Source organism: Charadrius vociferus, unplaced genomic scaffold (assembly GCF_000708025.1).
Source record: "Charadrius vociferus isolate BGI_N301 unplaced genomic scaffold, ASM70802v2 scaffold873, whole genome shotgun sequence".
Taxonomy (NCBI): Eukaryota; Metazoa; Chordata; class Aves; order Charadriiformes; family Charadriidae; genus Charadrius; species Charadrius vociferus.
The window spans coordinates 3286-75374 of record NW_009647698.1 but is presented as its reverse complement, the minus strand read 5'-3'; the positions used below and the strand labels follow the sequence as shown (position 1 = coordinate 75374).

At 39.5% G+C, this 72089-nt stretch overlaps 2 protein-coding genes across 2 annotated transcripts in view; one reads left to right on the top strand and one right to left on the bottom strand.

Annotated features, from left to right (window-relative positions):
* The window catches only part of CD44 (CD44 molecule (Indian blood group)), a 77584-nt gene extending 74794 nt beyond the window's left edge, over window positions 1-2790 (top strand). Inside the window, exon 15 of the mRNA XM_009881499.1 lies at window positions 2574-2790. Coding sequence (XP_009879801.1) covers window positions 2574-2790 — 217 coding nt within the window. The remainder of the gene's footprint in view (window positions 1-2573) is intronic.
* A 17201-nt stretch (window positions 2791-19991) lies between these two features.
* On the bottom strand, window positions 19992-51787 carry SLC1A2 (solute carrier family 1 (glial high affinity glutamate transporter), member 2). The gene is made up of 10 exons (XM_009881498.1): window positions 51658-51787; window positions 49764-49916; window positions 48859-49109; window positions 45201-45369; window positions 42160-42286; window positions 39152-39385; window positions 35315-35509; window positions 29784-29918; window positions 23536-23767; window positions 19992-20063 (listed from the first exon to the last, which is right to left on the bottom strand). Exons 1-10 carry the CDS (start codon window positions 51785-51787, stop codon window positions 19992-19994), a joined length of 1698 nt encoding a protein of 565 aa, XP_009879800.1.
* Window positions 51788-72089: the final 20302 nt, after the last annotated feature.

Below are 72089 nucleotides of genomic sequence, written 5' to 3'. Positions count from 1 at the left end.
TTCAAGCATCAATTTATTTAAAAAGTAAGAATGATGTGGTTTTATTTGTGTAATGCTGTCAGATGCATTATTTTTAAAATGAATGCTGACTACGGCATCTCCAGTTTCAGTCTCATTTACGTTGTCAGAAAAAGCCTAATGAAATGTAGGCCTTTGTTTCAAGGTAGTTAACTTCCTGATCCAGAATCAACAAATTTAACCTTTCTAGTTAGGATGTCAATGTGGCAGAGTTTTCAAGCATTTCAAACAAGCGATTGCACCTTCTCAGGAAATACCAAATTGCTTGGCTATATTATTTTCCTTTTTTTTTTTTTTTCTTTTTTTAAATTGGTGTTCTCATAAGTTCTCACTGACTGGAAAAGAGGAAACATGACCCCCATTTTTAAAAAAGGAAGACCTGAGGAACCACAGGCCGGTCAGTCTTACCTCTGTGCCCAGCAAGATCATGGAGCAGATCCTCCTGGAAATTATGCCAAGGCACATGCAAAATAAGGAGGTGATCCGTGCCCGACCACATGGCTTCACTAAAGGCGTATGGTACCTGACAAATTTGGTGGTCTTCTACAATGGGGTTATAGCATTGGTGGATAAGGGAAGACCAACCGACATCATCTACCTGGACTTGTGCAAAGCATTTGACATTGTCCTGCACAACATCCTTGTCTCTAAATTGGAGAGATATTGATTTGATGGATGGACCACTTGGTGGATAAGGCATTGGCTGGATGGCAACACTAAAAGAGTTGCAGTCAATGGGTCTATGTCCAAGTGGCGAGCATTCCTCAGGGGTCAGTACTGGGACCAGTGCTGTTTAACATCTTTGTTGGTGACATGGACAGTGGGAATATTGCATTCAGTGGATATATTGTGTTCAGCTGTGGGGCCCCCAATACAAGAAGGACACGGACCTGTAGAAGCAAGTCCAGAGGAGGGCCACAAAGATGATCAGAGGGCTGGAGCACATCTCCTGTGACAACAGGCTGAGAGAGTTGGGGTTGTTCAGCCTGGAGAAGAGAAGGCTCCAGGGAGACCTTTTACTAGCCTTCCAGGCACCTACAGGAAAGATGGGGACAGACTCTTAATCAGGGATTGTAGTGATAGGATGAGAGTTAATGGTTTTAAACTGAAAGAGGTTAGATTTAGATTAGATATTAGGAAGAGATTCTTTACTGTGAGGGCAGTGAGACACTGGAACAGGCTGCCCAGAGAAGTTGTGGATGCCCCATCCCTGGAAGTGTTCAAGGCTAGGCTGGATGGGGCTTCTATGATTCTATGATCTTAACCAAAACCCAAAATGGCCAAAATTCAGTGTGGTCCTATTTAGTTAGTTATTCCTCTTGTTGCAAAAAAGACTGCCTTTGTCTGGTGCCTGTTGTAAAAAGTGTCAGGATCTCCTTCCAGGGTCCAACAGATGATGCTGCCCAGCCTGACCATCACATCAGAAAAGACACTCTGAGCTGCTTTTTCAAGTGTGTGTAACATTAGCACAGGGAACTGAGCTACTTCAGGTTAAATAACCGTTGTCTATTGGTCAGTAAGCATGAAAAAAGTAATACTTCAGAAGGATAATAGTATAATTGAACTGCCAAATTAGTCATTCAGGCAAAATATGCTTCTTTTAAGAAGAAAGCACTTTAAAGTACAACTTCACAGAGACATTGTCCCTCTTAAGAGAGTTCTGCTTTGTGTATTCAGTTTACACAAGATTGCTCGAGGACGAGTAGGATGTTAAGCACCGTGTAGCCAGAGAACCATCTTAACAGTCTGGTGCAAATCTGACAGCTCTGTAACTAGTACTTTTTTACTACCCTAAGGAATACTCAGCCCATATTGACCAGCATGCATCAGTTTTGGACTGGTGACTTTTTAAAAGAGAGTGTGTGTGAGAGTGTGTGTGTGTGTGTGTGTGTGTTCATTCAGATCTACATATAGAGTTTATTGGGTGGCACTGCAGTGAGTGTAACTTTAAAAGCACAGTGGCTATTTCCTACATTGGTATCATAAGGAGCTATACTGTTCGTAGTAGCAAGAGTAGTTCTCCATATTTCCTTGCTGTTGGCCTTCTAGGCCTGAAATGCTAATACAAAGAAGAAAAAGTTATCTATCTCGTATAATGAGGTGAGAGCTTGATCCAAATTTTCTGCTGTCTCAAGAACTTCAGCATTTTCAAAGGTGTGGTCCTAAGTCTGGCTTTAGAATGACCCTATCCTTATAGTGGGATATATACAAAGTTCATAAATGTAGATATATCCAAATGTTAGAAAATATTTTCTAGCTTTCAGTAATGAATGTTATTCCTATCTGTTGTAATGATAGATAAAAAAGAAGTGAGCTCCTGCCAAATTAAGCATATAATGGTAGATGCTTTCAAAAATAAAATATGCAATATGGAGAAACTTCACACTTAGCATTGTATAAGTCTGTATTGATAGACACTAGTTTCATTTTTCTTTGCACTGGCAGACACAAGTTTCATTTCCAAGCACCTTTTCCTAAATATTGACTTCGATTTTTTTTTCTTATTTCTGTTAGTCTCCATTTATAGTACTTATTCTCTTTTTATTTCTTTCTAGATGTGGGCAGAAGAAAAAGCTAGTGATTAACAGTGGCAAAGGGGCAGTGGAGGACAGGAAGACAAGTGGATTAAATGGAGATGCCAGCAAATCACAAGAAATGGTGCACTTGGTTCATAAAGAACCGTCAAATGACCAAACAGAACCATGTGATGAATTCCTGACCGTTAATGAGACACAAAATCATCAAGAGCTTGACACGAAGAGTGGAGTGTAATGGTACCAAGTTGCCAAGCAGATCAGAGCTGGGGAAATCAAAAGCACATGGAACTTGGACAGGAATTCACAGATGCACTGTGCTACTGATGTCTTTTGAACATAATTAAATATAAGTTTTATTAATTTTTAATCACTTTAAAATGATGTCTGGGTTATAAAGTTGACATTTGCTTTCTGAAATAAGCCCCCAAGAGTTGCATAACGTTTTCATTTCCCAGTTCATCCACAGAGGACACTTACTGTATCTCGGGTGTTAGGAGGAAGTTTACATCATTGTTCCCCAGATGGAAAGTCTTTGCTGTGCGGAGCTACAGAAGTGTCCAGTCACCCCATCTTACAGGCATTTAAGTTCTAAACTTGCCATGGTACAAGAGTAAGTGAGAAACAAATGTCAAGAGCAAAAATCAAGTTTAAACCAAAAAGGCCTCCTATACAGTGTCTAAAACATCAGAATCCTTCAGAAATGCCTTCCAGCCAGGAAGAGCAGTACGTGCATTCAGAGTCTGCCGGTATAAACAAAAAGTGACATTTTATAATGATTTATGGCTTGGTCTGCAATGAGGGAAACCCAGAAGGACAAAATTTATTTATCTCTATTTTTAAATATCTAGGGTCAAGTCTTCTTGGGAGGGGGGAATAAAGAGATGAAAACACGAGCTGATACATAACAAAGTTCTGTACTTTATTATCCTAACAATCCTTCATTATCCTAACTATCCTAACAATAACAGTTATCCTTGAGTTTTTGAGGTGCTCTTCCCCTTTCATTGGTCACAGTTTGTACATATTTTTAACGAGCCTGTTAATTAAGATAATGAATAAAACAGAATGACCCCAGCTCTATCACACATGCACAAATCAAGCAATTGGATATCATTAGGGAAGATGTCTATTTTATTCCTGAAGAATAGGTCTCTATCTTCCTCTGCTCCATTTTACTTAGGAGTTGCTGAGCCTAGTAAAATTTGTTTTCCCTATAACTATTAAGTTACACCAGTTTTCTGATATTTTAAAAGTTGCCTTTTTATGATCCCGCACACTTCCTCTGAATTCTGTTTCATCCATGTTTTTTCACCTGCTTTTTAAAATTACCAAAAGAAACATTGCTTGCTTCTTGGTACCAGAATTTTAAATTCCATAGAAAAGCTCAAAGAAGATTAAAGGAAACTCTCCCAGCCATGTAATATAGTAAAGTACCTGCAGTTGCATTGTTATTTGCTTTTATTTTGTCCTTATGTGTCTGTTATGTAAAGTATTTGTATTAAGCTATGATGCTGTGCATTATATTGATATGAATCATTAGAAAGAAAATTATTTACTACCAGTGGTCTGTGCCATTTTTAAGAAAGCATATTAGAGTGGAGGGAGAATAATAACTTCTAATTGGGTTGCCTCAAAAAAATGCAAGTAAAAACAATCTAAGGTAATTGCAACCAGTAGTCTGTGTCAGTAGTGGGATGGGGAATGTCCTGTAGCGGGGTTATTTAAATGTTCCTGTTCACTGGCAATATCACCTGCCTTTGAAACTGTTCTGCTAAAACATGTTATTTTATGTTCTCCTTCTGAAGTAATTTGGAGCTAGATAAATACTAACATCAGCTAGCCCTGATTTTACTGGAACATAAAGCACAAGACTGTTGATTATATTTCTCAGTCACAGCCCTCCAGCAGTTTCCCATGTGTTTGATCAAGTTGCTCAGTGTCCTGGTATCTGTAGGCAGCTCTCCTCAGGGGCAATTTACACCTGGGAAAAAGGTCCCAAGATGAGGTGTGATTTTAAAGAACATGTAGGATGTTTTCTGTCTTAATGTAGGTCAGCATGTTTCATCTATGAACAGTCACACAGCTTGTGGTCCAAAGGAGTTTAAACAGGCTGAAGCCTAGGATCAAGGTGATTTACACTGTCAGTACTTGCGGTCCAGTCTCAAACTTATCAGTCCTTTCATTTATTTTAATACTGAACTGTGTAGTGGGAAGTCTGTTGACTCCATGCATTGATTTTTTTTAATTCGTGTAATGTTTTTAAGCAAACTTTTCTATTGTCATTATAAATCAGAATGTTCTGATGAAGACTGTGTTTAAACTGGTGTTATGTACTCATTTCACTAAGTATGGACATCCAGAGTAAGAATTATTCCTCTCTTCAAATCCTAATTGAATATAGTTCTCAATCAAAAGGCGATATTTCATTGTCTTGAAGGCTAAATTTTTCTTAAAAAAAAAAAAAAAAAAGGCCGTGCATGTTATTCATCTCCCTATTCAGATCTTTAGTGGAGAAATCCGCAAACTCCTTCCTAATTTATCTAATGTCACTGGTTGACTTCTTTTTATATTTTTAAGTAGGGAGATACTCAAGTTCTCTTTACAGAGGCAATGCCATTATTTTATATATGCTGATTCTTTTTAGATGTCATGTGATTCATGTGTAATTAAGTTTCATTATAGTTTCAAAACTAGATGGCCATTTCATATGTGTAATATAGTACATATTTTTATCAAACTTAGTTTTATTATTTTTCTGTTGTGTCTACGTATTTTTTACATAGAGCACTTGATACATTTGCATATTTATGTAGCAGATTAATCAGAATGAAAGAAAATATCATCTCTAAATTGTAACTAGAAATAGTATTGCTAAAAACACATTGAACTGTAAAATAAGCTTCCAAAAATAAACTCAATTCCACATTGAGGATAAAAAGTAAGACCAGCATTTTTAGTGGGAGAGAAGTATTCAACAGGATAGTTCAGTTTAGTACTGGTGAGCCAGGGGTCATTTTTTTTGCTTGCAAACTCTAAGCCAGGTTCAGCTGAATGCTGTATGACCTTGTGTGTTCTGCCAGCCTCCCATAAGCTCCCCATATGCTCTGGGAGATAGTGATTAACTCAGCTCCCTTCTAGAAGCAGACAACTTGGTCCAATTTAAGATCAAACTAATAAGATCTTGGTGACTACTCCTGAACCAACGGCATTTGGGAGAGTACAGCACCCAGCAAGATCCGGCCCTTCCTTCAGGGTGCTGACAGACAAGTTGGGTCTTAGCCTACCCTTAGTGCCTGGGAAGAATGAGGAGCTCTCCTAAAAATGCTGAGGAGACCAGGCTGGACATAGAGCAGACCCCATGATCAGCTTGTGTTATTCCTGTCTTGATTGTTTCACCTGCATTTTCTTGAAGATCTTACAAGGAATGTTTCATTAAAATAGAGAAAGGATACGTGGCTATCATATCTACCCACATAGATGTTTAAACCCTTTCTACAACTTCAGTTCCAAAATTATATTTCTGCAGAATATTTTTCATGTGATAGGCATGTCTTTTGTGTGTCCTTTGTCAACAACAACAGCCTTTGTACTAAGTAGTTCGAAGCATGTTTCCTTGAATATTATGAGGAGACAATTGCCAAGTGACTCTTTATCATATAGAAACAATGCTGGGCAGGGACAGAGGTCAGTATATCATCCTGGTTAGGGCTGGTCCTAATTAGTGTTTCTTTTAGTGAAGGAAAGGAATTAAATCCTCTGACAACTGTGTTCTGCCTCAGCATACACAGACATCAGGATATTTTGTAAGCCAGTAGTTTATTTTATGCTATATTAGGCCATCAGCCAATAATTATTTCTTAGCCTTATTAAATAATTCAAGGTTCTGACTTCTCTGGTTGCAAGAGATTTGATTAATCAAATACAAACCCTTTGGGTAACCACTAGTTCTCCTCTGCAGAGGGGAAAAGGACAAAAAGGTGGCAGGAAAAGTGCTGCACTGGGCTGTTCCTTGGGGTGCAGTTCCAGCTGTGTGGGAGTGGGTGACAAAACTCTTGCTCCTTATGGGAGCAAGTGTTGTGCAAAGGTGGTTTTGGAGTGGGAACTCTGGGGGATCAGGGTTGGAGGGGGGACCTAGTTGCTGGGAGAGGAAGTAAAGGGAGAGTGAAATTTCTGTGCTACTACTGTGAAAGTCCCTTCAACATCCCCAGGTCTTTGGCACTTGAATGTTTCACAGCTCTGAGAAAGAAAAAAAATGGCCTTTTCCTGTGAACCCCCCACCTCCAAGTCACCCTCTACATTCAGCACTTCATTTGCAAACTGTTTTTGAATAATTTTCCCCTGGTAGCTTTATTTCTCATTATTACTTTGCCATGCTGCATGTGGCATCCACCAACACCAGGCTGAGAGTAAGCAGCTGTGACCATAAGAAACGAGAGGTAAAGCACAAATTTAGCAATGAGTAACAGTGTCTCACCCATCTGGAGTAAGATCAGCAACGGCAAGATTTCAAGAAAATTTCTCTTCTTGCTCAGCTTCCTGTTTTTAAAGGAAGATGTAAGTACCAGACTTACACAGATCTTCACATAGGTTAACTGTGCTGCTGCACAGTTTTTTTGAAAAGTTGAAATTGAAGAAGCGAATTCATTATCAAAGAAGCCCTCCTGACCTCAAGGCAGCTGATTATTGTTAAAGTGCAAGTAAAGCAGAGGCAGTGAAAGCTTTACATACACTTCAAACACAGCCAATTTTGTCTGGGTGGTTGCAGCAAGCATTAAAAAGGTTTTGCCTGAGCAACAGCTTCAAGGGGTCTCAAACGTTTTATTAAAACTTCTCACTCTACAGGCAAAAGGGCTTTGTATGAACAAGCAGATGGTTGAAACCTATTTTCATACATCCTCTGCTACACAAATCTGTGCATTGAATGCTGATGTGAATGCCATTAGATTTGTGTTTTCTTTCAGAAAAAAAGAAAAAAATTAAAATGATGAAGTTTTGGATCAAAAGAAGTCCACAAAGATTGTCAGGTGAGAAGATGACTATTTTTGTTTTCAGAATTAGAGAGTTTTAGCTAGTTTTAGTATCCCAGATAGAAGATCTAGCTGTACAAAATTACTTTTTTTTTTCTGAAGATTCACCATGCCTAATACATAACACAGCTTTCCCTTCGTACTAAAATGAAATTCTTACAATTAATTTATTTCCTGTTTGAAACATCTGTGTAAATTTACAGTAAAATAGGATTGTCAAGTCAAATAGGATCTGAAATAAAGTTAAGTGCATCTATTGGAAAACCCTCAAGCATTTTTAAGAATATTAGGGAAAAGTCTCACTCTTAAACACCCACCTAACTCAGACTTCAGTTCAGCAGCAGCTTTCTTCCAGTGCTGAAGATGAGGCAAGAGTCTGCCTTGTAAGTGATGCCAACAGCACAGCTGAAGTCAGCGGTGTGTAGGTTGGCAGTGGGAAATCAGCATGCAGCTCATAGGCAGTGGAAGATTTGTACATCAAAAAGTTTCCAGGTCTGCTGAGTTAGTCCTGAAGTCCTTCAAACTCCCAGAGCAACCCAGGACAGAGGAAGATGCGATAAGGCATTTTCCATCTCTTCTCCAGAGGCTGAATGTTTTGTATTCAGCTTCAGAAAGCCTTGCCTCAGGCAATTGTGTTAGGGTGGGGTCAGCTTTAATGTGTGTATAAATGGCTTGGTTACAGCAGAGTTTTAGCTTTAAATCTAAATTTACTTGCAGTCATCTGTGTACATCTAGCTTCTGGCACCACATACTCAAAAGACTTTTTTTTCCCCCGGCTTAATCTGGGGGAGGGAAAAAAAAAAAAAAAAAGCTTAGATAATTTTCAGTGACCACACTTTCCTTGTATTAACTGAGAGTCCATGCTTTCATTTTACCCCGAACAAACAGTAATAAACTGAGTATATTTTAGCTCGTGATTGGATATCTTGAGTTTATATTCATCACTTTTTTCAGCCTAGACTTTTTAATAACAAGCATCTGGTTCAGGGCTGCTGCTGCAGCAGCAGTTGGGAATCAGCTGTCTTTTCTTGCCTGCATATCTCCACAGCAGCAGTTCTCAAGTGGTGTCTGTGGATCACAGGAGAGTGATCCGTGGAGCACCTTTGGGCACCGCAGTAAGAAAACAGCCAAATGGAGGTATATCAGTCTTATAAATGGCTATGGGAAAGGCAAACATATTTTTAGTTCAGGCACGAGTGATAATGAATAGCACAACACTGTGAAAGACAGACCTTAGGTTGTTGTGAAAGACAGACCTTAGGCTGTTTTTCTAAATACTCGTCCTTGTACTACAGAAGCACCATAAACAGTGTGAGGCTTCATTCCTCCAGATCCCACCCCTGCGAGTTTCAGTGGGCAGCAGTCAGCTTTGTAATTTATGTGTCTACACATACACGTTTTGTTTATCACCACAGAACCTGCCTGCCTTGCTAGCAGTGCTATGACCGCAAGACCTGATCTTGCATGCAGTCTAGTTTCCTTCCTGCACCTGCTGTAGCAGAAGAGTGCTTTCATTGCATGCTGTCCACACGAGACAAGCAGACAGCCACCTGCTGAAGCTATGAATCCGCCTTAGCTTTGTGTGCCTGCCCAGGGCTCTGCACAGCTCGGAGCTTCAGTGGCACTAAACCCTGCTGGGTTATTTATACATTCTTGCAGTATAACTGCTTGTGGCAAATAACCCTTGATAGCCCAGGTTTTTTTAATGTTGTTTTTAATGTTGTTTTTCTCCTAAAACACTGTAAGTTGGGGCCACCTGTTTCTTTCATATCCTTGTCCTGTTTACATGTACTATCTAATACAAAGGAGAAGACTGTTTAAGCTTTAGCAGCCCTGAAGCATTCTCTCATTTTTTCTTTCATGCCTGAGAGGGGATATGAAAATATCTCTTAATATGGGTCAATAATTCATGACTCACTGTCTTTTATAGCACCTTATAGCAGATGCTTTCCTGTAGAGGGGGACACATTCCAGATACAAAGACACTCCTGAAATAGTATTTTTTTCTAAGGCTGAGGACACGGAGAAAGAGGGGCACACAAGAGGTTTGCAAGGGCTTAGAGAATCAGCCTTTGGGGTATGTATTTTCAAGAGACAACTTCATATAATTGCAGAATTGGCCCCTGAATGGGTTGGGTTTTTTAGGTCATTCTTGCAGAAACATTGTTTTGAAAAAAGCAGCATACCTAGGTCACAGTGTCAAGCCTTCCATTTCAAACTTTTTGGGATGATGTGTAACAAAAGAATAACCCCCTTTTATAGAAGGAATTTGAATGCACACAATGCGCATAAAATATGTAGGTGAGTGATGGGGAATCCTGAGCGCAACAAACTTCAGGAAGGAATTTTACATCAGCAGCATGCATTTATTAACAACTGGTTTTGATGAGGCCAGGTTGGGATGTTTCTGCCTTTGGCAGAAAGAAGCAACGTGGTACAGGAATGGCAGCAGATAGCCGAGGCCTCAGATTTAACTTTTGCCCAAAGATCTTCCTAGTGCTGCATTAGGACTTGGTTCGTTACTGACTCAGAGGGCAGATTGCCAGCTGAAGCACTGCCAAAGCCACTTCCTGCCATGCCTGGATTTTCTTTGGAAACCTCTCAAGTGGAGGTTAGATTAGTAAGAATTTAGTAAGTCTGCGCCCAGGGTTGCGCAGACTGTTAAACCTCATAACCTGGGTTTCAGTTATATGTCCTGATCACACAAGGGTAGCTATTTCTGTAATGTGTGCTATTCTGAGCATAAATGTTGGAGCTTTCTCTCCGTACTTAGCAACTCCATGAGCATCTCTTAATTCATGTATTAAATCGAGTGGATTTCTTTACAAAGTGCTCCAGGCGTGCAGCTACAGGCTTTATTTACTATTGTTTTAGAAAAGCTATGAGGAAGAGATTTATTTTTTAGCAGTTGGGGGAGGGAAGGTAGGTTTCTAAAGAAACTGCAACCATTGCATTGTATCCTCCTCTTCTAACATCTCTTCCACTTCTCTAGACTTCATTGCCAAGAATTATCGTTAGTACATCCTGGCCTATGTGGCAAATGAGCTCATTTGCAAGCGGCACTCTGGAATATTTGGAAGATGCAGTGGGAGTTGAGATTTCTAACACTGTGGCAAAGTGAGGTCCATCTTCTACCCTGCCTGCAGTCTTCAGAACAGACAGCGTCTCACATAAGACTGCTTTATCTAAACTCCTACCCAAAGCATTCCCATATTGAGCCCAGGCTGACATTAAAACTCACAGATACAAGCCATGAAAATTATGAATCAACATTTATTGATGGTATGTACATAAAAGGTACAACACTTAGTGAAATATTATATTCACAATTATTTGCGGTATAGAAAGAACGTCTAACTTGTTTTATACATGAAAGTTACAGAAATCTGTTCACATTGTAAGAAAGCATTAAAAGCAAATGACTACCAATCATTTTAAGGAGGAAAGGATCTGAACTACAAAAATAGACTCAGTTTACAAGGCATTTCAACTACAATATGCAAGATCAGAGCCCAGAGTTAGAAGAAATTTTATCATCTGCATTCACTAGTTTTTAAACAAACAGTATGTCAATTCAAAATCTGGGGAACTTCTTGAGTGTAAGAAAAAGACCAAACTTATCCCTATTCCTTTTTATCCTTTTTACATGAAACATCTCAAAACAATCCAGCTTGTGCCTGGTCACTTTTAAGAGGGGGCAAGGGATGACGAATAAGTGGTGCACAGTACTGTAGTGTGCAATTCATACTGAAGCATCATAATGGGACTCACCAAGCAGGATACTTCCTGTGCTTTGGGGCCCGATTTTGATCTCTTTCATCTTACAGGGGATGATTATATTTATAGGATCCAGGCCCAGGGTATCGAGGAATGAACCAGCTTCTTCTTACTGTTCCAAGGTCTTTCAGAAACACCTTCAGGTTTTGCCCCAGAAAGGTCTTATTTTCTCACAGACCTGAACTGCAGCCGTGATTTCAGAAAATTTTTGCCACTGACTATATAGTTCATATGTCTGTTTTATGATCAGACAGTTTGTAAATAACAGGCCTGTAAAATAACCACAGCCCCTCAAGAAGCATTTAGCTTTACATTTAATTTCCAATAACTATTAATATCTATTCTTAACAATGAAAGAAACAGCACACCTTCGCCCATGAGTGCATTCATCTTTTTCAGAGATTTTTTCTGCCAAGGGGATGAAGCAGAGGTTCCTACTTTGACTTCTTGGGCACTCTGGAGAGAACCGGCAGCCCCCTGCTGCCTGCAGCCTTGTCCAGTCACAGCCGTGTGACTGCACTTGCTTTGCTAGCATCTGTGGTCAAGAAGGAACTGGAAGTGACACAGAGGGATCCTGCTATGCTGTGACATGACTAGGGGCTGAATGACACAGAGTCAAAAGCAGCCAGGGCATTTAGCGGGAGTGCAGTTAGATCAATTTCCCCTTATTCACTGTGCCAATTTAAACAGTGACTTACTAAACTTTTGGTGATAAAGAGTTCCAAAATTTCAAGCAAACCAGAAAAAAACAAAACAGAAACTAATCATTCTAGGTGAACATTAATTCTTAATGTCATAACAACTGCATTCACAAGGCAGCAAATCTATGCTGGGATCACTTTCACTCACTACCGGGGAACTATGCACATGCAGCTACTAACACATACCACACTGGTTATAGCTGAAAACTGAAAATAACATTTACAAGAAGTTGGCTGCATACATGATTCTGAATGTTATCAGAACAGGATACTCTATAATATACAGATAAAGCAGTTACTAAGCTGTGGAATCTAATCAGTTGAATGACCAAAAGGAAACAAACCCAGACACAAATTAAAAACAAAAAGTAGAAAAAATTTTTAAAAGACAATCTAATTTTCTGCTATGGCTCAATACACAGAAATCAATTAAATTAAATTAAAGCACTGCTACGCATACTGTATACACCATTTCACTGAAATTACATGTTGATAGCTACATTATCTACACTAAGTGCAGAGAGGCACTGGACGCCATGCTTCAACAAAATGTCAAAACTGGTATCAATAAGGTTTTAGTAACTCAGCACTATTCTACCTGCAGTTCCTATTAAGATAATACCTGGTATATCTGATTTAAAATACAAGAAAGAGATTAAAATACAAGGATATACCAACACACTTCCTACATGTATATCTACTAGAAATTTAGTCTCCAAAACCTCAGCAGAATAACATGGCCCCATAGATTTCTGAATAGTTGAAGAGATACCCAGTATCAGCCACACTGGGACAGCACTACTTGCTATTCAATGTTTTCTTTGTTTTGAATCACAGTCAAAGGGCACAAAGGACACAAAATATTTTTTGTTATATAATTGTTATGAATATTTATATTATTTTTATTCCTCTAAAACAGTTCCTTGTTAATTAAATAGAAATTATTATAGCCACGGCCTTAATGCCAACAGGCATTTGCCTAGTGGGAACAGATGACCATAACAGAGAAGCAACTCTCACTTGTCTGGGTAAAAAATGTAGTGGTTGTTCTCTTTAATATATATAAGAAAGCAGGAGGTATTTGTATGGATGCTACCCAGTTACATTGCTCCCGTGGTTGTTCTGTTGGTCCCTTTTCAAGAAGGCAAAGGTTCTTTCCACCGGCTGAACTCATACACACTGTATTGTAGCAAGATGGACTGGGTACCTGATAACATATTTTTTGCCTACACAGATCTCCAGTTTTCTATAAGCTGTATTCTGAGTCAGTCAATTATACATGATCATACCTAAGTATAATATCATGATTATACCTAAGAAAGAACTGCAGGATTTGGCAAAGGTAACACCAGGAAAAATGAGGGACGATCGCCCAAGAGAGTCAATCTAGAAGATTGTTCAGATAATTATAACATTGTTCCATAATGAACTGCAGCATTTAAGGACATCTTGAAATTCCTATTTGATTCTTGCATTTTGTGCTTTGTTTATAATTCATCACTAAACATAACACAAAAATATTTCATCAATCCTAAATGATATAAGAAAGCTGGTTTTGTTCTAAGGTACAGATCACCTTATAAGGATTGTTCCCCTACTGTATATGGTCATATAGAAAAAAGTATAAGAAAATATTAGTGTGTCTGTAAATTACAGATACTAGGTAATTTAGTTCAGTCTACACTGTAGTTTCCAGAGAACAAGTACAAACCCCTAAAACCTGTATTAATAACTAAATCAGTATTAAGCATGTAATATTTAACAATATAAATACATATGCAGCTTTTTCTCATGCATTCTACAAGCTAGAGTTGACACCAGATAACAGGAAATTTAAGAAAGGAGTAGGATACATTGGATGGAAGTGTATGCAATTGTCTTTAAGAAGGAAGGACAACCTGTAGTACACAAGAACTCACAAGCCTATAATCTACAACAGTGACTGTAAAATCAATTTATAAACATAGTTTGCATACAGTCTTTGAAAAACTGTAGAAAAAAAATAACAATACAAAAATCCCTGCAAACTACACTATTTATATAGAAAGCAATATGCAGATACCAGGCAATCCAGATTGTGTGATTCTGTCTATGACAGTTTCCCTTCGTGTATTGGTGTGTGCCACAGGGCATCTTTAAAAACAATTGCAGAACTCCTGAATTTTGAAAAATAGACTAGAAGGATTGGACACTGGCATCGATCAGCCTTGGCTCTGCAGCAGCACGTAGTTAGAAATGAAAGGGGATCAACAGTTGGGTGAGGTGACAAATCTCACAAGTCATCTTGCCTTCCCAAATCCTACGTTAGCCTGTTTATTTCCATCCTGGACTAGTAGAGACCTACTCAGTGTCTTGGTCATATGCTCTAGGTTTTTTCAGTGTTTGAAACCTCTGTTTTCCATAAGACTCATAGTTGCAATTGCACAACCACCTTGTCTGTTAGGAGTTGTATCAACCCGGTAGTAGAAGTCACCAGGTTTCCCCCAAGCAGGTGAAGATGTTTCTGGGACATTGGGCACATGCGAGGGATGGTTCCTCAGAGGCTTGTGCCAGGGAGCCCACTCATACAAGAAGTAAATGAATTACCAGCACCTGAGCATCAGCAGTGGTTTGACTCATTCATAGCAGCAGATTTCAATTTAGCATCAAACATCATCAGGAGTAAAAAATGAGGGAGGCATCCATTGTACAGTCTGTACCCAGACACTGTTGCTGGGTTACCAGGAGTCCTGCCTGAGGTGTGCAGAACTGCAGAATCTTCTTTGTCTGAGGACCATGGAGACACACAGCCTTGGTGTCTATGTGGGAAGAAAGATCAATGACTTTGGAAGGAATATGCACCAAATACATTGTTTCAGGTAAATTGTGAGCAAGAACATAACGCTTTCAAAAATAACATGGTGAAGCCGAACGATTTCTTTACAGCTGGACTGCGTTCTTTGACACTTCAGTATTGCAATTCCTTTTTTTTTTTTTTTTGTATTTGATGCAACATGTTTCAGGTAAATTGTGAGCAAGAACATAACGCTTTCAAAAATAACATGGTGAAGCCGAACGATTTCTTTACAGCTGGACTGCGTTCTTTGACACTTCAGTATTGCAATTCCTTTTTTTTTTTTTTTTTGCAGTACTTGAAGCTACACTCTATATATCGTTATTCAGACAAAGAAAATTTGGTACATATTTTTCCTTCAAAGTCATCAATATGACTGGAGAGAAGAAAATAGCTTATCTTCCCAAGAGCGCTTTCTGCTTGGAATAGGAGCTTCTCCATAGTCTTATATGGTGAATTATAGCCGAGATGAATTGTCCCAATGGACTATACACCTAATACTATACACCATAATAACTAATATGAAAAATATCTTAATTGTGGCCTTAGAAGTCACAGTAATAAAATCAAGCATAGTCTTCTGGCTCATAACAGATTAATATTACAGTACATTTTTATAAAGTGCCCTTATTTATCCTTCTGTAGATTAATTCAAATCCAGCAATAAAAATAGATGAATGGAACTTAATGAAATGAGAAACGGTTATACCTTTACATCTCCACAAAAGGTTTCTTCTGAGACTGGTACTAAAGCTCAGAGCCTTTTTAAAGATAATTACAGAAGTGAATGTCAGAGGTGAGGCTTAGTACTGCCTATGGTTTGGGGGATTTGTGTCATTGCTGCTGTATTGCTACAACAAGGCTGCAACAACACAAGTGAAGGCAAGGAAGCAAAGAAAATCCAGGCAGTTGCCAGAATAAATTTGTTCAAACACTGTTGCTGCAGCTTCTCAGATTCACAGTCTGCTCTTCTGAGTAGCTACTGATGGAAAACTAATGACCCTAGGGGTGACGGAAAACAAATCAGAAATCTGTACTACTTGTACTTTTTAAAGTGGCAAAAGGTTTGGAATTCCATGTGCTTTGAGAAAGAAAGGGAGATCAGCTGTATTTCAAGGAAGAAATAGAAAAAAATGTAATGATAGTGATCCTTATTTTTGTGCTGAGTTTTAAATTCATTGCTGAAATTGTAGCATAGAAACAATTAGGCAAAAAAAGAAGCATCTTGGAAGAAAACTTTTGGATATGAGAATCAACGTCATTATAAATAGCAGACAAAGACTATTCTTTAGGATAGGATTGTGAAATGCCTCATAAATTAACAGAGACAGGAAGGGACTTGACCTTTCCTGGAAGCCCGTGACTTCCACAGATCTCAGTAGGGCTTTCATGTAATTAGAGCATCGCAGCCACGGCAAATTACAGCGCACACAGTTTTTCAAAGACATACTGAGTTTCTCACCAATTTAATGGGAAGGAGCTCATCCCATAATGGCTTTCAGATGGCTTACCCCCTACCTATTTGAAGCACCTTCATGTACAAGACGCACGTGTGCTTCTTACAATGCTGGTGCAGCCTTTGTCTTCTAAGGGAAGCAAAGAAATAAATTCAGTAGCAAAGTGCTCCACCTTTTCTGTAGTTTTAACATACAGTGTGCTTTAGTTTCAATAAACAGATATTAAGAGAATGCCAACCTAGCTTCAGCAGTAAATGCATAAAGCAAATGCATAAGCATGTTGATAATTAAGCATGCAATTAACTGAGTCTTTGCCCGGTCTAGACTTTTCCATGTACCAGTGTGTTGTAAGCAATCCAAAGGATATCACAGTTGCACAGAAAAGGCTGCGGGGAACTGACAGAGCAGCAAATGAGATGAATGTAGAAAGAAATGTTAATTTGTTTAGGAACTACAGAGGAAACAAATCACTTTCCGCTGTGCTTTTCCTTTAACTTTGCCAGCCCAGCACCGTGAACAAATACAAAAGATTTGCCAGATGCAAATTAAAAAGAGACTGGCCAGTAACCAGAACTGCCTGCTAAAATGTGAACCTTATATTAACTGAAGTAGCCGGTCCCTGGGTTATTTTATGTTTATTTAGTTAAGTAGCAACCCAGCCTCATGTGGAGTGAGCAAATTGAGAAATGCAAGCCAAGAGTGACATAAATTTTCCCAGAGAAACTGAAAGCTTTTTGGTGGTTAAATATAGTGCTGTGCTATATTAAATATTCATTCAGGCTAAAAGCAGAGGAGTATACCAAAAACAACATTTCTCCTTCTCCGACATCCACATTTAAATAGAGAAAAAATACCATAATTATCTTTTGAAACATCCCTGAGTTACTGTATCTACAGAATTACTATTTTAAAATCACAGTCTGTTATTCCAGACCTATCAAAAGACCCAAATTTATTCTCTCTTATGCAGGTGGGGTTTCTCTAGCATCTCATTCCTTCCTCCCCTTGCCTCCATCCAAAGAAGCACTCTCCAAAGGACAATACATCCCAAGTGGATTAGTGTAAGCATGTTCTAAGTGTTTCTCAATATGTAATTTTGTGGAGCTGCCTAGTCACATGTTGCTGGTATTCCTATTTGTTTCCAACTGCTAAACAATTTCAAATGACAACTAAAAGTGTACGGACCAATTTTCTAAAGGTACTTTCGAAGCAAGAAAGGCTGCTCCTAAAAAACTGCTACACTGAAGAGGACGGAAAGTCATCTATAAATGGGCAATCTGTGCCATGAAACAGCTCAAGAATGCTGGATATAACCTGGGGTAAACACTGTGTGTTATTCTTGGATATAACTACCAACCAAGTCACAGCAAATTTCACTGAATATGAGCCAGCACACTCAGAATACAGAACATGTTACACCTACACATCATCTGAGGCACATTTCTGGCACATAACCCAGTGGTAAAAATGTCTTCGAATGCAAACTGGGAGAAGCAGCAGTATATCCAGGTTAAGTCTGGATATGCTAATACCAATGACTGAAGAAAAGAGAAGACAACCTGCCTGCCACTTCTTTTAATATCCTACAATTCCGTCCCTCACAAAAAAAATCCTTAAGATGCTTCAGGAGGCCTCTGGAAAAGGTCTCCATCTCTAATACATGTTAAGAGGCCTACAGAATTCCCAGTGGTTCAATATTTGTTAAATTATATAGGCCATTTTGCTTAGGAGTGTAGTCATGGCATGCAAGTGAGGAGAAAAATACAATGCCAAGAAAAATATTCCACAACAACAAATGCTTAAATGAGGGATACTCTGACAATGGACTTGCACATCATTAATCATGCAAGTAGCCTGGGCTGCCTCAGGTCTGTGTGCTTTTTCGGATATATTTATATGAATGCAGATGAGCAAAAGCAGATCATATTTATATTCTAATAGCTTCTACAGAGCCAAACTCTACAATTAAACATATTATTCTTTTTTAAACCCATGACAGGTCTGAGTACAGACAGTGAATGGCCTCTGTCTGTAACTGTTTCAACTCTGTTTTCTGTGATTTTCAAGTTCACTGTATGCTCATATTCTGATTCATTCTCAGAACCTCTGACAGCTCCCCCAAAAATTTCACAAAGCTTGTTCTGTGGGTAAAGCCTCCCAAGGCCACATGGCTCAGCTTTGCTACAGAACATTGCTAATAGTACAGTAGCATTCACCAGTGTCTTAAAATTGCCGAGTATTAACAAGCACCTTTAAAAACACTTCACAGGTTGATTATTGTGACTGTAATTTCTTCTGACAGGATAAGTCATCTATATTATGTTGACAAAACACCATCTCATTAATTCAAGATGCCAGATGCTCTAAGGAACTTTTCTCTGATATTAGAGGGTTATATGTTACTCTGCAAAACAGAGAGAGAGAGATGTATATTCAATGTACTGGTCTAAATCCTGAAATTCTGGTTTATTCTTCATTCAGTCCTAACCCTGGCCAAATTCTATTAACCTTACATGGAATTTGGCTTAGCAATGAATTCAGGATTTAGCCATTCTCTGAAATATGACATATACTTGAAAGATGGCTTTCACTTCATACCAAATGCTACTGATGATCACATTCCAAAACTCTCCATTTCTTAGAGTAATGGAGTTGGAATTTGTTTATAGGTAATTATCAAGTACCCAATCATGACATCCATGATCAATCTTAGTCATGCCTTACTTGAGTAGTCCCATCCACAATAAGGAAGCCCTCTGACATCAGTGGACTGAGTGAATAGTAAGATGCTACCTACTTTGGTGACAATGGCATAATTGAGCCCATGGTATTCTGTATTTTGTACATCAGGCATAGATTTAGCAAAGGAACTATCACCCCGGCAATAATACTGCTGTGTATTATATGATGCATTGTGGCCACAAAGCAGCGCAGCCTTATCATAACATAAAGGCTGCACCTGCCCTGGGACAACTGGTAAAAACACATCACACACACACACAAATCTAAGATCTTGTCTTGTTGCTAAGTATTAGTTGTACTGATGTAACAAAATGTCTGGGATAATTTATTGACTTCTATACATTATCCTGCCCCTGGATCTAAGCTCAGTTTAAAGTACCACTAGGCACAAAGATACAGTGCTTGTTATTATTGCAACAAAGAGAAATCTTTATGGACATTTTCAAAAGATACTTTAGCCATACAGTGCTAAACAGATCAGGTATGCCACAAGAGTCACCAAAACACTTGAAGGTTTAAGTAGTGTTATGTTTCTCTTGTATTTGTGACCCTGAGCCCCTGTAGTGAACCAGCATTTTGATCTTCCCATTTTTCAGCATTTACATTCTCCGTGTCTTGAATGAAAGGGGAGGCAGGTGAGAGCACGTTGCACTGAACAGAGTATTCTCCAGCTGCATCATCCAAACAGTAACACAAGGGAGACAGATGGTTATGGATCATTGCTTGGCAAAGACACTAAAATGACTTGATGAGATCTTTGCTAAGTTTCAGTTAAGAAATTAAGTAAGCAGAAACTGTAGAGGTTAAACAGAAAAGAGAGAAATCTTCTGTAATCATAATATCTTTTGCCAGAAGACAGCTTCAGGGCTTATTAAAGATGGAGCTAGGAATCTCTTCCCTTAGTTTTCACGTTTCCAAGGCTCTTCAACAACACTGAAGTCTGCAGATTTGCCATTGGTTGCCAGTGTTACCTGCAAGTAATTATCATCAACAACCAACTTAAAGGCCAAGGCACTTTGACCAAAAATCCATGAGTTTTACATGGAAGATCATGATATTTACAGGAATTACATACACCGTGTCTTATTATACATGCAAAATGTATTTATTCAGAATTCACAACACTCCCAAATAGTGAGACTCTTGTTCACTTATTAGACTGACTAGAAAACATTAGCAGTAGAAAAAAAATTCCATATTTTCTTAGCCTTTGCTGTAGGGTTTTTTAATAAATATTTCAGATTCTACTCCTTTCTATCTCCTACAGATTTCTCTAGATTATTTCAAAAACAGATTTTTTTTTTAATGCGGAAAGTCATGTTTTTTCAGTGGAATTCCTGAGCTGGATAGCTGATGCAAGGTCATGAAAAATATGCAAGGCCAGAATAATCATAGATGTGTATCTATACACTCACCTACAATTACACTACCTTTAAAGAAACGGAGGAAAAGATATGCTGTGAAAGTATTGTTCATCATGCCACTATTTATAACAATGTAGTGAAAGATTTTGACTACAGTCAAACCAAAAATTCATAGTAATGCTATGTTTGTCTCACACAAAGTTCAGCAAAACATCACTCTTGCTGTAAAGTTATATGCTAAAATTTTTAGGTTTTAAGTATGGTAAAAGACCTACAGTGATCTGGCAACTCACATTAAACACCAGCCAGTACACTGCATCCCAAAAATCACTACAAATAAACCCGTGCTTCAAGAAAGATAGGTCCAGCCAAATGACTTACAAAATTTTAAGGTAAAATATCAATTTAACTTTACAAAAGTGATCTAGTTTTTATAATTGTTAGAAAACCTTTCACTTAATTCTAAATGGATTGTTCACTTTCCTAACTTACCTTGTAAGTTAATATCCTCAGCTTCAAATGAAAACTTAAAAGACAGAGCTGAAATTCCCCATGCTGGATAAACTGGATGCATGGAGGCATTGGGACATGGAAACATGACACAATGCACTGATATTTGAAACAAAGTAAAGTTTTTTCTTAGATAATTGAAAGGGGGAAACATGCAAATACAGGAATGAACAGCTTAGTCAGAAATGAAAATCACATAGAGTCATGTGAAATATGATAATAAAAAAATACAAAAATATTGTGCCACAACAACCACTCTACTCCCATATAAAGGTAAACTACTTATTAAAAGTATACACTGACCATGCAAAATTATAAACTACCAACGTTATACATGGAATATATTACAGAAAGTAAATAGAAAGGACACACTAGTAGATTAGCTTTTTCAAATTCTGACCAGAGTTGCAGTGAGCTTTTCAACCCACCAGTGCATTTGACAGGATGAAGAGATGTCTCTTCAGATTTAACATCTGGCTGCTTTGAAGTCCCAAATCTTTCATTCTGTTGCTTTTGCTACTCTAACACTTGGGAGCTGTAGACCACTTCAAAACAATCCAAACGCTTTGCAAATGTCAGCATATATTCATAGCTTATAAAGTAGACTGTAACATCACATCCTTTTGGCAGCTTGCAGACAGACGCATGGACAAGACAAGTGACTGCTCAAAGTCAGTCTTGTGCTCAATACAGTAAACCCTGGCTCTTTTCACGAGTTTAAAAGTGCAAAATGAGATCACAAGCAGAGCAATCCTAAAACAATGAAAAAGGACAAACACTTCTAGCTTATAAATCACTGGTCCTAAATTCTAATTAGAGTGTGCGATTAGGATGATATTAATCCATGGTTTTGAGGTAAGCTGATGCCTCAACTGAGGGAAATGGTAAGAGAAACTGAACAAGAAGAGAAAGTGTGGCAAGTATTCCATCAACGGGCTTTCTAGCTTGACTTGGATCTCTGTGCAAATCTGAAAGACTGGAAGCAGATAAAATTATCAGTATTCAGTTCCATGACCATGATTCAGGCTGATATATGGTAGCTGAATTTGTCTTGAACCCCCTGAAATTAGCATAGCCTATTTCACTGAAAAACAGTTTTCCAAAAGTTCCAAAAGATGTTAACCAAAGTGTGTGTGCGTGTGTGTATGTGCATGTGCTTATTTTTAATGAAAAAAATATTTTATCAAATGAGTTCTTTCGATTCAGAGAGCTTCTTTTTTTCTTTCAAATTTTTATCTCTTCTATGTCCTTTACTTTTTTGAGAAATATAAATTAATGACAATTTTTCATTTTGTATAAGCATGTAGTCTCTTACAATTTTAAATTTTTTTTCTTTATTTTTTCTCATGGAAAAAGAGTGGGTTAGAAGAGGAAGGGGAGAGCCATATCAGAACAAAATGTTTGTTTTCATTTTAAAAAAAATCATTTTATTAAAACTTGGAAGATTCAGGGAAAAATTGAGGAGAAGATGAAAGTTTTTTCTTTCCTGAATTCAGTATTACTTTTTCCCCTGAAAATTCAGGTTTGGCCTGACATTATCTACAAGTAAGCATTGGAAAAAAATATATTCTAAAGAACAAATCCAGCCAGGCTGGAAATGACAGAACAGGACTCATATTTCCAATATATATGGTGATCTGCTAATGGACTTAGTGTAGGTATTCACAGTTAGATACTGGCTCAGTTGTGGCAACTGGAGGATGCAAGAGAATCTGTTTGGATAAATAGCTAAGGTAGGCTCACTGGCAAATTCACTGTGTCAAAGAGTGTACAAGATCCAATCAGAGTATTAATAAATAAAAAAAGACTAAGAAATGAAAAGTTCCAACTTGTTTCACTCTCTCCTCCTTTTCAAAAACTCTTGATTTTAAACTGCCCCATCCTAGCGGTGGGTGCTTAGTAAACATTTAACCACTAACCTTCCCAACTGGTTTCTCATTCAACTGGTGGGGTTTCTCAAGCTCACTTTGCTCTGATCAAGACATAAGTATTATTATTAACAATCCATGTTAGTTACAGCAAGGATTAGAGACAGAATATGATGTTTGTGCCTTAATGACTCAGGAACGATGACGGAAACAAAGCATAAGCATGCTGTATGAGTGCATAAGCATTCTGATGCTAAAGTGCATTCAACATGTCCATCTCTGAACAGCACATCATGGAAGGCAGTCAGCAAATGACAACACCTGTATCTGAATTGCAGCTATCCTTCATTTGGGTTGGCAATTAAGTTCTCTGTTGCCATAGGAAATTAAGTAAATATCCATAGAAGGTGATGCCATATTTTCTGCGTCTTGGCATATTCCATAATATACCACATCTTGCCTTTTGATATGTAAACAATGCACATGATTTTTTCCCCCTCAAATGACAACTTTTAAGAAGAGTGCAAAAAAACATCTTTTGAACTGCTTGAACTCATTCAAAATGTCTGGGGTTCATGGACCTTTTTGTCACATTGTTATTTGCAGAACGATTTGAAAAATACATGCAGGTTAAAAAATAAGAAAAAATAAAGCATGCAGTACTATATACATGTCTCAATATCCATAAATGTGAAAGGTACCTTGCACTCATCTACTATGACTGAGTTGTGAGCTGCAAAAACACATTGGTTTGAGTTGTTTTCCCTATGATTTTTCATGTCGTCATAGACTGACTGAGTCTTGATCATTTCAATGTCTTCATGCCCTTTATGATGGGAATCAATGGTGTCAAGTTCTGCCTTGGAAAGGTGGTAGACAATGCCAGCACCAAAAGAATCCCCCACTACATTGACTGACGTTCTCATCCGGTCCCTATAAAAGAAGCAAAAGGAAGAGGCTGAATATCATGAGAGCAAGAAAAAGTAGGGCGTGGCAGCCCTGTTAATGTTACAGTTATTGCGTTTATTTCAGAAAGTTTAAGGTATCTTTAGAACAGAAAGATATGAGCTTTAAGGTAAAATGAAAAAGCTTGCTTTCCCAGGGTACTTGTTCAGGAAGGGAGGAAAACTCTCATGTCCCAGCTGCTCATACTCATGGATTTTGGCAAAGAACTTGCGCTAGAGACAGCCAAAATGCAGAGCTGCGCTTGACTGAGATCTCCCCAGTGCCTGCTTCTGGAGCTGGAGGTTTCAATGTCAGGGTGCTAGGCTCATATCATTGCCCTTTGTTTAATCTGAATTTATCAGAGCGCTGAACTTAATGCAGCCAGAGAGAAGGATTTTGGATCTGATGAAATGCTCTAATTTTTGGGATGGATTAACAAATATCCTCCCCCTTTATTCTCAGTGAGCAAACTATGGGGAAAAAAATGCCTGAAATATCTCCATAAGGCTCAGGTCATTGAAGCTCCTCTCCTGGCACCATCTTTACAGATGGTCATCTGTTAGCATGGCAGCATGCCCACTCACACTGCTGTATACCAGAGCCAACCAAATGAGCCAACCAAATATAGGTCATGGACTACCAAAGGATGAGCCTGTGACAGCACTTCAGCAATGAGTGCTCCTCTTGTAGGAGGTTGCCAACAGAAGCTTACATGCTTCATTAAAAAGAAACATGTTTTTTGGCACTTCCTGGAAAGGATCAGTCAGCAGTGAACTCATGGTTGTGGATTTTCCCTGATTTCAGAATTCTGCCCCAAACCTGCCCAATATTCTGCAAAAATGGGAGATGGTCCTATAGAGCACTGCAGGTCTATGGGCTCCTGCTATCTTAACTACTGCAGGTAGCCTGTATTACACATATTGAAATCATTTACAATCTAATTGGTCTCTTCATACCTGAACTAAACAGAAGACTCCTAAAAACCTTCTGACCAAGGGTTTCAATTTAAAGCTACTGCAGCAACCGAGTCTAGCTTTGTCAATTAGGTCAGAGAAGCGATTACACTGATTAATTCTCAGAGGTATATCCATGAAGACTCATTTGTACAAAATGGGCAGGTTGAACAGTGTGGACATTTGCCAAGGGACTGAAAAGCCAGCATGTAAGACCTCATTTGATTAATTTGAAAACACCCTTTCTAGTATTTCTAGATTTGTGTGACATCTCCTTTTCCTGTAGAACACTGAGGAAAAAAACCCCTAAATATATATATATATATATATATGAACTCCAAACTGATAAACATTCATTACATATGCCTTTTCATGGCCACACAAACTTTTGAGGCCTTTTTAATATCTTTGTTCTAAAGAAAGATCTGTAAATCTGCCTTTCCCAGCTGTGGAACTGTATTCCCTTTCAAGTTTCTCCTCTCCCTCTCTACATTATGCTTACATATTTGGAGTTTGTGGTGTCATATCTTAGTTGAAGCAGTCCATTTATTTTTTTTTGTCATCAAAAGAATACCCAGAAGGAAAAAAAACCCCTCCAATAATCCCCCTGAAAACCAAACAAACCAATAACCCATAGGAGGAAAACATCCTTCCAGTTTTGATTCACACAAATGAAACACTTTACAAAGTTCTCATCCCATGCCTGTGAAGAGTGTTTTAAACCTGGTCAGAGTGGCAGAATAGGAAAATATGACTTTCTAAGTGTAATTCAGTATTTCAGTAAATTCAGAAATTCACTATTTCGGTATATTTTAATTAAGACCATCAAATACACTGAACCTGACAATATAGCTCCGCAAAAAGAATATCTGCTTAATTTTTTTTTGTATGAGTGGTATTTAATTTTGAAGGGATTCACTGATGCCAGATGATGGAACGATAGTATAGGAGGCAAAAAAAACAAAGTGGAGAGAATGCATAAACCTAATTGAGGCACAATTCTAATTCTGAAAGGGTCATTGGAGGAGATGCTCCAGCCCATATACATGTTCTACTAGCCAAGAGATTCAGCAATACAAACTGCACACTGCTGCAGAACATGCTATACTGTGTGAACAGAAGTAAACAAGTTCCTTTACAACAGAAAGGACAAAGTTTCCGCTGTCAGGAATCAACAGCAAAGGGCCACTGATCTCATTTGGACCAAAGAACACCCTAAGAAGAACAAAGATGACAAGAACACTGTACTTACTCTTTTGTTAAAAACAACCAACCAATTAATTCCAGCTATGCTGAAATGATGTAAACAAAATCAATATAGGAAAGTTGAAGTCTAGTAAATTACTTGCCCCAACACAGCTACTTCTGCGTTGTCCATAACAGCTTCTGAGAGGAATAATGGGCCTGAAAGTCAAAGTTCTCTCTCAAAAGCCAACTCAACGTCTAGTAAGAATGGGCTTTGGAATAACTGGGAAGTAATTCTTTAAATCCTCATAAGGTTTAACGTCTAATTTCCTCAAATTGGCCTAAATCAGAAGAACTGGAAGCTTAACAATATAGATGAAAGGAACAGAAATGAGTAGAACTGTATCAAGCCCCCATGTTATTAATGTCATAGTACCTATATAGCATGCTAGTATGCAAAAAAGTTACTTCTGTTCCCAAAAGCTTGAAAACCTGGTATATCAACCTTACTAAGTTTTAGAAAGGAGATTAAAATCTTAGCACACCTGCTCAGTCAAAGACCAGGTGACATGTTTAACTTGCCTTACCTCTCTGTCATTACAGGAAAGATGTCCTGTTTTCTATAGCTTAACTGGATTTATATGAGGCCCTATCCAGACATCAATGGGGTCTGAATGTTCTGAATTTAGTTCTAAGCCAAGGAACAGAGTCAGCAATCTTTTTCTGAGTTACTGAATGAAGGTTTAAATACCAGATCAGTCATCCAAGCCCATTTTCTCTAATTCCTCTCTCTTCACTGCAAAATACCACTGTATGTGAAGGTTGTGCTGTGATATTTGCTAAGTTTGTCAGTCTCACATCTGGAAAGTAGCCAGCTTCTGGCTAGAGCAAAAGGAGCTGGCTTTATTCCAGCTGTTGGCATATAATTACTGTCCTATTAAATGTCACTGCCATGTTGTGCTTAGTTTTAAACTGAGAAGCTATGAGAGTTATGAAATCTTGGGAAACTTCCCTGACGAAAGAGCTCACACTGTGTATGTATGCATGGGAGGGGGGAAGGTTGAACAACCTAATCTCTAGGTATTGGAGAGGCTTGAGAAGAAATCGATATAGAAACCTCTTGGCTCCAATTTGAAGGAGAGAGTGCCAAGTTTAAGGACAATCGAAAGTCAGCTTTGTGTTACGGCATCACCAAATTGTGCAAAACTGGTAAGACCACAATTTCAGATGATGGGAGTACTGTAAAATCAATTGATGTTCTGATACTTTCTTTCACCAGAAATATTGAAAAACTCAGAGAGTAAGACTTTTTTTTAAAGCTTTCATTTTCTGGAATTGAAATGTTATAAAAGATCTATTCCAAATATTTCTACATGGCTGGTTGCAATTACACACTGGTTCCAGAAAAGTAGTAGAATTGGGTCTTAAATATTTTATTAACTTTCTCTTCTACATTCTATCAGAAATACTGCTGTAACATTATTGGATGATCTAAAGAAATGGAAGAAGACAATGTTTCTAAGTAAAGAAAGTATCTTTTTATGAACTTTCGTTTCAGGTATTCTTTAGGTCTGGTTTGTGTGCCCAAAAGCTTGCTCAAAAGTTGGCTTGTGTGCCTTTTCTTAACGTCAGCAATGTCAGCAGCATTGTTTTCCATATCTTATTAGATCATCGTGGCTACCACAACACAACCACTGGAAGATGGAAAATAAAGCTATTAGCTGTTAACATACGTTAATTAGCATAATACTTTCACCAACAAACTTTGTCTTAACTTCACAGCACTACTGGCATGACATAGAGCTTTTCAACTCCTTTTTTATCTCTTTTCCCTTTTCCCTCTACCTTTCAATTCTGAATCATGCTGCAATTGCACTGTTGATTGTTAAGCCAGAAGGATCCAAACCCAACCATTTGTGCTGAAAGGTTCTTTTGCCTGGCATTTATTTTGGAAAGACACCTTGAAATAATTCTTTCAGAAGTACTATCCTTCCTATACTTATATTTATCACTGCTACAGCTCCACAGTACAGATGGTTTTATTTCCTAAGCAGGGTTGGATGAGCCAGCGGTAACAATGTTGCTGAAGCCAAGCCTGAAATGCAACACCTACTAGTGGATCAGAACTGCTAGTAAACTTAGAGCTCTGAGATTTGCTAGTGTGGGCAGAGCTTCTCAGTCCACAGGAGTATTTTTAAATGACATTTTCCTAAAAAAATCCAAACAATCCATGGGCTCCTTTTGCACATCCTCCTACCAGCTGCAGAAACCTACCTATTTGCCTTACTTTGACAGCCAGCAAAAACACATATTTAAAATGAGTATGCGCCTCTCTTTTGCTCTTCTCCTCCCAGCTGCAGATTCCTATGCTGCTTTCCTGTTTTCAACCATGACCTCATAAATATAATAAACCCACAGAATATCACATTTTCCCTTATGCCAGCTGTACTCTGACTGCTGAACCTTTCCTTGTTTCACCATTCTGAGTCATGAAATCACGATATTCAGTTATATATAAAATATGTACGTCATCTTTTCCCTTTGCCTTCCCAAGCCGTAAATTCCTCTTTCATTTTTCCCTGAAGCAGAAATTGGAGCTGTGTGTTATTCTTCACAACTCTTAGTAACAAGATAGGTAATAACAGAGAGTATAGCAGTAGATCCAAAATGCATATCAGAGGATTGACCAAGTTCTTGAATTCTTCTCAATAAGCCAAAATATAATGACAGTTTCTCAACTCGGCTATTCCTTCTTGCATAATTTTAGGAGTGCATCGGGGACTGAAAGCTACCACAAGCGGGCAGCTGAGGCTGCTAGTGCAGGAGGAAATGCACAAATAGTCCAGAGTGGTACTTACATCTCTCATTCCAGGCACCACGGCTGGCACAACAGAAACAGACAACTTTACTGCATAGAAGAATAATAGGGGAGAGATGGCTGTGCACCAGAATATACTATGTTGCAGCTATACAAGACAATATAAAAGCCTCTAGAGGCCAATACAACTTAGAGGACTACTGAGTCCCTGTCAGCTCTGCGCAGGCGACAGAAAGGTATCCACATTGTCAAATGACAATATGAGAAAGGATGTGCCTTGGCATATGTTCTGTCTATATTTACAGCTTCTGTATTCAAATGTTGAAGAATAAAAGCCTTAGAAAAATATCTGTGGGTTAGCTATTTCTTTTTGGAGGACACACAATGGCACTGAAGGACTTTGATCTCAAGTCCTCAAAAATGAAAGTCATTCTTTCCAGTTTGAGGGATCTGGCAGTAAAATCAAACTAGGGAATGACCCTCTCTCTTTCAGTCTGCTTTCTTATTTATCTTTGGTTTATATCCTGCTCTAGAACAGTTTCTTTCTTAAAAGTATTACACTTTCTTATGTACAAAACCAACAGACTTTCCCCACTACGAGCATAGTACATTTGATACTACAAATGCCCAAATCACCCTGTAACTTTCTGACAACATCCTGATGGAACTTGCGTATTCATTCATCCTTAATTTTAGATCAGAACTGTAAGAAACAGAAATATGAAAGCAAAGATCAGAAAACTGCTCTTGAGCTATGTCTGTGATGGAAAGGCATCATTAGGAAGGAAAATATATGAGTGTGAGCCCAAGGGCCTTACAAGAAGATCCTTGGCTCATAGCGAATTACTTCAGTAGCTCTATAACAGTTTCTACCAGCTGAGAAGCTGCTTTCAGTGTCTCCTACTTCATCAAATAACCTATTTCCTCCTCTGCTTCATCTGCAGAGGAGGGTCTTACAGTTCTTTAAGATCAACAGCTGAAAAGCACTATGGACAAGTATTACTTCACTACTTTTTCTGCACTGAGCACTGGAGTCAGCACAACTTACAAAAGCCAGTCAACAGCAACAAGCAAACTGATGTCCTGGGTAGGGAGACCCACTGCAGTAAGGATCAGAAGCATAGTGACAAGTCCCGCGCTGGGAATACTGGCAGCTCCAACACTTGCAAGGGTGGCGGTCAAACTGCAAAAACAAAAATCAAATGATGGTAGCAGGAAGAGTAACATACATTTTCATTGCATACTCATGTGACTGTTAGAAAGGTCTTATTTTTAATGAGTTCTTCCCAGAAAATTGACTATATGATAAATCATGGTAAGCTCAGGCCATAGCTTTCATGCTTGTGTTTTTCCAAAAATATTTATTAGGAGAGGCCAGATCTACGGGGTTTGTTCTGAGAGTTTGTTAAGAGAGTTGTCTAAGAGTTGGTCTGTAAGTTGGTTATGACATTGAAATATTTGGCCTGGTGTTGTTTTCTGAACGCTAACAACATATTTAGGGTTTTAAATCCTGAGTTTTGATCATCCAGACTTGCTGAAGTTTGGTGGCTACAAGCTGAATTTTTAGGGTGATTCATTTCTGTTTATTTATGCTACTTGAAGACTGAATTGTGAGGTAATGGCTGCGAGAAACTGGTTATTATCAGCTACAGAAGAGTAAAAGTCTTGGTATCCAAAACTCCCAAAGTACAAGCTAGAGGTGTACCAAGCCTAGTTACAAATCACCTAGATGAAAAAGCAAAATTCATCTGATTGTTTCATAAATCCAAACCTGTCTTTGTTTTTGTCTCTCGTTTTCTGATGAAGACCAGTAGAGTGATGAGAAACATTGTTCTATTTCTGTGGGTGTACCCAGAAAATCTGGAAGCGCTTCCAAAACAGAAGTAGGAGAAAAAGGTATCTGTGGAGGAAATCCTTGGCCGTTAACCACAGAACTAATCTGTGAGGATGTTAGCCTGATTTAGAGCTGGCAGATGGCCGGGTCTGACCCAAACAATCCAAGTTGCAGTGTTTTCGTCAGGTGTCTGGGTTAGAGTGCAACCTGGCCTACGAAACACCCAGATAGGTCCAGCAGGTATGCAGGTAGGATGCTCTGCTCTGCCATCAGGCTCTGCACATGCTGCCAACTCCTCAGGCACCTCCAGCCTGAACTGGTAAGTGATTGCTTCCAAGCTCTGTGAGGAAACGCTCCTGCCAACCTTCCCACAGCAGCCCTTACAGGGCTGGAGGGGCATGAAGCCAGCGCTATTCACGTCTAAACAGTCTGGCTTAGCTACCATTTCTAAAATCACCGTCTCCAAAAGAATACAGGAAATCAGAGGAACTACACGATCAATATGAAGTAACTTGGGCTGGTCAAAAGCTAATTAAGTCTTGGTGAGTTTATGTCTGGGTCATTTGAATATCCTTAGTATTGCAAACTGGATTTGACAGACAAAACCTAATAAACTTTCATTCATTTGTATTGCCACCTCAAGAGATAGTTCTTGTCACATTGTTGAAGCAAAAATCATAGAATCATAGAACGATTTGGGTTAGAAGGGACCTTAAAGATCATCACTTTTTAACCCCCCTGCCATGGGCAGGGATATCTCCCCCTAGACTAGGTTGCTCAAAGCCCCATCCAACCTGGCCTTGAACACTTGCAGGGATGGACCATCCACAGCTTCCCTGGGCAACCTGTTCCAGTGTCTCACTGCCCTCACAGTAAAGAATCTCTTCCTAATGTCTAATCTAAATCTAACCTCTTCTAGTTTAAAACCACTTCCTCTCATCCTATCACTATACTCCCTGATTAAGATTCCCTCTCTATCTTTCCTGTAGGTGCCTGGAAGGCTAGTATAAGGTCTCCCTGGAGCCTTCTCTTCTCCAGGCTGAACAACCCGAACTCTCTCAGCCTGTTGTCACAGGAGATGTGCTCCAGCCCTCTGATCATCTTCATGGCCCAGAGCTGGACACAGCACTCCAGGTGGGGACTCACAACAGCGGAGTAGAGGGGCAGAATCACCTCCTGTGACCTGCTGGCCACACTTCTTCTGATGCAGCCCAAAATGCAGTTGGCTTTCTGGGCTGGAAGTGCACATTGACAGCTCATGTTGAGCTTCTCATCAACCAACACCCCCATTTCCTTCTCCTCAGGGCTGCTCTCAATCCACTCTCTGCCCAGCCTGTATCTGTGCTTGGAATTGCCCTGACTTACATGCAGGACCTGCATTTGGCCTTGGTGAACTTCATGAGGTTTGCATGCGCCCACCTCTCAAGCCTGTCCAGGTCCCTCTGGGTGGTATCCCTCCCCTCCAGAATTTCGACTGCTCCACACAGCTTGGTGTTGTCAGCAAACTTGCTGAGGGTGCACTTAATCCCACTGTCCATGTTGCCAGCAAAGATGTTAAACAGCACTGGTTCCCGCCCCCTGAGGAACGCCACTCATCACTGCATGCCACTTGGACATTGACCCGTTGACCACAATTCTTTGAGTCCGACCAGCCAATTCCTTATCCACTGAGTGGTCCATCCATTAAATACATGTCTCTCCAATTTAGAGACAAGGATGTTGTGTGGGATGGTGTCAAATTCTTTGCACAAGTTCAGGTAAATTGTGTCAGTTGCTCTTCCTGTATCCACCAATGCTGTAACCCTGTCGTAGAGGGCAACCAAATTTGCCAGACACAATATGCCTTTAGTGAAGCCATATTCCCTGTCACCTCCTTATTTTGCATGTGTCTTAGCATAGTTTCCAGGAAGATCTAGTCCATGATCATGCCAGTCACAGCAGTGACACTGACTGGCCTGTAGTTCCTCGGGTCTTCCTTTTTTCCTTCTTTAAAAATGGGGGTTGGCTAGTGGTTTAGCAACTTTATCCGCCAGTTCCCTCAGGACCCATGGATGTATCCCAGCAGGTCCTATGGATTTGTGCACCTTCAGGTTCCTCAGATGGTTTCAAACCTGGCCTTTTCCTACAGTGGGCGGTACCTCATTCTCCTGGTCCCTGCCTTTGCCTTCTGTAACTTGGGCAGTGTGGCTAGAGCCCTTACTGGTGAAGACCGAGGCAAAAAAGTCTTTGAGTACCTCAGCTTTCTCCATGACCCAGGTAGCCAGGTCTCTCGTTTCTTTCTGGAGAGGTCCCACATTTCCTCAAGTCTTCCTTTTATCACTGACCTACCTGTAGAAGCTTTTCTAGTTGCCCTTGATGTCCCTCGACAGATTTAACTCTATCTGGGCTTTAGCTTTCCTAATCTGATCCCTGACTGCTGGGAAAACTTCTCTGTATTCCTCCCAGGCTACCTGTCCTTGCTTCCATCCTCTGCAGGCTTCCTTTTCGAGTTTGAGTTTCTCAAGGAGCTCCTTGTTCATCCATGCAGGCCTCCTGGCGTTTTTGCCTGACTTCTTCTTTGTTGGGATCCATGGCTCGCTCCTGAGCCTGGAGGTGATCTGTGAATGTTAACCAGCTTTCTTGGGCCTCTTCCCTCCAGGGCTTTATCCCACAGCACTCTACCAAGCAGATCCCTGAAGAGGCCAAAGTCTGCTTTCCTGAAGTCACAGAATGGTCAGGGTTTGAAGGGACCTCTGGAGATGATCTAGTCCAACCCGCCTGCCAGAGCAGGGTCACCTACAGCAGGTTGCACAGGACAGTGTCCAGGTAGGTTTTGAATGTTTCCAGTGTGGGAGACTCCACAATCTCTCTGGGCAGCCTGTCCCAAAGTCCAGGGTAGCGAGCTTACTGTGCGCCCTCCTCGCTGCCCTAAGGATCCTGAACTCCACCTTCTCATGGTCACTGCAGCCAAGGCTGCTCTTGAGCTTCACATTCCCCACCAGCCCCTCCTTGTTGGTGAGAACAAGGTTTAGTGTGGCACCCCTCCTCGTTGGCTCCTCTAATCACTTGGAGAAGGAAGTTATCACTGATGCATTCCAGGAACCTCCTGGATTGCTTATGCCCTGCTGTGTTGTCCCTCCAACAGATATCGGGGTGGTTGAAGTTCCCCATGAGGACCAAGGCTTGTGAACATGAGGCTGCTCCTGTCTATAGAGGGCCTCATCCACTCAGTCTTCCTGGTCAGGTGGTCTGTAGCAGACCCCCACTGTAATGTCACCTGTCCTTGCCCTCCCTTTAATCCTGACCCATAAGCTCTCAATGACGTCCTCATGCATCCCCAGGCAGAGGTCCATGCACTCCAGCTGGTTATTGACACAAAGGACAACACCTCCTCCTTGTCTCCCCTGCGTGTTCATCCTAAAGAGCCTCTAGCCTTTAACAGAGATTGTCCTTCCTAAAAAGCCTGCAGCCTTCAAAAATGCTATACTGCATGAGGAGGAGAACTAATGGTTTTCTTACAGATAGCCCAAAGTTGCTGCCTGTTTAGTAAATATGACTCACAAAGCTTGCTACACCAGCCTTGAAAAGGTGAGATCAGGAAGAACTAATGGGTCAGTCCTTCAGAGGAGGAGAAGTAACTCGGGTTCAAGTTTACTAAATCTCTTGGACAACAGCTGATTCCTGACTTCAATTTCCATGGTTTTAATTTAGTTTAATACATGGCATCTCTGAAATGACTGGTTTCAGTCTTAGCAACAAATATGCAGCATGCAAGTCTAGCATCTGCCTTCATTAGAAGGAGCCCTGAACCTTTTCGAAACCTTGGCTTTACTATTCAAGGGTTGGGGCAGGAGTAAAGAAATGGAAAATGTGGAACTAATATAGCTGGGCAATAAACACAAACATCACTCTGCAGGGGTTTCTTCAGTGTTAAAAGGATTTATTAAAAGAAAGGTGGGTGGGTGAAAACCACAGGAAGAAGGCAAATTTGGCAGCCTTCACTTGTGGTTTCCATTTTAACTATTCAAAATATTAGGCCTGGTGTCTTCATAAGTTTTCCATTGTAAATTAACTTAGGTGCAGCAGTCATAACTTTGCCATTGTTTTTTATTAGTCACCCTATCTAATAAGTCTTCAAACTCCATTACAGTAAACAGGCTTCAATCACTCTTATCCATTTTTAACGGGTACTTCCTTTTGTCCTTCCAGATATTTATCTTAGTCCTAGATAGGAGAATTTGATATGAAAAGACTAGAGCTAATATTTGCTGGGTTAGAGATAAAAAGTCTGGGAGTATCCAGACCATGCTGCAGGCAAAGTCACCCTCAGGCAGGTCTATTCTCAGTCCATTTTGTTCACCAAAGCCACAGAAAAAGTACAGGCAAACATAAATATGTGGATACATTTTTAGGCACACTTTTTTCATCCAGTGTATACAAATAGACACATTCTAGAAAGTTAATGCCCCATATATCACTTGTATCATCCCTCTATACTGAAAAAGGCATTGGATTGGACAGAGAATGCTGTATTTCACACTGTATTGTCAACTGCAAAATTGTGTAAAACACCACCAGCATGCACTAAGGCTGCAAATGATAGAACACATGCCACCAGAGAGCCAGGACCTATGTATATGACACTCATTTCCATATCATTATTAGAAATCCATGGATTTCACAGTGAATCCTACAGCTACTGAGAAAACATCCAACACAAAGTTTCACATTTTACAGTCAGCAGAAACAAAGCTTACAGTACTGACCTCACAGTAACTATCTGGCCTCCATCCAGCTCAATTCCATTCATCTGTGCTATGAAGATGGCAGCCACAGCTTCATAAAGGGCAGTTCCATCCATGTTAATAGTTGCTCCAACAGGAAGAACGAACCTTGTTACACGCTTATCAATGCCTAGATTTTCTTCAAGACACCGGAATGTGACAGGTAATGTTCCAGCACTGAAGGAGAGAAAGCAAAAACATAGAGAAGATGTAACTACAATATAACACATACACATAAGGAAGTAAAGTCAGAAATTCTGCTATCATTGTTTACATTTTCTACTTCCACTTTCTGCTGTGATTCAAGCCTTTTTTAGCCAATTTTTAAATTAAGCCTACATTTAGCTGCAGGTGGGACTGAGGCTAAGACATGAACATGACTTGAAGTAGGGATGAGTGCTTGAGAGAGTGGAGATGATTTTTTTCAGACTCATCTGTGAATTATTTCTTGCATTTGGTTCAAAAAGACAAGTTCCAGATGTTTTCTGATGGACAGAAACTATGAATGTAGAGCCAAATCCTAAATTTCTTTGACTGTGAATTTGCTTTGAATGGAGAAATCAGCGTTGCATTACGGAATGAAAAAGCCAGGCAAAAAGATACAACCCATGGAATTCCCATATACTGGAGGACAGGAAAGGACATGAAACACAGCTGGAGGATAGGAAAAGATGCAAAAGATGGCTGCAAGAGGGGAACAGCACAGATCCACAGTGACTTGTCTCTGTGGGAATAGTTCAGGCTATTACATTCATTTGATCAAAATAAAACACCTTCATCAAAAAATACTTCTGAAAACAGAACATACTCTTTTTCCCTGTAGATGCAAATATCTTCTACTTCTTCCCTTGCCTAGCAGGTCTGCCTGCCTCAGGCAAAGGACTTGCTGCAACAAGCATGACACCCAACACAGGAACATGTTTTGGTTCCTTACTTTTCTGTGTTATCTCTGAGGTCAAGTCCACCAGTAAATGAAGCTGGTTGTTACCTGAGAAGCTGTTCTGAAAAAAAAAGCTGACATGGGGAAGTTCCTTTTAACTGGTGTTTCATACAGAAGCAGCTGGAGCACATCTGTCGTGGTTTGTTTGCCTTTCTTCAACTGAGTTTGCAGAATTTCTCAAAGGTCTTCACTATTGTACCCCACTAATTCTGGTGTCATTGCTCCTACAAAAACGCTAATTTTCTCATTGAAGAGTAAAGGACTAGACTTGCCAAATTTTCTCAGAGAAATACTTGCAGTGTAGTGTTGCTAGTGCTTTGCAACTTCAGGGCCTTTCCAACTCATTCATTTATCCACTACCACAGAGATGCTATCAGATACAAAAAAGTAATCTTTCCATTTTACAGATAATTAAACCATGGAAAAGTGAGATTAAGGAATGATTGAGATACCTAACTATAAACATGTAGTTTCATTAAAAAAGTCCTAAGTTATCTGGAACAAGCACATGAGGCTGACCTATCTTGCATGGAAAAACTTTCTGGATTGGCAGATGCCTGAGTTACTTCCTAAATGACTCCTCTTGTTCCATATCTATGGAAACATGAGTTAGAAGATATGAGCTTTTATATTCCCACCTTGCACTCAAATGACTGTACCATTCTTTCTTCACAAAAGTGATTTTTTTAACAGATGTTGATGTTCTAGCATCTTTACAAATATAATTGTATATTTTACTGTGTTTTTAATCAAAGGTAATCAAATGCTTAATATTCTGTAAGTTTAGCCAAATCAGAGACAATTAATACTTTGTAAAACAATGTAGTATATTCTCTTGTAATTTACTCTAGCAGTTATATTTATACCAGACAGCAGAATATATCTAGTGAGTAATTAACCAATAACTACTAGTCAGTTTTCAAGTCAGTTCCAGGATCACTTTATCTCCTATAGCGAAAATATTCCTATATCTTACTGAAAGAAAAATACAATACAAAATATAGTTCACTTATACACATCGAAACTCAGTCAGAAATGGTTCTTTTTCATCAGAAATACAACTCCCACCTTACCTTTACTTTGACAAAACAGATCATTGGCACAAGGTGTGTACCAGCCATGGACTACCATTGTTGCAATGAACCCCAGTGGGCTCAGCAGGCAGCAACTTATGCAAATATCTTCCCCCTTCAGTTCTGCCACCATGAGCAAGGACAGGTGGGCAGGCCATGGAGACAGGGTTTCTTTATCAGAAGAGCACAATATGTAGATGCCTTCCATGGTTCCTCAGCGTGGCCGAAGAGCTTTAATAGCTCCCTGAATAGGAAGCATCTGCAACTTCCGGAGGTACCAGATTAGACCATATAACAGTGATTGTTAGTCATGTGGTCACTTGTCTGTGGTGCTACGAACTGGTCCACTTCTGTTCAGACAGTAATTCGGATCTGGATAGCAGTCAGGTGGTAAAGCTAGCATCCAGGTAAATCCATATGCTGAAATTGCTTAGAATCCCCTACATTTTAGGGGAAAAAAACATTACTTCATGCAAAAAAAAAAAAAAAAAGTTGTGTATGGACACTGTAAATTTTGTATTGAAAATCTAAGTGGAGACTCAAACAATTCAATGAAAAAAAAGCCTTAGGGAAAACTGTGGTTTGGTGAAACTCCTGACCAAACTATATTTCCTATAATCCTGCATTGTTTATCACAGAGCCACAGAATTGTTGAGGTTGGAAGGCACCAACAAAGCTGCTCAAGTCAGGAGCAGCTAGGGGAAGTTGCCCAGGACCATGCCCAGACAGGTTTTGTGTATCTCCAGGGATGGAAGCTCCACAACTCCTCTGGGCAATCTGTACCAGCATTCAATCACCATCACAGTAAATCAGAATAAAAAGATTTTTCTTGTGTTCAGATGGGATTCTTGTCTTTCAGTGTGTGCCCACTGTCTCTCATCTTGTCACTGGGCACCACTGAGAAGACTCTTCCTTCACCTTCTCTGCACTGTCCCATCAGATATTTACGCACATCAGTAAGGTCACCCCAGAGTCTCTTGTTCATGAGGGAAGAAGCTGTCCAGTGGAGTGGTTTGGGTTGACCCAAAGAGGCAGATGAATTACAGTTCTTTCAAGGCATTCCTGAAGTCAAGACTGCTCAGTTTTCTGAAAATCAGTTTTGAAATAGGCTTTATTTTTTCACCTTTTTAATTAAAACGGAAGATTAAATTTTCTTCAGAGATAAACATTTATTGAAAAAACCACTGTAAAATATGGTACTTAAATGAAAATCATTTTCAGCACAAGAGCTACTGACTGCCCCAATGCAAAGCATTAATTTATTACTGAGACCTGGGTTGCCTGGGTTGCCTCAACACTTTGTTGAGTCTGTTCTATGCATTAGCAATGAGTCTAGAATGCTCAGCTCTTCAATGAAGTCCCCTTACTCTGCCAAACTGGATGAAAGAATAAAATGAGAGGTTTTGTCATTTCTTTCTTGAAACCTAGCACTCTTGAGGTTTTTATTTCCCCAAGACAATGAGCCTGGTCCTAACATGCTTTCAAAATAAATAGAATTATCACTGTTTCCTAGTTGAGGAAACAAGTACAGAGGTAACACAATTCACACAAGTCATTTGGCCAATGCTAAAGAAGAAGACAAAAAGTGGGCATCCCAACTCTCTGCAGTTGGCTGTACAACCTCTCTAAAAAATCCCAAATGTGTGTGGTTATTTTTGTTTGTTTCCACATGGCTGGATTAAAAATAGTTTTTATTCAATGGCATAAAATGATTTTGCAGTGAAGGTTATAACAGCAGGCATATTATCTCTAAATAGCAGATAATTCTGCTAAAAAATAAAGCAAGCTGTTATTTCTCAAGCATACCTGGAAGCTGTGCCTAGTGCTGTGATCCACGCCTGGAAAATCCCAGCAAGGAATGAAAATGGGCTTTTCCTTGTTATCACAAAGTAGAGCAGAGGCAGGAAGATCCCTCCATGGATGAGAAGACCCACAATCACAGTGACCATGTACATGCCAAGTTGTCTAGCAACTACTTCTAAGTCCTTGATTGCAATGATTTTTCCACAGATGAGGCAAGCAATGCCCAAAGGGGAATACCTGGAGAAAGAAAACAAGAATAGACAGAACTAGTCTTTGCAGCACACTCATAAAATTTTTCTCAACCGAGTATAGACCGGAGAAGAGTAGGAAGCTCATCTTTTTAAAAAATAATGGCTATCTCCATCAAATTCCCCATCTACTTCATTTTATTCCATCCCATCAAATAGAATACTCATTTCCTGAATAGTCTTTATGCTGGAATAACATTGTACAAGAGTACTATAATGTTACACAGGCTTGGACCATTATGAAAAGTGGTGTAGTATTTGTTCTTAATACATAACTTTAACAGCCCATTGCTTATCTGGTTTCAGGGAGTTGCATTATTTACTTCATTTAAGCTATTTGTTGAAATGAATTGCTTTTATCTTGAAGGCTGCAAATATTTCCATTATATTCTTTGAATAATTTGGACAAATGCTTTTTAGCTTATACATTCTTCATTAATTATGTGCTTTTCTTACTTAGGGTAGGATTTTTGTAACCTCAGTCATGTGATTCCCTGATAGCATAAACGGAACTTTTAAATAGGATAACAGTAGCACAGTTTTGTAATAAAAAAAAATTGAAATGAAGTGATATTATTTAAAAATGTAATAAACAGCTATAGTGAAAAATGCCTGAAAGTACATGGATAGAGGATGATACTTATACCTACACGGGTAAAAGTTAGTGTATTATGTAATTGTAAGTGACATTCGCTTTCTCTATCCGTTTTATAAAACTTATATTGGGAGAAAGCAATATCTGTAATATGTGGAGAAACAGTAAACAAAATGCCTCCCTGAAAATGAATGGTAATGTATATTTTCAAAAGTGATTAGTGGTTTGGATATTTAAAGACAATACAAAGGAAACTGACTTTCAGAATAAAAGTGCTTCATGTTTTCTGTAAGAAACAACTCATGGTCTCCCAAGCAATGTGCCCAAAACCTGGAGACCCCTCAGTCACTTGAAATGCAAGGCCAGCTGTTATACCAGTTACCACAAAAAGCCATGTTTCAATGAACTTGACAAAGCATTTTTCTTATGAAGAATTACATGCTGTCAGAGCCAGATTTGTTTTATGTTTGCGTAGCAATGTCATGCTCCTGAGAGTCTGGAGTTGCCATGGGAGTTACAGCTCTGTCTCTGTGCAGAGAAATCATAAACCAAACAAAATGTAACTGCATAAAGAAGTACGTTGGTCTTTGTAAGCACACATTAAAAAAAAGTCCTGCTTCTGGCTACAACGATTTAAAAATTGTAGACAGAGATGAACAAGTGGAATTCCCAGCATCAATCTCCTTTCTCATGAAAAGAGAAATAGAAAGCACATCAGTGGTTTTTAATCACATTCACAGTGAATTTCTTGAAACTTTAATGATTTCCTGCCATTGCAACACTGACTACCAGAGAAAATCTAAACTGTAGGCAAGGTATTATGTCTTGAGTGTACCAACTGGTGGTAAGTGAAGTAACAGTAAATTCCAGCTCTTGGAGTGTTATAGAGATAGTGACTATACTCTCATAGAGAGGAGAGCAGCAGGTTACAATAACTATTGAAGGTACTAGGGTTTTGTAAATAAAAACAACTGTGCTTTTGTGCAGCAAGATCATCTACAAAAAAGCAGAAGCATAACAGGAATGCAAAGTCATTGGTTCAAGTTCTTTCCTTTGTTCTACACGTTTCCACATCCCTGCCGCTATCTGCATCGCTCTTGTATAAGAGCCTCCCTTTGAAACACTGATGATGCTGAAGACTCATGTTTCAGGCACCCTGCTCCCTTTTCTACAAACTGTGTCCATCTAGAGCCTCAGGGAAGAGGCATACTGCAGCCTTGTAACTCAGGAAATTACTTCCAGGGACACCAGGGAATCATGGGGACCAATGAGCCAAAATATGTGTGTTGTATCAGAGTGGCTATTTCTGCTCTCAAAGACCTAGGAGATACAAAACACAATAGTACAGTGCCAAACGTAGCAACGCATTTTTATGTTCTGAAAAACTGGTTTTGTGTGATATGGCCACGCTTAGAAGGGCGTACAAATAGCTCTGGGGAAGACCCCAGAAGAAACATCTCAAAAAAAAAAAAAAAAGAGAGAGAGAGAGAGAATCCCCTCACAGAAGTGTAAACAAGGGCTCAGACTTTATTGGGTAAAGTCACTCCCTTGAAGGTAAGCCAGGCCCTATCATTATGAATGGGTACACTTCAAAAACAGGACAAATACCTTCCAGTGACCCCATTGTGGCAAGGTTGTAAGACACAGATTCTGCAGAAACTATGGGTGGAGGGACTACATGTCACTGAAACCCACTGGAATTTTACTTGGTGGTAAAGCATTTTAACTACAGAAGACAGTGAATAAAGTGTGTCTCCAGGCTTCTTTGTAATTATACCTCCTAGCTAATACGCTGGGATTATGCAAACCTCCCAGGAAGATCTGAATGTTCTTATGCGGGGTGTTCTTGCTTGATTAGGTGTCTTTCTATGTAATGAATTCCCATAATCAATGTGGCATTTGAAGGCCTTGGCTGATACCTGTATGTCTTGGATTTCAGTAAACAAAGAACAAAATACCTTCAGAAATTCTTCAAACTGGGTCATAAATAATCCTTATCAAATAGAAATAATGTTGCTGTGGTTCTAATATAGCTGTCAAGGCTTTAAAAAATTAACAATTTAATTACATTGTTTACTAAGAAACTGTGGTCACAATATGCTATATCAGGGCTTTATGAGGTTTTCCAAAATCTTTTTTTGATCTAAAATTTAGAACTTCAAACTTACCACATGATCATAGTTACTAACTTCATTACAATCTCATTCAGGATGTTGAAGAAATCCACCATCATCTTGGCCTGTTCTCCCATTTTCCCCATAGCAATGCCAAAAGCAATAAAGAATCCTATCAAACCTATTGGGAAAAAATTTCAAGACAAAAAAAAACAAGTAAAACCATGGTTTTTAGGAAGTTTTTGCGCCTAGTCAATGTCTTGATACTACCTGCTAATCCAGTTTTCAGAACTATAGTGGTACTAGTATAGTAGTTTCATTATAGTATAGTTGTTTCAAAACACATCTCTTGGGACTTTTAATATGGACTCACTTTCATCTTTCATGATGGTATTCAAAAAATCTTTTTTTCTTCAATATTTTACTAAGTTCCAGTTTCATAGACCAACTACTTTTTTTTGTCCTGAATTGATCTGATCATCAAAAAAAATACCTATACCATAATCTTCTCAGTGCCATGCAACTGTTAGAAACCTCATAGCCCCAGGCAACTGGGAGAGGCAACACAGCACCATACCATGACTCTTCTTGGTTGCTAAGACAGTCACTAGAGACCAAGAGCATTTTTCCAAAGCTTTACAAAAGTCTCTTGACAGATCAAACCTACAGACTAGTCAGTCCTGGAGTAGAGGGAAAGGCAAAAGTGGCCCCAGAATATAACCTTCATGGGCCACGTGCATTCCAGTTAAATGAAGAAGGTGAGGATGGGAGGAGAATGTAGGTATTGCACTTTAAGCTAAACCACAGAAATCCCATTAAACAGATTAACCTCACTGAAACCAGCTATCAGTAGATACATAATCATAAAATTCAATACGAGTAACATTTGGCTCCTAAATTTAAATGCTAAAGTGTGAAAGTCTGGAGTATTGGACTATCAGTGTGAAGAAAAACAATTGAGTGCATCTGTCGTATTACTTTGGAGCTGTCTCCAATGCTAACCTTTACCATCCAACAGTTTTCAATGTCCAGAGTGGGATTATTAACTGATAGATGGTTTGAATCTTTAGCCACCTTTTGAAGCTAAACTTTCAGTCATGATGTGAGTTCAGTATTTAACAAATGTGTGAACTCAGCTGGGAAATTCCTAAGGAAAAACCCATCAGGATACAAAAGCACTAAAGAGAAGGGAATTTTAGCTACCAGTACTCTGGGAAAAGACAGGCTGTCCCCTATCCTCATACTAGGTTTAGCAATGAGCATTTTTAAATTTTTTTTTAAGTTTTATTCCAGTCTCCTGGCTATAAAGTCATTCTTCAGCACTCTGCATCAGAAGATGTTAGTAGGTGATTTTGTTCATTAATTCCAAGCGAGTGGCTATATTAGAGTCATGTTGGTTCATATTTGCAGGAATTTGCCTGGCTTGTACCGTTTATGCAAGCTGGATGGCAATTCCCCAACATTTTCACTTCTTCTTTCAAAACCAAACCACACCATACCAACCAAAGAAATTCTGCAACATTTGAGAGTCATTGGTTAAAATACTGCAGCAAATTCCCTACCTAAACTGTGTATTTCCTTTCTGTGGGAATTGTATTCAGCCTTCTAGCTCTTTTCTTATCCATGACAGAGCCTGCACAAAACAAGTGCACTACTAAATGTAATGCATCTCTCACATTAGAAATACTTTTTCATTTTAATGCGTAAGCAGAGTTCCAGGAGAGAAAAAAGCAGGTGAGGGTAACACCATCAACAATGAGCTGCTGCCTCATGCAGGATGCAAAATGCCAATTTGCAGCTTTGAAAGAAAGCAGCTCTTCTGCCCACAGATGTTGAATGGAAGAAGGAGTTATGGAGGCAGGCAGATTACAGTAGCTCCTGGCTCTTGCAGATCAGGCTGCTTCACAGAGAAACAAATCATCTCTGATCAGTTAATGATGCTATCTCCCCTGCATCTAAGCAAAGCAGCCACTTCTAACCAACTCACCAACACCTGGAAAAGCTCTGCAGGCATAGCAGCCACTCTGTCAGCAGGAGCAGCTCATCAGCTGAAGGGAGTCTCTAAGGGGCAATTTGCCCCTAAAAAGTGATGGCCTAGCAGTGAGATAAAGCAGTGGTTTTAGGTACTTCCACATACTGTCCCACTTTGAGAACAACACCTATAAATATAGGTGTCAGCCTAGACATGCTGCCACAGTGCATGTGTATCTTCAAGTGTAGGCGTGCCAGTGAGGCTACAAACTGAGGGCTAATTTGTGACTGACTTCACCCACATACAGCAATTAAGAAGATGAGGAGGAGCACTCCTCTCCAGGCTGAGAAAACAGTGAGTTGAGGCACAGACTAGAAAATAGAAGTGGTGTGGAGGCCCTTTGCTCCCACATGTCCTTGTCCCAGTCCAAACAGGTGCTTCAGGAAGGGGTAGGAGATAGGCAAATCCTTCGTACCACTCCCACTTGCTGGCTTGTCCAGACAGGATGGCACGATGGCAGTTGTTCATAATTTGCAGCTGGTAAAGGTCAGCAGCCAAGATGAAAGAAGGAGGGAGTTGTGACTCAGAGATGCGTCAAGCCTCTTGGGGATTTTTCTTGGGTGGTGCGGTTCACACCCCACCTCTCACTTCAGGCTCTGCCCCAAGCCAAATTCTAGTTCAACATGCCTGAGACACCTACTGGAAATAACAGCTCAAATTCATCATGGGGTGGGTAAAGCACTGGCCCTTGAAGTTCTCCCCAATACTGTTTTGCCAATATGCGTTAGTATTAGTCTAGGTGGGCTACTTCTAGGATGAAAGGATATTTTGGGTACCTTCTACATGCTTCCCCACTGTACTCCAATTAATTAATACCTGCAAAGCTGTCAATCCAAAATAATTCACTTGATTGTTTCTGTGATACAGTCATATTTCTGGTAAGACCATTAGATTTTCACCTCAGAAACCAACGGGCAGCCAGTAGGTGATAAAATTTGGTGATTATTTGGGAAGACTAAACTTGCACTGAAGAGCAGATCATGCAACACTGCCTACCCGGTCACAGCCAAAAGCTGTGTCATACAAACGATGTACATATTTGACAGGCAAAAAGTTTTCCTACCCAGGACATTCATGCCATCCTTAAATTCAAGTCCCTTCTTAATGACCAGCTGTGCTTCTGGTGGTACTTCATGCACTGTCTCATTCATCATAGCAAAAGCAGAGTCAGTGACATTAGGTGGTTCTTCAATGGGTGGTGGCACCAGCACTTTCTTGGTGACAGTCTGGATCTGAAGGCAATAAAAAGGGAGGATGAAAATGGAAACAGACTGAACGTAACACATATGGGAGATCAGGAAATAATAATAAAAAAGTCCTCACTTGAAATTCCAGGGAACTATATTTTTAAAGGATTAGACATGCATTCCAGAACCTCTTACCCCCTTCTCCAAAAATAAGTTTCTTTTTCGATAGTTCCAAGTGTCACAAAGCCCTGGGAGTCTTCTTCATGATTCTAATGGCAAATACTCTTTCCTTACCACTACATATTACAGATAGTTAGCCCCTTTATCCAGATGGTTCACAAATGGTGATTCACAGATTGTTACATGTTGAGACCATTTATTTACCACCAAAAGGCAAGCACCTCTAAGATCAGTCACAGCAGCAACTCTGCAGTAGGGCTTGTTATTCGGGATGGTCTGCCCAGCTCAAATTATCAGTCAGTTTGATGGTGAACTTGAACCAAAAACTTACAACATTTCCAACTCTTGGTGACTGTGAGTGCTCAAAATGGAATACACACAGTCTCCTGAGTTCTCTAATTAAAATATTGTGAGTGACACTTAACAGAAAAAAATATCAAAGCTGCCAGATACCTATTAAATCAAATCTGACCACCTCAAAAAAGAAGATGCCAGCATTTGAATGGATCTGGACCCCTCCTGGCACATGAAAGGCAGGGTCAAGGGAAAGCTGGGAAGGAATGGTAGAGGGAGAAATGGGCTTGAGTTTACAGTTAAGAAAAAAAGGAGGAGGGAGTGAAAAAAAAGAGATCTGTGACTTGCTGCTTTTAGAAGGGACATTTTCCTCCCACTTCACACCTTGAACCCTTCCTGCTTCTTCATGGCTCTGGGACAGGTGAAATAGTCAGGAAGCTATGACTAGTTTGCCATGGTTTCCCATCTGCTCCCTACTTTCCTTGTTTCTAGAAACACGTTTGAGCAAAGCATCAGAAACGGTGCATTAGCCTTTCGAAGAACATTTGCACCTCTTTCCTGTTGAGATGGACACTGTAGTACTACAGATGATGATCCAGATTCAATCCATATATTTTAAAACCATAAGATTTTAAAATACATTATGTGTCCTTTCAAAACCTGCTGTCTAAATCTAGACAGGGGAATGTAGAAAGAAAACCTACATAGCTTTGTATGAGAAACTCTTCAGTTGTCCTGAAACAACCCTGCAAACATTCCTGCACATTTACCTTTTTTTCAGCTATGTTTTATCTGAGGGATGTTGTCAACACAATATTTTTTTTATGTGAGGTATCCAGAATGTAAGAACAGAGTCACAGAAAGTAAACTGAAAACATTAGACTCTACACACCCACAAATTCCACTACAGTCACTTAAGTCAAAGCCCTTCTTTGCACAAGGCCACAGTCACTAAAATGATGATCTAAATCATCAAGTTTAGATTCTGACAACAACGTCTGAGGCCAGAAAACCATTTAAATGTCAGTCATATTTATAGACGATAGTCTCGTTCTCTTCCACAGCACATCTTAGGTCTCTGCTGGAATAGCAGTTTTCTTTACAAATTAAGACTTTCTTGCAGACCATACAAAAATTCAAGATATACTGAAATCCCATGATGTTTCAGAGTTCAGTTTGCAAATGAACTGTCTCAAAATTGCAAGTGAGTCCCTTCATTGCTTTCTGCCTGTTCACAAGGGAAGGCGTGTATAACTCCCCCACAGACCATGGCTACACAGTACCATTGCTGTGCACCCTTCAAAATCATTCTTCGCAGTATTTATGCAAAAAATGGCTTCCTCCTAAGGGCAACCTGGAAACACTGAATGCTCAGGAGAGAGTCTGTATAAATGTAGGAAGAGAAAATATATGCTGACACCATCAAAAGTAGTTAATTTTCCTCCTAAATAAAGACAGAGACAAGTAAAGCCTAACTCCTTACTGAGGAGAAGGGCTAATAGAAGGCACAAGTTCCATCTGTAAAGGAGCGTGACTTACTCTGCAAATGAAAGATGGCTTTGTGGCAGAGGCTTTCCCCTGGCATTTAGTTTGGAATCTGGTAAAATCAAACACTGAAAAATTAAAACACTCAGAAGCTTTTTTTGACTAAGTTTAAAAAACAATCAATGGAATTGGTGATGTATAACTAGTGAAGTGACCTGAACACTGATATTACACACACTGAAAAAGCAATATTAAGGTTCCAAGAAAACTATCAGACATGGGTAGCTTGATTCTTCATTCTCCCACTTTTTGTCCCTCTGTAGACATATTTGACCACTTTCAACTGACCAGAAATTTAATTCTCCTCTCTTCCACAGTTCAAACAAGCGAAAGGAAGAAAAAAAAACATAAACACCCTGCTCTCCCTTCACTCAGTTTTGTGAAAATACATTTCACGTTACACGTGACACTTAGCCACCCACAGTTTGATCACATGACTGACATTCCCATGATGATTTGGAAATATTGAGAATGTTCACTCTTTAAACCCCCAAGGACTATGTGTTTTTCTATAGAATTGCATGGAAGAAGTGAAACAATCCAAGTCCTTTTTGGCAGCTTAGGTTGCCCTCCATTCTTCCACCCCACATGGCTTCTTCTCCTTTCACCCTCTTCTCTTCACTTTATTCTTTGGCTGTAACCACAGCTACTGCTATAATGCCATTTCACATAGGAACACTTAAGACCAGGTTTGGCACCAAACCCTGTTTCTCCCCACCCCCAAAAAAAACAGTCTGCATTACTGCCAAACAATTTAGTTGTAGGAAAAAGCAGCTTACATACAAGAAATATGCTTAAGCAGAAATTAGAAAGCATGCATTTTTCATTTATTTTAGTCCTCAAAATTAAGCTGTTTTGATTAAGCATTGGTGAAAAGCTTTTAAACAAAATTATCTACCTACGAAGCAAGCAACACTTGGTGCAAGCACCCTTCTTTCCCAGCATGCTTTAAACCCAGCCTGACAGAGCTGCCTGTAGGTGGGTTAGCCACTTGACTGTATTATCCTCGCCTAGTCTACACTCTAATACAGCAATAGAAATTATGAAAGGTTGGGTTTTGGGGTACATTTCCACTGGTAACCAGCTGGAATGAAGACCATCCATACATTACATACAAGGCATTGCAGAACCATCAGGTCTGTAACTAACAACCAAGATCAAAATCAACCTGAGTGAAAGACCCCATAATTCAACAGGTGTTCAGCCCCAAGCCAGCATTCATGACCGTATATGTTGTATAAAAAGCAAGGAAAAAATTCTTTACTTAACAACAAACTAAAAATCATCTTCTCCAAAAAAATCTATGAATTTAAATAATAACTGCAACATAAACCAAAGCAGCTATAAATAATATTCTTTTATTTACCTGCTCGAGACTGAAGACCTGTACTTTTCTTTGCATCATAATTTCTGTCATTCACCTAAACAATGACACTAACTTTACAGTTTTACTTACCAGGCATCCCTGGTAAGTAAAAGATGTAAAAAATATTACCAAGGAGTAGAAGGATTTACCTGCTGAAAGCACGCTTGGACTAGATTTTCAGGGAACAGGTTTCTGATCAAATCCAAGAAAGCATCCAGACTAGATACTTCATCATTCTTCTTCCCTTGACCAAGCTGTTTCTTGAGCTTCGGATTCCCCGGATGGATGGCTAAAACCAAAATCACGCCTAGCACAGCAGCAATTATAGTGGTGGACATGTAGTAGACCATGGCTCTTGTACCCAATCGGCCACTTGCTTTAGCATCTAAACCAGACAGTCCTGCAGGTGTTTTATTTCAAGAAATAAACAAATAGATTAAGACACAATATCCAATTTAATATCCATCAAATAAAATGCATTATAATTTGCAAAGTTTAATGACTGTCTACAGGTGCCTAGTTTTGTTCTTGTCAAATTCTCACCACTAGATAGAATACTGAAGCTTCTGTCTCCAGTTCTTATGTGAACAATGTCTGCTGCTGCTAATTTGAAAAATAGCATTTAAGATTCCATCTAATTGCAGAGGAGGGATTGAAAAATAGAGAAGATATCATACCACCTTCTGCCCTTGATTGCTGCAAATTAGTCATAGTCTGGCTGACACAACAGCTTTAAGAAGGCTAGGCTTGCTAACGTCATGTCATCTTATTTGCAAGGTCCAATCCAGGAATTAGGTGAAACGGCATATTAAGTAATTTCTGATGTTCAAGAAGGTAGCATATGTGTATGTGTTTGAAAATAAATTCACTGTAGCATCTACGTATCAAAGCCAATCAAGATAATCAGAGATTAACTCTGAAATACACACTACAACTGCAAAATCCCTAACAGAATCTCACTATTATTCTTCCTACATCGCAGCAAGCAAAACAGGTGATATCTGTTGCAAACACCTTTTGGCTTTGATAAGTATTTATGGCTAATAGATCTTACCTGTGATTAAACTGGAAATAATTAAAGGAAGGATCAACATTTTTAGCATCCTCATAAGTATATCTCCTGGGAAGGCTATTAACATGATGATGTCAGGATCAATAGGTGTTGCTAAACGAAGAAGGCCCCCACACAGTGCACCCAGGATCACACCTAGAAGAAGAATAAAAGAGAGCAAGTAGATAATATAAATATACTTGAATGGATATTGATTACATAGAACAGCCTAGAAGAAAAACAGTTATACAATGCAGCTGATCTTTGGTACAGAGGTAGATTTTGGAAGGCTTAGTCTTTTGATTAATACAAGGCTCTAACATGCTTACCATGCATCTCATGATTAAAGAGAAGTGGTCCTGATATAGAATCTTCCGACAGCTGAGTTTACACCTAATGTACTATTCTGCTTCTGCAAATACAAATTTGCTGCAAACCACAATGTTATTTAAGTTTACTAATACTGTGTAGGCCTTGCAATACATTGAGAGATACTCAAGTATAATTCATATCATTGTTGTTCTGATGGCAAAATTGAGGCACCAAGAGTTGAAGTGACTTATATAAGGCAATACGGAACTGAAAGAAGAGCCAGGGTTAGGACCCAGCTCTTTGAAGTATGATAGCTAGCTTTCAGTGTAAGAATGAAAACAAGGTCAGCATGAGTAGCTATTTTACAGCCTAACAAAAACCCTGCAGGAAAACTAGAATAGTCTTGTATGGAAAACAGATTCAAGTTTTGTTTGGGGGGTTTTGGAAGGGAGTGTCTGACCTGGAATACTGCATCTACCATTGAAGAAAACTTGATTCTTAATATTTATTTATTACTCCTTCCCTTTGATGGTCTGCATCCTTCTCTTCTCTTTGTGCTAACATTCTCAAATCACAAACAATCCCTTCATCACTTACATAGATTTGTACAGTGATAACACCTAAACCTGTCTCTCAGGACTGAGGCTGTTAAGGGAAAAAAAGGCCATGTTTATAATGTGGTCCTTGTGAATGAGTGTTTTATGTTTACATCCAGGATGCCTTTGTTTTTCTGATCCCAAGTCTCAAGTGTAATAGAACTTGACAGCAAAGCCTCAGTTGTAATTTGCAGCAACTATAACTTTTTGAAGTACCAGTTTGATACAATGCAATGTGTATACGTATTTAAAACTTTTTCTGGAGCTGCATCAGGCACCTTCTAAAGATGATTCAATGTAAATACTATCTAAACACTTCAGCAGTACAGGTTTTGAAGGCTGAAAAATATGGATGTGAACTATGCAGCGCAAGACCAGCTGCAGCTGGTCTTTCAAACAATAGCAAAATAGAGTATGCCTACAAATCTGCTGCGTTTGGCTGTTAGGCTTTCAGTGAAAAAGAAACAGGCAAAGAGCCAGTGAATCACAATAAAATGTTAAACTGTTCCATCTTTGGAAGCTGCTAAAGCCAGAGGCAATATTCAGGATGAAATCACAGAGTGTTGGCTTACAGCTACAGAGAGGGGGACAAACCTTAAAAACAGCAGAGTATGAACTGAGCGATAAAAGATGAAGGAAAGGAAAATTGGAAGAGTTTTTTATCTTTTTTCAAATAACTGAGAGGAAAAAATGTGTAGTGCATTTAGTTCTACTTAATGGCATCGATCTGACTGGCCTTGGAACTTAGACCACACTCCATTGAAAACCAGATATAGAATGTATCTCAGTGGTGTGGATTTGTTGTCAGTAATTGTGGATTATGTCAGTAATACCCCGCACACCTGAACTAAGGCAACAATGCCTACAGTCATCCTATTTACTTTCTGGCTGTTCAACTGGAACAGCTGATGACCACAGACAGGGCCTGTGGTACTACATGAACAAATACAGATACACACAGAATGTCCAGACCAGCAGAGATAGCTTACCAAGTACAGTAAGAGTCAGGAGCAGATTCCTGTGCAGTGACTGGCAGAACTGCACACATATGTTCCTGGATCTGTGCTCCACTGGACTTAAATGACTTTCATGCATCCGCACTTCTACTTGCTTAGGCATATTGTTGGCACTAGAATGAAAAATTAAAATCAAGTAAAAGTTATAGCACAAGATGCCAAAAGTCAGAGGAAAATCTGGATTCCTTCCATCATATATAACTGGGGAATCTGATGTATATTCCATTGCTTCCCGCATTTCACACTGTATATTTACTGCTTTGAAGAATTCTCTGAAATGGCAAAGGTTTCTTTTTCTATAGGTGTTGCCCGTAAAGTATTATTTGTGGTTATCTCTCGAATGGTGGAGATGTAAACAGAATGAATTTACTGGACACATTATCCCAACTGTTTCATGGACTAAACTATTGGTCTTGAGCTGGAAAATTCAGTTTTCCCAAAGATCATGACTGTCTACTTAAGTAGGAGAGATGGCTGAAGAACAAAATTTCCATTAGCAGGAAAATGCAGTTTTTAATACCTTATTTAATCCCAATTCAGGAAAAGAGTTTTAAAATGAGGATTTATTTGCAAAATAAAGCATTGCAGAATATTTTGCTTAATATTCCCAAAGCATTTAATTTCAACATTAACATTTTATTGTAATACAATCAGAATGCTAAGGCAAAAAGAATCTTTCTCAAGTAGGTTCTAATGAGACTTGAACAACTGCCACTGAAAACTAGTCAGAAAACTATGCATTCCCCAAGAAAACCTTTGGTTTCATTGAATTGGCAGTGTTTAGAGGAAAATTTTTTTATTAACTCTGGTTTATATTTGAGTAAGTGATATGCACATGAGTGTAGGACTTTGAAAGCTATGCCTCTAACTTTCTCAGCACCTGAGAAATCATTAGCAATAGACTTCCTTTTTATATACAAAATATTAAAATGTACTTGAAAAAATATTAAAAATAATATTTTTAGATATAAATAAAACATAGATTTTATCTAAAAGTTAAGGCCATCTACTTAAATGTGAGAAATGGGTAAAGAACACATTTTTTATTATGAAGAAAATACATATTTTGAGATCTTGTCAGATTAGGACAAGATTTTAGACTAGATTTTCCTGTACAACAGGAAGATCGTCCTCCCTGTTTTTTAAGGGGGGAAAAACCTTGCAAGTGTTCTAATTTTTATTTTGCACCTTTTCAAATATTTTACAATGGTGGTTGCAATGAAACGTACTGCTGATGGTGGAATAACAAACAAGAATAACAGTGTACATTCTGACAGCTTAAATGTCAGGCATACCTACTTCTTGAAGACTTACAAATGACAGTATCAGAGATACATAAGGATTAGTAAGGCAATAATGTGCATAGCAGTTATTTGAGGAATTATGAAAACTATGAGATGTCTACAGTTCTCATGCACATGGGCCACAAAGCCATGAAATCACTGGTGGAAGTCTGCCACAAAATCAAGGAACCTGGAATCCAGATTTTGCAACTGGGGATTACATCTAGTTTCACTCTGAAAACAAATGCATGACTTGTTTAGTCTTATTATTCACTACAGGTTGAGTATATATTCCTCTGAAACTTTGAGAAATGGACAGCTGAAATTAATTCAAAAGAAAACTTTAGAGACTCTTCCATTAACAAATGATTAGGCAGAACTGGAATAGATCAGTAAACAGAAGCACTTGATGATGTTATATGTCTTTCTAGGATTTTGCTTTGGACTAGGTTTAGTTTGATTTTGTGGACCCTTTTCCACCTGACACCATGCCTGTAGCTTCATACCACCCGAAGGAAAGCCACCTCATAAATATCTGCTTTCTCAGCTGTGGGCTTTTTCTCTAATTCACAGACAACAGAAGCATATCATTCCACTGACACCACTGCTGAAATAAGTCCTCCCATGCAGGCCTCGTGTCCTGCTCTTGTATTCAAGCCTTAGTTCTATTCCCATCCATTTCTAAGTGTTTCTGGCCAGATCCCCCTTCCACTCCAAATCTGGTCAGCATACAAACAAAGGTTCATGAAGGGAGTGGGATGGCGGACTTACTCCCACAGCTACGGTAACCACTTCAGGATTGTAACCCAAGTGAACTGAAGCCAGCCCTGCTTGAGGTGGTCAAACAGCAGAGAGCTTTTACATAATAACCATCTTCTTCAGAAGTTCAGCCATGTAAAATGTAGATATTCAAACCCTCTAAGATGTAGATATTCATACCCTCTAAGAAGAGTAGGAAATAAGGACACAAAGTTCTTTAAGGACTTTCCTAAATTTCCAGGAACTTAATATTGTATTGTGTCCTTCCCTCAAGTGCAAAATATGGGGTTTACACTCTCCAGCTCTTCAATATTGCAAGTGAACCTTTAGCACAGACTGAAATTCTGCTTGGTATGGGTTTTTTAAAGAAAAAGACCTAATACTAAAATATGCTAACCATGCAGATCTGCTAGAAAAAGTGTTGACAGATGAATATCATCACATGAAAAATGGTACCAAAGAGGATAAAAATCTAAGCATTTTCACTGTTAGCACTGCTCTTGGCAATGAGATTTTTATCACCAAACCAGAGACAAAATATTGTTCCAGGCTTTTGAGTATGTTGCGGGGGGAAGAGGAGGAGAAACAATAATGAAATAAAAACCTTCTGAGAAGCTTCTTGTGTAGCACATGACAAAATCAGTATTTTGCATGAGAAATTTTCTATCCAATTACTAGAAGATGACAACCTGTTTGACCTCTGAATCATGGAGATGAACTTGTGTCTTAAGGACGTTGTGCTGATTTTCTGCCTGTATTTGCATCTTGTAAATGATATTAGCTCCAGCAGAATGCAAAACTTTTTGCACCTGAAATCTGCAGTCACATAATGACAGAACTGCAAGAAGTTCCTGTTGAAGACAGTGGAAGATACACAGATGTAAGTTAGGGCAGAATCTGGACCCTTATGGAACTGGATCTGTCCTACTCCTCTGCTATCTGTCACTGACATTAGCACATGCTCACATACACAGCTTACTCCATACCATGAAGGCCACAGTGCCACGTTAAAGCATGCAGGGAAGGGGCTTAAATACGTATAAGGCTTTCTTGTGCTTCAGATTTTCTTGCTGGAGGAAAAAATTAATGCATGACAAAGTGAAGCTTGACTGCACCTCAACTCATGTGCAGTGCTGGGACTCAAATGCAAAGCCAGAAGTATAACAACATGAGCTCCTCCTATGCAACCGAACACCACGAATATAATGTCTATGTTAATGGTACCTCTGTATATAGGTAAGTACCACAAAACTGTGCAGAATGCATTTTAGCAGCTGTGGTCTTTCAAACATGCAAATGATTACCTTGGTTAAATAAATCATTGTTCCACTGCACTGAGCTTCTACAACTATTCAAACAAATGAAGCATTCTGAATGCTCATCTGAAACTGATCAGACCAAAGCCTCTTTTAGTCCAACTTCACCAAAGCCAGAACATGATAACATAAATTAATTCTGCTCATTATTTTCACGTCATAGTGACAAGCAGCCAAACAGCTAAGCTCCAAAGTAGGCCCACAGAAAACTTTAAGAACTGAGCCCTTCAAAGAAGATAATATTTTCTGCCAACTACAGCTGCTTGAAAACATTGACAGGACTCATTAAAAAATGAACCAAATATTGGAATATGTGTAGTCACATGAAACAGCACATACCAAGAGCTAGACATATGTGGTGGCTTTTGAATGTTTGAGTATGACCTTATGCCTAGTCCAGCATCACCAATCCTTCTCCCTTTTGAGGCAGCACTTATCCCTAGAAAAGGAGAGGAACTCCATTGAGCCCAGGAAATTTGACTTTTATTCACCTTAGGAGAGTACAGAAATGTCTCAAAGTGAATACAGTCTGTATTTTCACTGACTTCAAATACGCTCTACTCTGCCAAGGCAATATGTAAGTGCATTAACAGAAATTAGTATCAGAATTAAACTGCAATTTTACTGCCTTTTAAGCAAAGAAACAACCTCTTGCCTGAATAATAAAGAAGTTAGCTACCTGCTCTTTCGACTGTCCCTCATGCCCACAGTATGCACAAGGTACAAGAAAAAAATCTGTGCATAAGCATTTGATTTTAGATTATCTAAATATTTACAGTTAGTTTTGCACATGAGATATAAAGTGCTATATAAGATAATATATTTATCTGCATTTTTTAAGCTGTAGTCTGTTTCTCTTGCTGGTTGCTATGCATAATGGTGTCAAAATGCAGGAAAACAAGCTACTAAAACACCAAGGTGCCTGGGATTTTTTGTTCCTATTTCCTCCAACGATTTTTCTTAGGTTTTATTTTTCCTCTCTCTGGGAAAGTCAGCTGTTCTATTTTTTTTCAACTGCTTCTTTCTTTCTTGTATTCCCAATGAAGTTTCTAGGCCTAAAAGGTTGGAAAAACTGTTCGCTTCTTTTCCTTGGTTACCAAATATAACTCCTTTCCTCACAAAAGTTAAGGGTTAACAATTTACACAGTGCATGAGTGATAATGAGCTTTTATTTTCAGTCAGTTATGGGGAAAGAACTCTGCATCTCTCAAATACTCACCCAGCTTGGCACAAATCTAGAGCAGTGACTAGAGAGAAAAAATAATCTTCCATCTAAATGAAAAATGTAGGCAAAGATCATAACAAGGCTAGTGAAAACAGATGCTGTGGACAGAGTAAATTAGCAGACACCGTGTTTAATCTGTATTTCAGCTGTGTCAATTAATCAAGCAGGTAATTCTCAGTGGAAAAGTCTGCTTTGGATAGTACTGCCTGGAGATTAACTTGGTCTTTAGTTTTGGGAAATGGTGAGCTGTTTAGAGGAGAGGTTCTTGTTAGCGTAGCAACTGGCTATTTTAGACTAGGACAAGAGCATGAAGATAATCACATTTTTGGGACCTAGCAAAATAGGTCTTGGAGGTTTATTAAGGGTTATTTAGTAGAGACTCGGGGTTTCAGCAAAGTATCTAGGAAGGATTTAGGGAAATAGCATTTTCTTCCTGGAATACCATAAATAAAACACCGGCTTATGTTTTGTAGCAGGTGCTTCAATCTAGGTAGCAAGAGTTATACTTGAGAAAATAACGTTGGACAGATCAGCTTAAGTTTCAGTTCAGCATCTAAGAACATCTTTTGAGTTAGATGTTTGCTGTCAAACCAAACACCACTCTCTCCTGAAGCAATGAATAAACAGCAGGCATAAATGTCAGTACTTGTTCAGTTGAGCCTAGGAGGTCTGGCCTTCTTAAGGACATAAAAAAAAAATAAAAAAAAAGAGGGGGAGGTCAAGAGCTGAACTATCTTTCTTGACCTCCGAATAAAAAGTGAACAGGCTGCAAATATCTTCTTGACAACCACCTAATACTCAGACAGTTGGTTCAACTGTAGTCACAGATGAAGAGTCATGGCAAAAATGGTATTATGAAGTTTGGTGCATAGTAATCTTGGTGAATCCTCACTGAAAGAGCTCGTTCTAGCAATCAGGGAAATTGCATGGGAGTAAATGAGAGCTTAATCTGCCCTGAAGGATATTTGTTAGCAGCAAGGTTTGGATCAGGGTTGTATCTCTTTCCCCTGGAGAGACAGTGTAACACTGATGATTCATGATCATGTGCTGTGTCCATGACTGGGAGAGGGAGTATGGATCTGCTTCACCCCACACGATCAGCTTACTCCTATCCCCTATCTAGGAAAGGGTCTACTCTGGTTGCTAGATAAAAGGTAAGTGACCAGAAAAACTTATGGAACATCACCAGGACAAGAGGGATTTCACTAGCTGGATGTGAGGAGTACAGACCGTCTGCCACTACTCTTGTGACATCAGGGCTCAAGCATCAGCTTAACAAGAAACAACTAGTTTGAGCTGAAATAAAGCTGTCTGCTGCTTAAATCAATTATATCAAGACAACAGCTGCTGAGCTTCTTTTGGGACACAGTCTGGGACTCTATTGTTCCGCTGTGCTATGGCATGTGCTGTAGTGTGGGGGTTTATTTTCTTAAGTTAGATATATTTTTCAAACCACAGTGGAGCTAGTAAAGCTTGTAATATACAGCCAAAATATGACAGGCCATGCAGGGAAAACAGCTAAAATACTTATATTGTGCAAAACATACATTAGATTTGGCATTGCTCCAGCTATGTGATGTCCATTTGTTAAAACATTGCATTTTACACCAATAAAATATTCTGGTCAGGTCTCATCCTCTCCACAAAAATTTAAAAAAAAGCAAAACCAAACACACAAAACTACTACAAACAGGAGTAACATAAGCTTTAGTCTGCATTAACAAGGGGTTTATTTTAAGCCTCTTGCTGCCACTAAGCCCTTCGTTGAATTTTAACTGTATTATGCAGGTTTTTTCTTGTTATTTGTAAGACGTTAATGAATTCTGAGTGGAGATTTAGTCATTTACCATGGAGCCTGATTTGACCTGGGGACTAGTATTACAAGCAACACCCTGAACCTTGCCTCTTTGCAGTGGGAGAACAATTTTCCCCCTGGATCATTTTACAATCATGTTTTTTCCTCTGACTTAGCATTTAGTATACATTCTGTGAGTTTAGCATAATCATATGAATGAGTTTAATCATAATCATATCAGGACGACCAGGTCAGCAGGCCCACTTATGAAAGACAAGTCCTGCTTCACTAAACTGACCTACTTCTATGACAAGATGACCTGCTTAGTGGATGAGGGAAAGGCTGTGGATGTTGTTTACCTGGACTTTAGTAAAGCCTTTGACACTGTTGTCCAAAGCATTCTCCTAGAGAAACTGGCTGTTCATGGCTTGGACAGGCGTACTCTTCGCTGGGTGAAAAACTGGCTCGATGGACAGGCCCAAATATTTGTGGTGAATGGAGTTAAATCCAGCTGGCAGCCAGTCACAAGCAGTGTTACCCAGGGCTCAGTATTGGGGCCAGTTCTGCTTAATATCTTTATCAATGATATGGATGAGGGGATTGAGTGCCCCCACAGTAAGTTTGCAGATGACACCAAGTTGGGTGGGAGTGTTGATCTGCTTGAGAGTAGGAAGGGTCTACAGAGGGATCTGGACAGGTTGGATCGATGGGCCAAGGCCAATGGTATGAGGTTCAACAAGGCCAAGTGCTGGATCCTGCAGTTGGGTCACAACAACCCCATGCAATGCCACAGGCTTGGGGAAGAGTGGTTGGGAAGCTGCCCAGCAGAAAAGGACCTGGGGATGTTGGTTGACAGTCAGCTGAATATGAGCCATCAGTGTGCCCAGGTGGCCAAGATGGCTAATAGCATCCTGGCCTGTATCAGGAATAGCATGGTAAGGCGGACTAGGGAAGCAATTGTTCTGCTGTATTCGGCACTGGTGAGGCCCCACCTTGAATACTGTGTTCAGCCCCTCACTACAAGAAAGACATTGAGGGGCTGGAGCACATCCCAAGAAGAGCAACAAAGCTGGTGAGGGGGCTACAGCACAAGTCCTATGAGGAGCAGCTGAGGGAACTGGGATTATTTAGTCTGGAGAAAAGGAGGCTGAGGGGAGACCTTATTGGTCTTTACAACTACCTGAAAGGAGGTGGTAGCGAGGAGTGTGTCAGTCTCTTCTCCCAGGTAACAAGCAATAGAACAAGAGGACATGTCCTCAAGTTACGCCAGGTTAGTTTTAGGACGGATATTAGGAAAAAGTTCTTCACTGAAAGGGTTGTTAAGCATTGGAACAGGCTGCCCAGGGAAGTGGTTGCATCACCACCCCTGGAGGTATTTAAAAGACAGGGAGACATGGTGCTTAGGGACATGGTTTAGTGGTGGACTGGGTAGTATTAGGTTTATGGTTGGACTCAATGATCTTAAGGTTCTTTTCCAACCTAAATGATTCTATGATGCTATGATTCTATATCCAAATAGCTGACCAGCATCTTCCTTACTGAACCTGCAGGGAAGAGTGGTTTGTGTGAACCCACTCCTGTCTCCAAAGTAGTTAACAGTTTCAGTATCTCTTCCTATTTTTTAGAAATATTGTTCCATGAGATCATTTAGGAAAACAACTCTTCGTGATCTATCAGAGTTTTGAGTCTTTGAACTTAGGCCCCATTTTTTTTGCATTTTTAAAACCCTATTAGAATTGGCAGGCCCTTTCTGCTTACTAAACACTTCCTTTAAGAGTTTCTCCAGCTTTTGAATCTGGCTCAGGAAGCTTAATTGTACAGTGGAGAAAGGGTAGTCTAGAGGCCATTTGAAAGCAGGAGCAAGGGAAGATGAAGATTTTTTTTACAAGCACATGGTCTTTTTCCTATCCAGATCTTTCCACAAATACTTATCACTGTGGAGCAGAGACTCAGAGACTTCTCTTTTTTTTTTCTTTTTTTTTTTCTTTTTTTTTTCCCCTGGGGTTTCTTTATGTCTGATTGACTAATGTATTAACTGAGCTGAAGCAATACATCTGAACAATAAGAAAGAGAAGTAAAAGTGATGGATCTGCTGGGCAGGAAGGAATTGTTTTCTACTTAAAATCTGTGTATGTCCACATACATGGCTTTGAATAATCTCTTTAGAAGACTGCAGTGTGTGGATAAAGCCTCTTCCTGTGCAAGATTTCTCCGATTAACTTGCAACTTAGATTCTATAGTATATATAGCATACTACAGCATGTGTCCAGAAGGACATGGACCTGTTGGAGCGAGTCCAGAGGAGGGCCACAAAGATGATCAGAGGGCTGGAGCACCTCTCCTATGAAGACAGGCTGAGAGAGCTTGGGTTGTTCAGCCTGGAGAAGAGAAGGCTCCAGGGAGACATTATAGCAGCCTTCCAGGACACTATAGGGGCCCAACAGGAAAGATGGAGAGGGATTCTTTATCAGGGAGTGTAGCAATAGGGTGAGGGGTAACAGTTTTAAACTGAAAGAGGTTAGATTTAGATTAGATATTAGGCAGAAATTCTTTACTCGGAGGTCGGTGAGACACTGGGACAGGTTGCCCAGGGAAGCTGTGGATGCCCCATCCCTGCAAGTGTTCAAGGCCAGGTTGGATGGGGCTTTGAGCAACCTAGTCTAGGGGGAGGTGTCCCTGGCCATGGCAGGGGGGTTGGAATGTGATGATCTTTAAGGTCACTTCCAACTCTAACCATTCTATGATTCTATATTATATGGAAAAGAAAATGAGTTCCTATGGAGTGGTTGTCAACTAAAGTTCACTTTTCATGGAATCCTGCACCATAATCCACATGAAGCCAACAGATCACATCGAATCACATTGGTTTTGTTAGAAAGAAGATAATTGCATTTTACACAAACAAGTATGTAGAACGCTTTGGGAGTGTCAGGTAGGCAAGGGAGAAAGCAATCAGGATAACACCTAGGTGTTTGAAAAGAAGAGAGATGGAAATTTCTGCAGTAAATTGCAAAACCACCAACTCTCTATCCACCGGGTAGCGGGTCTGATGGTAGGGAGCCATGGGAAGCTTTACAGGTATCCTTCCACCAGGTAGCCATGAACCCCCCAGCTCTGGGACCCCACAAAGCAGTGTCTTTGGACATCTCTTACCTAGTCATATGAAAACCTGATTTTAACACCTCAAAGAGAGTGTGTCAGAGTGTCTGTGTGTAGGCAAATTAGTGAGTTAACTAACTTTCTAATTTAGACCCATGATAAAGTAAGTTACAGTTGCTAAGAACAAAGCCAAGGTAGTTACCCAGACCTCACACAAGACATCTGTCCTGTGGACTTCCATGGTCCTTGATAAGGAAGATCCCCAGTACTTTACTAGGACAGAAGTTTTAGTGATCAGAAATCCACTCCTTGCAGAAATATTTCAAAGACTCAAAGGTGCTTCTTGCATCTCCATGCACTGACCAGTCTACAAAACGGAGTGAGTGACCAAAGACTCATGTTATGTTCCTCTCCTTGTGAGCATCTCCAGGGTGAAATAACACTGCCTTGGTAGAGATTAACTGTTGCTTGTAGGAAGAGAGAATTTGTAATATAGCTCACATTTTAGCAGACAAAGAAAAAGCTTCAATAATTTGCCAAGTCCACTGATTCATACCAGCTGAGAATCTGGACATGAACTTTTTTTCAACAAGTCTTTAAATTTGGCACTGACATATTTATGTGAAGGTTTGGCTCTGTCTGTTGACTATCTCTGCTTTTTTGAACCTGAATCTCAAGCCTAATCAATCTAAAAAAGCAAATCCTTCTATGACATGGTAAAGATTCAGATTTACTCTGAATTTCAGACCTTAAAGGGCTATCAGTTCTTTGAGGAAGGAGGGCTCTCAGTTTGTATCTTGTTTGGAATAAACAAGGGGCATTTCCACCTACAGGAATTGCATTCTATCCATCATTCAGAGTCGAAAGAAAGAAAGTTTGTTTTAAACCATACAGTATAATACCTGCCATAAAGATGATCACTTATGTAATGATGCATACAGGGAATACCTTTTTTAACTGACAAATTTCTGACAGGGCTTTATAGTGGTATAACAACCTGGGAACTTGCATGCTTCATTACCCCAGAATTATGTAGTGAGGCTGAGATGAAGAGTAAGAGAATTAAGGATGAATCATATTATTATTATTATGGCGAAGGATAATGTGCTTTGTGCAAAAAATTATCTACTTACATGCTCAGAAACTTAGACAAGTAAAATCATGATCTTGCATTTGCTTCTACCCAGGGTATGCCAGGTAGCAAAAAGAAAAAGGCTATGAAATGACAGGGGATTAACACAGTTTTCAAGGGCACTGAGCAAAGATTAAGCCAGTGAGAATGTGTGAAGATCAGAAACATAGCAGCTCCTAGACATGCTGGCTAGGGACAAAAAGCAGTAGAAGTGTGTGGGGTTTTTTATATAATTCAGAGTCATTCACAGACAGGCAGACTGAACAAGAAGCTCTGAGATAGATAGGAAGAATTAATTTTGTAATGACAATGGGAAACAAACTGCAAGTTCTCCTATGAATTTATTTCTTGAGTGATCAGTCTTGAAATACTTTTTCCTGCTCTAAATTCTCACAGGTTTTGTCACTGAAAGCAGCTACATCAGTGATTTTGGACCATATCACTTGCAAAGACCAAGTTTCTAGTGGCCATATAAACCCCCATGGCTAAATTGGTGCATCAGAGCTCTAAAAATAAAAATAAGTATCAGAGCTCCTCTCTGACTTCCAGTGGCTAAAGTCTGAGATAGCTGACCTTTCACATTTTCAGTATTTTCCTCTGAGCCCTGTAAAGTACACAAATAGATCCAAGTTTGACTAAGCTTCAGAAAACCTTCATAAAAAGCAACCAATTCTCAAAAAAAATGCATTCACTTCCATGGGATGCTTGCCAATGAGCCAGCACGTAACACTGAATCCAGCACTAATTCTGTTCTAAAACATTTCTCAGTGTTTCCTGTGGGGGGAAATTTCTCTTCCAGAAAGTATTGTGGATAGTCAGAAACTGTTTGCACAAAGAGCAACTACTAAGGAGACTACAAGAAAAAAGCTGAACTTCTATGAAGAAAATGTCAGAATTTGGATTAGTGTACAGAAACTCAAAGTTTCAACTTGCTCCTATGTACCCTAACAGATGTTAATTCTGCTTTGACTATAGATAATGGCGGTTTTCAGCTGTTCTCCAAAATCTGACTTACACGGAAATTTTAAACCACTATAAAGCTAATTTACCACTTGCAATCTCTGAGTGCCAGAAACCTCTATGAAAGTGCAGTGGTCTCATAGCAGAACATTAGATTATATTTGCTCACCAGCACAATGTTAATCTCACAAACTGAAAAACAAAAAAGACATTTTAAGCTTTTTCTCTCACCATATGGCATATTCTATCTTAAAAGGCATCCTGTTCAAGAAACTTTTAGTCATTCTTTTCTCTTACTCATCTTGTTCTTTTTTTTCCAGAGCCCCCACTTCTCTTTTTATGCCAATATACTTTTATTATAGCCAGACATTCAGATTGCTTTAATCACAATTATTGCTCCGGCAACATTGTTTTGGCCAAACTCTGCTCATGTTCCTTGAAAACAGGCTCAACAAAAATTACTTGTGCTGGGCCCTGGAAAAGCAAAGAAACTTAGTTTTGAAGACATTTTAACTTCCTCTAGTATGTTAAAGTGATTATAGAAATCAAGTGTAGCATAATAGAATCATTTGTGACACATTATTTTAGCTTTACAGCTGAGCACACTCCTTGGAGCAGTATTTATGATCACACACAGCAAGCTTTGATGAGTGCATGCCATCTGCTGGAACCAAAAATGCTTCTTACAGAGGAAATCCTAAAAGGCAGCAATAATTTTCACCCAGTGTGAATCTTCTTCATTGTCTCATGTGCATTCGTAATTAAGGTTTGGAGCCTTTTTTTCATACTGTACCTTTAAAACAAATGAAAAACAGTAGTAAACGCACTGTGACCACATTCTTGGGAAAGGAGGGAAAAGTTTCCTATTCATATGGACTAAGAATTTATTCTATCATCTGTATGAAATGGAATGGACATTCAGATAAATAGGCTGCTCAGGGTATCTGTTTATATTGTTCCCTGCTTTTCAACAACTCACAGATGTTGGTAATTACACCCTGAAAACCAACAGTATTAAGATGGGAGCTCATAAATAGAAAATAGGTTTCACGAAGAAGTGTACATTTAGGATTATGGGCCTGAAGATAGATGACTGAGTTGTTTTCTACCTTATATATTATACATGCGATACCCTCAGGGCACACACCACTCCATCAAAGGATCTGCCTTTGTCTCCCCCTTCCCCCTGTAAGACTCCTTCAGTACAAAGTTAGAAAAAGAAAGTACAAGCACACATCAGAAGCAATTCTTCCATTCTTCCTTGTGAGACTTGTAATGCAGACGGCCTAAGGAGACTGCGCCTGAGATGGTATTGGGAACCTTTGCAGGATATGCCACATAAGCTTGGAGAGTCTTAGCTTGAATTATGCTCAGTTACATCTCAAATCATAAATTACAGAATGATCTCAACCCCAGCCACATATACTATGTCTATTTTCCATGCTGAATTCCAAAGCATATTATGTAAACATCATCTCCAGCAAAATGGTGATGTATTGCAGAATGCTTTAGTCCAAGGAATAAAAAGTCAAAGCTAAATAATGAACTCCTATAAGCTAAATCCTAAGGCTTTTACTGAGGTTTTTACTGAAATTTCTACTAAAGTCACTTGAATGTGTACCTAAAATTGGAGCTCTGGAAAATCTCCTTCACTTTTAGATGAAATTATTGCCAAGAAATAAAGAAAGCCCACACTAGCATCTTTTTAACGCTGACTCAATATAAGACTTCTAAGTACTTAGGGACTCTGAAGCCAGTACTAGTTTAAAAGACCCTAATGTACACCCCTACCATGGGTGTACTCAGTGCGAGCCAGTAGACATTTTGATCATTTACATCTACAGCTTATTCCTCAGCAACAGAGTTTATTCTGTCAAAAACAACCAAATGGTGAAGCAGCCACAACGAACGCACTAAAAATACAATGGGCTAGGTAATGCTATGGTTGTGCCCACGTTCTAGGGCAAGATTATGCTCAGGTCAGGCTCAATTTGTAAAGAGGCATAGATCAACAAGATCGTGTGCTGAAGTTACGATGCAGAGTTTTATAGCACCTTAGAGCACTTGCATGTTGCTTTCAGATTAGCGAAGAAATCAATATTAAAAATCCACAGAGTACATGACTTAGCTCTGTGTCACTGCAAACATGACAGTATGTGCTAGTTTAATTGCTTGTCTTCGGCTAAGTATTTAGTATACAGATCTAAGTGGGAAAATTTGACACTTGCTTTTGCTTAACAAACCTAATTGAAGAAGCAGGCTCTTCAAATGCTCTTTAAAACTCTGCTGCCCTTTCCATGTATCCTGCAATGACAATGAGTCTTTAATCTCTGGCACTTTTCTACCTGATTAATTAACAGGTGACAATAATCAAAGGACGAAAGTTTGTACCACTGAAATACTTGAAAAGCTCTAGGAATGAAAAATCTGTGATTGTGCATTTGTGTATCTTTCCTCAGGCATCACAGAGTCACTGACTTGAACTTACCACATATTTTTGTTCAGTTCTCTTCCCCACTCTCTTTCTGTCCAACTCAAGTCTCATACACTAAATTTGCCGCTTTCCGATTACTTAAAACTATAGTTTTTCATGGTTGTATTTATTGTAACACAATTAAGCAGGCTGGTCTTGCCATTCTTGAAATGTTTTAACTCAGTTTCTTCTGCTGTTAATGTGTCTTTAGGCTGTTGGTGCAGCTCAAATATCACCCCATTGCTCTGTGAGTGGCCAGAGGTCATTACCCAAGCAAATGTCTCCCATGACCATATGCCTTTCAGTTACCACACCCTACACATGGCGCTGGTCACAGTGTGTTTCAAAATATACAAGTGTGCTTGAGGACATTTACACAACCACTGTGGCCATCCCCAAACTTCATAAGCAAGCTGCTTCAGCTGGTGGAAAGCCACAGATTCATCAAAATCAAAATGTTCGCCCCAGAGAAAATACCAGAGGATTAACTTCTTGAAAAGGCGCCCTCAGCATTTTCTCTGACCAATTTCTCTCTCTGTCTCTTGTGCCCTTCATCTGTCCCCATTCCTCCCCTCCGCAGTAGCAGGTGGCCATTGTCCACTCCTTGTTGTCCCCCAACACCTTCTTGCAGAGAAACTCCAGCTGCACCATGCTCCACACATGGGGAGCACTCCCCAGCACTGAGGTAAAAGCCACTTTCTAGGAGTGTATGAGAGCGACATTTGGGAAATTTCAAGCCAAAAGCAATGCATCACCCCTCTTACAATAATTATTGCATTTATTATATTTCTTGACAGGTTCACTTGACCTTTCAAGGGTCAAAAGTAAAGTTTGTTTCAACTGGCGGCAGCAAACTCTCCCTGACAGCTGCAATAAGGACAAAGTCCATTGGAAATAATACTGTCTTCAGCTTTCCTGGCATGGTATGAAGTTTTACTTCTAGCAGTCTTCAGAAAGGTTTTGCCTCGCAATCATAGCACCACCTACAAAGAGAAAGATCTCTTTTCCCTCTTGCTACACAGTAGAAATCTCTTGGAGAAGAATGGGCATACCTTTTGCTGGTAAAAAACGATGCGTTTCTTCTAAAACAAGTATCTTACGCATTGATATTCAGTGCCAGAAGACAAACCGGGCTAAACCAAAATCCGTTTTCCTAAGGACTGCACGGAGCTTGAATTTTTTCCCAGACTAATACAAATTTGGGGACACTCAGGACTTCCTCCGTATTTTTTCAGTTCTGGGCTTTAATTGTCAGGTGACCATTAAATCATTTTATAATACAATTGACTTCATCATAGGTTTAGATTTGTTCCTTTTCTGCCTCCTTCTTCCTTATTCTGCTTTAAACTCTCCAGCAACTGGAGCTTAAAATACCTAATGAAAAAAAGCATCTTCATCTAAGCAGGAGGATGTGATTCTTTCTAGTAATCTGAAGAGCACAAAGGCTCTGTTTCAGAGGAAAGAAGACTGATGTGGAATGGCCCAGGTAATCCAACATGTCCACTTACAGAGTGACAGGAGTTAGAAAACATGATTTATGGTGAAGGTATACTCCTCACAGCTTTCTTGACATACCTCCATGCTTGATTCCCCACAGTGGTCTACAAGCTGGCGCAGACTTGCTGAAGGCAGCAGAGGCTTGGGCAGAGTGGCACTGAATAGCACCTCACACCACCGCACTTCTTGGTGTCCTATGAGTCCGAGTTACCTAAACGGTCACCTTGCCTTCACAAACCAGACAGTGAAGGAGTGCAGCCAGTAAGAATGAATAATTAACGAGCTCTGCATTTTTACCTCTAGCCCTCAGTTTTAGTAATTTGATCACTTTCATGGCAAAGACTAACACAAAAGATTTTTATACCCTTAACATTTTCCACACATTTCAATACTGCCTTGCTTGCAAATATATTAGTAGCACAAATAACGACTGACAGGTGTTTTGCAAGTGATTATTTATAACAGGAAGCATATGTATTAGAGGAGAAAATATAAACATTCTTCACCTATGCTTAAAAATAAATATGAAATGTGAACAGTAAGGGTGAACACACATGCTATAGGCAAATAAGTGGTAATGTATACAACAACAGAGCAAAGCCACAAAACAGGGCCTTACCCGGTTGTATTCATGTATGAAATCCCACTTTTGAATGACAATATAGGACCTTTGCATTTTAACTGTATATTTTTATCAAATAAAATGCTTCTCAGCTTCTCCTTCTTTTAGCTATTCTTCTCTAGGAACATGGAGCTTGACTATCCACTATACTAGAATAGCTTAGCACTAACGATGGAAAAGCCAAAGGTGACAGGAAGGTTGCCAACAACCCACTCCATTAAACAATACCACCAGAGTACCTTGGGCTCCTCCTTACCACTGACATAACCCTGGTGATTCCCTAGGCTCTCCCTGATCTCTTGTAGGGTTGCACACTGAGAGCCACTAAGGTGTCTCCAGGGTGCAAAGTGATACATTTGGGGCACAGGCCAGTGCTGTGCCAGATGAGGACAGACCATGCTCAGCTCTGCCAAAGGACTGCTCAGAGGTCTCCTTAAGGCGGCTTAACCTCATCTTTTTGAAGGTCTGGCCATGCTACACTTATTCAGGTACATGCAACTCATTGTGAGTAAGTTATAAGCCAAAACTACTCAGAGAAAAACAATAAATAATCCTGAAATAGAAATATGTTACACAAAACCAACCTACTCTCTCCATGACTAATCCTCTCTATCTCTGTAGTCAAATATTTGCATCTTGCTTACTATGTAATACAAAAAGTTCCCTAGCTAATATGTTCATTTGGATTCACCGGGACGTGTTTTAGTAAGACGTGACAATGCTCTGCAACCCACACCTGGCCTTGAACTTATCTGAGAAAACAAAGCTTTAGCCCTGTTCCAAGAATGACCTTCCCACTCCATGATTCTTCTTTGCTTTTGAAAACTTTCACATTTCTAGGTTCCAGAACACAGACTTGAGAGCCATTGGAATCTCTTGGCAATGCCTGAAAGAGCTGTTTCAGGTCAAGCAGCTTCAGCAAACATCACCCCAGTTTTCTTCTAACTAAACCACTGAAAAATTTGTTCTTGTGCATCCCCTGTTAGCTCATGCATCCCAAAGCCGGACAGAATGGAGGTATGAATTTTCCTACCCTTGCCTATTTCGGCCTTACTTATATCAAGCAGAACTTGAAGCCTGAGTTCTGCTTGAGTTACATCGCCTCCTGCAAGCCTCTGCATACAGTAATAATTCTGAGAGAAACAACGTTCTTTGAGTATTCCACAAGGGTTTGACAGAGGTGGTTTCTTGCACCTTTCTCAGGACCACTCCTATGGGCTGAAATTAAACATTGATTTAAGCAGGTACAGTAGAAAAGCTTTCTAGTATTAAAGTGGTTGTTGGCTATGAAATTTTCCTTCTATTATTTTCTCAGAACTAAGAGCAAAGGGACTATTTTACAGTTCACCTTTGTACTCTGGGATTACTAAAGTCTGTATGAAGCCATCCAGCAGTAGCTCGTGCTTCTTTTCCACGGGTGCAGTTGAGGCCTATGCTGTTTTTTTTATCTTTGAGGAAACAATCTTTCTCTGACTTCTTTGCCTTTGCCCTCCTGTCCTGCTTCTGGTGGGGATAGCATTAACTTTCAGAAGGAGCTGGGACAGACACAGGTATTCTGTACCATGTACCATGTGAGCCATGTCCAGTACAGAGCCGGGGAGCTGGCTGCGGGAGGGGGCAGAACCAGTCGGTGAGAAGTAGTACATAAATTGTGTTTTGTATATTCCTCCATCAGTATTGTTGTTGTTGTTGTTTTCCTCTTTCCTCTCTATTCTGTTAAACTGCCTTTATCTCAACCCACGAGTTTTCCCTTTTTTTTCTGATTCTCCCCCTACCCCACCCGTGGAAGGGGGTGAGGGGGGGAGTGAGTGAGGGGCCGCATAGTTCTTTGCTGCCAGCCGGCTGGGGTGAAACCACACCACTTCCTCTCTGCTCTCAGATCCTGTTGGCAATTTAGGCTTTTGCACAATTAAAGCACTTAAGCACTTTAAAGAACTTCAGTGCTGGATGTGCACATATAATGCCACTTTCTCTGTCAAAACACATCTAATTTAGCACACAATTTGCTGTACCCCAGTGTCCCCCATATTTAAGCCACCAACTCTTTGGAAGGAAACCCTGACAGACCCATTAGGATTATTCATAACCTAGTCAATTTCTATTGACATTTATATCAGTGCGAGGTAGGTGCAAACCATTCCTGGATTCACAGTTCTCTGTAGATGTAACCTGGTGATACCATTTTGTTTCCACTGTGCACTCCATGAAGCCTTACTGTGGACTACAGCAACCAAACTTTGTGGACTCTAAGACCATTCCCATCACACCAGATCTGGTAAATTTTCCTAACATGTACAAAACTTCCTCAGAAGTACTTCATACTGCCACGTATCAGGAAACTACAGAGAGGAGAGGAAACTATGCTAACCTAAGCCCCCGCAGACATCCCTCATGCCAACAGGTTCTGCCCTGATTTTCAACTAATTACCATTAAAATCTTCACAGAAGTTTGGGCAAGAAGTAGAGCCCAGAATCTGCTTTTGATACCTGCTTTATCAAGATTTGCTAAATGCCAGAAGAACCAGAATAGTGTTAGAGAGAAACCTTATAAAAGTACAAAAGTTTTAATGATAATCCTTACACTTCATTGTCACTGGGTCTTGCACCTCTGACCTTCCTAACAAACAAAATTATCTAATGCTGTTTCCCCTTCTCTGCCACGTCCTAGACCATTTTTGTCATGATACCAAGAGTCCAGATTTCAGTATTTGGTTTGCTAACAGCCACTGCAGCAATAAGCAAGACCCAGTTTGTTTTAAGCAGGTGCTGCTGTTTTGAACAAAGTAGGCATGGACAGACTAAGCACATTTATCTTGTGAAGGCTACCTGGACTTCTTCCCTAATATGAATTTGTACAATACAGGGTCCATTAGGCTCCAAAAGAGTTTAGCTGAATTCCAGTATTCCATGGGATCTGTGTCCTGAATGCAATTTTAAATACTCTAGCCTCAGAGAATCTCCTTAGTGCTAAGTACAATTGAAATTGTCTTTGGTCATTTCCTAAACACTTTCTTTCCTCTCTCTTATGAGTGATACGGCTTCATGTAATCTTGTAATGAGTCAGAAGGCTTTTCATTGAAAGCACAAAGAATTCTTGAATGATAATAGATATAGAGGATTTCTTATAGAAAAGGAAGCATCTGTCCTAGCTGGAAAGGGAAGCCAACTACAGAGAGCCCCCTTTTCTTTAATTTGTAAATGGTCACTGTGTCTAATTCAATTATTTGTGGTACACTGATATAGTAAGAGACTACCAGTGCACTGAGTTTATCAACAGCAAAAATAAGAACAACTGTTAAAAAGCAGAAGCTGATGTCTGTGTAGGAAGATTTAAAGTCCAACACACACTTGTCTTCAACAGTAACCCAACATATTTCATCATTCTCCAAAAGCCAACTCCTATGTGCCCTGTAGCCCCAGCACTTGTTCCCTAGCCAGTTTCCCTAAATGACTGTTAGGTCTTCTTACAAGTTGTTTACGCTGCATTTTATGACATGTAGAGGAAAAACACTGGAAATCAAAGGCACAAGTTAAATGTGTAACCAAATAGCCAGTGCAGCTTATCTTAAACAAAGTGCTTCAAATATCTTCTGGACTAAAAGCCTATACTTTCGACTGCATATAGCAAATAGAAATTAGTTCACCCATTCTTCTACATTATCAGCTATCCCACCAACGCTTTCTATTAGTCCTCTCTGCTGGAACTACATCTGGGTAACTGCCCCAAAGTCTGAAATTTATTCTACAGCAGCAAATTGATCACAATGACTACCTTGTGATATAACCTCACCCTGTCTGTATAAAGCAGTCCTCTGCCACCCATTTCAATTTCTCTAGTAACATCTATTTGTTTTTTATCTCTTCTTGTTTCCAGTTCTATATTTAACAGAAAGAAGTATTACTGTCATTAAGACTGTATAAGATGGACACTGTCTAATTAAAAGGGGAAGTCCCTTACTTCATTCATGTGTATGTCAAAGATTATATTTCAACTCCCTTTGCTCATACCTTGGTATATAAAAGGTTGATCCTCCACATTTCCCAATGAGAAGTTTTTCTGCTTAGAAGACAGTCTAAGAACAAAATTATTCACAGGTTTTCTAAGAAGTCACTGGACCAGCATGTTACAGTCTAGACCTACAGTCCCCTTCTACTAGAAATAATAGATCTTCAGACTTTTATTCTGTATAGTAATGCCCCAGACTGTTAATAAGCCGCATGTAAAAGAAAGCTCACCTTCATGC

Coding starts and splice junctions, on each gene's coding strand:
- SLC1A2 (XM_009881498.1), bottom strand. CDS start 51,787: ATGCCTAAGCAAGTAGAAGTGCGGATGCATGAAAGTCATTTAAGTCCA. Junction 45,370..48,858: donor TCCAAGCGTGCTTTCAGCAG/GTAAATCCTTCT, acceptor TATTGCCTTCAG/ATCCAGACTGTCACCAAGAA. Junction 35,510..39,151: donor GCACTAGGCACAGCTTCCAG/GTATGCTTGAGA, acceptor TCTCTCCTTCAG/TGCTGGAACATTACCTGTCA.